Source organism: Wolffia australiana, chromosome 4, assembly GCF_029677425.1.
Source record: "Wolffia australiana isolate 7733 chromosome 4, ASM2967742v1".
NCBI classification, from domain to species: Eukaryota; Viridiplantae; Streptophyta; class Magnoliopsida; order Alismatales; family Araceae; genus Wolffia; species Wolffia australiana.
The window spans coordinates 10,861,598-10,932,801 of NC_135838.1; the positions used below are offsets into that span (position 1 = coordinate 10,861,598).

A 71,204-nucleotide genomic window follows, 5' to 3' on the forward strand; every position below is an offset into this window, starting at 1 on the left:
ACAGAGAGAGAAATGGGAAGCGAGAGGGAGAGCGAGATATAGCGAGACAGAAATAAATAGCGGACGATAGATCAAGAGAGAGAGAGAACGAAAGAACTAACAATCAAGAGAGAAAGCAAGAGATAGAGAGAGAAATGGCAAGCGAAAGGGAGAGGGAGAGCAAGAGATAGAGAGAGATTACAAGAGAGCGAAAGAGAGAGGGAGAGCAGGAGATAGAGAGAGATTACAAGAGAGCGAAAGAGAGTGGGAGAGCAGGAGATAGAGAGAGAGAGAACAAGCGAGCGAAAGAGAGAGGGAGAGCAAGAGAGAGAGAAATAGATAGGGAGAGAGCAAGGGATTAGAACGAAAGAAAAAGGGATGGCAAGAGATAGAGAGAGACCAAGCGAGCGAAACAGAGAGGGAGAGAAAGAGAGAGGATGAGCAAGAGAGAGAGAGCGAGAACAAGCGAGCGAAAGAGAGAGGGAGAGCAAGAGAGAGAGGGAGAGCAAGAGATAGAGAACGAAAGACAGAGGGAGGCCGAGAGATAGAGAGAGAGAACAAGCGAGCGAAAGAAAGAGGGAGAGCAAGAGATAGAGAGCGAAAGTGAGAGGGAGGACAAGAGATACAGAGAGAGAACAATCGACCGAAAGAGAGGGAGAGCAAGAGATAGAGAACGAAAGAGAGAGGGAGGGCAAGAGATAGAAAGAGAGAGAGAGCAAGCGAGCGAAAGAGAGAGGGAGAGCAAGAGAGAGAGAAAGAGACAGGGAGAGCAAGCGATAGTGAGAGAGAGAGCGAGGTAGCGGGGGAAAGCAGGAGAGAGAGGGGGAGGGGGAGGGCAGGAGATAGAGAGAGAACAAGCGAACGAAAGAGAGAGGGAGAGAGAGACAGAGAGGGCCTAACGAACAAGATGGGAGGGGGAAAGCGTGAAGCGGAGGGAAGTGAGAGAGAGAGAGAGAGAGCAGGTAGCGGCTCCGATGCGTAAATGGCCTTCCCGCTATGCCCGTTCCTTAAAACTCACCCCCCCCCCCTTGCATCGTACTCAGCGACAGACATATTTTACTATTCTAAAGAAACCCCTCATTTATATTGGAAGGTTCTAATTTGTCACCATAACAGGGAGTTATGATATGATTATAGTTCCAGATCGTCCGGGACGTGGACGATGGAGGGGACGGGACGAAGATTGTCCACGTCTGGAATCAGTGCATGGATGCGGACGGGACAGCTTATTCGTCCGAGACCTCCAGACTGACGGGTTTTTTTGTCCGAGTGGACGAAAACCGTCCCGGCCGTTCGTCTCGAGATGAATTTCTGTCTTGGTTTTCGTCCAACCTTGCGGACGGGACAATTTTTCCACGTCCCTGCACTATAGATATGATCAGCAGAAACCCCACTGAAGAACGAAGCTGGTATGGAGTGCCAGCTCATTTCGGTGACTACTTACGCCCTTCCTCAAGGGAGGCTATATGTCAGGAATTGAAACGTAAGTTACCTCAGCTTGCTGGTTTGACATTGTCCCCCTGACTAGCAGCAAACACTTTGTAAGCTATCCTTCACTGTCCCCTTATCATTCCCATTCTTTTCTTTCACCTGGGAACTCTCTCTCTCTCTCTCTCTCTCTCTCTCTCTCTCTCTCTCTCTCTCTCTCTCTCTCTCTCTCTCTCTCTCTCTCTCTCTCTCTCTCTCTCTCTCTCTCTCTTCACCCTCATTGCGGATATAAAACTATCTTTGAATTTGAGATATTTCACTACTATTACTGTACACAAGGAAATTATCATTTGGTACTAGAGCCATCCATCTAATCTTCTGATGCACATGCCATGGACGACAAGGCTGAGGACTCTTCCACAACATTCATGGAGGGGCCAATTATGAAAGCCTTCATGGGCGCCATAGACTGACGCCTTTCCCAGCTTGTGAGCAGATTCAAGCGATGACCCTGGCTCTCAAGCAACACTAGGAGGCTCGGATGTCATCCTCCCAAACCAGGGTACCCCCTCATGACGCGCCATCACCAGCTCATCCTGCTCTATACATGCCATGCTCCTTCAAGAGTTGGTTGTGCCCCATTCTCAACCGACAACGATGAGTAGGGCCTTTTGTTGTCACCTAAGAGTCTTCCCCCGTGATGTTGGGCTCGGGCTGATGCTCTGCCCACCATTGTTCTGTGATGATCTAAATTGATGCATGAAATCCTACTTATTTAAATGCTATGTTTGGCGTCACTTTACCGATATTATCATCATTTTAAAGATAATCTTCAATTCATGGATTAATTATATCATTATGTTAAAATCACACTTTTAAATATAATTTTTACATTATTTACAAGCCCGTCAATTCTTAGTGAGCATATGTTTTGAAAATAATATTTTAAGTGGGTATAAATATTTGCTCGAGTTGGGTGTTTTATATCTGGTAGAGGTAAATTTAAATAAACAAGAAAAAAATAGTTTTATAGTGCTAGCAGCTAGGCCCAAAAGCGCACAAGCCATCCGTAGGCAGGTGAGCCCAAAACGTTCAAGCTTCCCACTCCAAAAAAATCAGTGCATCGAAAATATGTTTACACAAAAAATCAGATGGAAACCAAAAGAAATATTAGCATAAAAACTTTGTAGCATATAGGAAATCCCCCACATTATTAGACATGGTCGTTCGGTTTGCTTTGTGCGAATTGGAGCGAACTGTGCTTTCTGTTCGGATTTTCGAACAGAACAAAGTTGAAAACGAACAGAACTTCGCACAGACCCCTGTGCGGTTCGCATTGTGTGAATTGTGCGAATTTTTTTTCTAGAAAAAAAAGAAATAAGAATGTACATCCCTCACCCAACTCCCTTGTCGGCCGTCGCTCTCCCGGTCTCCCATCATCTCTAGTTCTCTACTCTCTCATCCCCCTTCTCGATTTTCAGGTATTTTTCATCCCCCCTTCTCTCTCCGTGCCTCGTCCATCGCTGCTCTCCCAGCCCCCCCTACTCGGCTGCTCCCCTTGTCACCCGTTCTCTCCCTCTCCCTATTCTTCTTTCTTCACACATGTCCACTCACTCTCTCCCTCTCCCTCTCCCTCTTCTTCTCCAATTCTCTGTCTCCCCCTCTCTCAATCACTCTTCCTCTCCCTCTCCCTCTCCATTTCTATTTCTGTCACTCACACTGTCCCTCCCGTTCTCTCCCTCTCCCTCCCCCTCTCCCTATTCTTCTTTCTTCACACACGTCCTCTCCCTCTCCCTCTTCTTCTCTAATGCTCTGTCTATACAGTTGGTCGTTCGGTTATACAAACTCTCACTCTCTCTATATGGTTTTCGTTGGCGCCTGGCAGTATCACTGTTCTGGGCCGGATTCGGCTGAGCATAGGGAGCATTTCGGAAGTCCTCCAGAATTTGGGTTGCTTAGTTTTGGGTAAGTTTTCATTCCTGAATTTGATTTCGGTTCGTGCTGATTTGGCTTGGTTTTTCCAAATAATTTTTCTCCTCTATGTTGATTTCACTCTCTCTATGTCTGCGCAAATTTTTGGTTGTATTCATCATCACTTAATAATACATATTCATCTAAAAAGGATATTATGCCACAAAAAATGCTGGAAGTAAGTTATATGTGCTTGATTCTATTTTACTGTTGTTCTGAAGTCATTCAGTACTGATGTCTTCGTCGTATTACGAAGGATTGGTTGGCATACCCTTGATTAAAATTTTAAAACCATGGTATTCATGTTTGATCTGTGAAGCAAAGTTCTCTTGGATAAACCGAGGTATTTGTGCTGTTATGCGTAAAATTGGATCAGCTAATATTGGGAATGTTTCTGCTGATTTCTCTCTATCTTTGTCTCCTGATTGATTTACCTATGTTTGTCGTCATTTAGGATGAACTTGTATTTTAAGATGCCTAGAACACCTCGATCGCATACTTCTGCTTCCTTCGAGAACTCTACATCGACGGAGGGGAGTGTTGGCCACAGCCAAAAGAAGAGAAAGAGAAAGAACTTATGCACTACAAGGACACACTTCACAGAGGTGGCGCCTAGGGTTTTCACATGCAATTTATGTGCGACTCGTACTAGGGTTCATTTAGTGACAGCTGAGCAGACCAAGTATAGTTGCAATACGGTCCTATGGCAACATTTGCTAAATGTGCATCGTAAAGAGTATAACGAATTGAAGGTTCAAGAAGGGAGCTCTTCTAACCAACCATTAGTGGTGAACATCTTTGACCGACAAAGTACAAAAAAATTGTACTTCAATAGACGCACGTCATAGACGACAAAAGAAGAGCTTGTACGCTTCATTTGTCAGTCAACCGCACCATGGAATATTGTATGTAAAAAATACATCAAACGACTACTGCGATACATGGCACAAGAGGAGGTATCGATTCCATCGACAAGGGCTGTGAAGGAAAAAGCTTTCAAGCTTTACACTAAGTTAAAGATCGGTATTCGTGACCGATTGGAGAGTGTCGATAAAGTGGCCATTACTCGAGATTGTTGGACTTCTGCCAATCGAATCTCATTTATAGGACTCACCGTTCATTGGATAGATATAGAATGGAAAATGTGTGAATGTTTCCTCGCTGTATGTTAGTTGGAGGCCTCACATAGTGGGGAATGCTTGAGCTAGATTGTGTTGGAGGTTCTGGCCGATTTTAAGTTGAGCGCAAAGGTCTACGCAGTTACGACAGACAATGCTTCAAATAATTTAACAATGATGGCGACATTAAAATGAGAGTTGCGCACAGTGAACCCCCGTTTTACTGCAAAGAGACATATGTTGTGTATTGCACACGTGATCAACTTAGTTATGCAGGCCAGACTAAAGGCGCTCGATGTCGTGGACGATGGGCCCGAGGCAAGCTTCATTGATGAAGTAGACCTCACAAACCTTGACAACATGTTCGATGCGGAGGAGTCGGATCCTCATGCAATTTCCTTAGGGGACGTTGTTCGGCCCTAAGAGAGGTGGTCATCACTATACGAGGATCGCCAAAGAAAGAGGCGAAATATTTTTCCTACTGCCGAAAGTTAAATATGTCAAACACGAGGAGGATCTTGATAGATTGCCCTACAAGTTGGAGCTCAACTTTCAAAATGCTACGCAGGTGCATTGAGAAGAAATTTGTTATCGATATGATGTCAAACGTTCTTCGGAAACGTTCTTTACTTGACGTAGAATGGGACCTATTAGAAAAATTTGTCGACTTACTCAAACCACTCCAGCACGGTACCTCTGTCGCTATTTGGAGCAAGTCAATGACGTCAAATGTGGGTATAGTCACTATTAAGGGGCTGATGAGGCACCTTGAGCTTATTAGAGTGGGAGTAACGAACTCCTCCATGCTTCCTGTTGGACATGCTATCTAATGTATGTTCCGCTATGCAGGCAAAGTTACAAAAATATGTGTCCTTATTGATACGAAATGAGGCTTTCACTATCACCTCTCTACTCGACCCATCCATGAAGCTTCACTAGATTGATCCATAGGCTAAGAATGATGTTCTATATACCATTCACAATATCATGGAGTCCCACTAAGTATCCAGGAATGTTGGGAGTCGACCCACCGAACCATCTGCTCTATTAATGAGTGATTTCATACAAATGGAGCTAGAAGAACTACTAAATCCATTTGAACTACCACAAAGAGTTGATCCTATTGAGGAGCTCGACGTATATGCGACGGCCCCACCAGCTTTCGATACAGAGGTGTTGCATTGGTGGAAGACGAAAGGTAGCATGAAATTTACATTTTTTATATTCCTACTTCTTGCGTTCCGGATTGAATGTTTGATTAATTTTACCCCCATAAGAGGTCAGCTTTCTTACCCCACATTAGCATTGATTGCGAAGGAATTCCTAGCTGTGCAAGCGACGAGTGCAGCATGTGAGTGTCTATTCTCAGAAGGTCGCCGTGTAATCAACTATAGGCAATCGCGACTCATGGCAGAGAGCGTTGAAGTCCTAATGATGTTGAAGTCATGGTACAGCAACGATGACTTGAGAGCAGATGATGATGAAAACGGTGATGAAGATGATGGGTCATTTGACATTCGTGTCAATGCACCCTAGAACTGCAGCGTGAGTGTTTTTGTCTCAGGAAATTCCCTCTATCAGAAAGTCTGCCATTTTCTTCATCTATTTACATCATGATTTGATGTCTATTGTTGTTCCAGTCGAGAACCCATCTCTCCCATTTTCTTCACTCATGTTGTTTCTGCTTGATCTCTCTCTATATATATTTCTTTGTTTCCATATCCTCATTTATTAATCTTTTAAATGTTCCTCGACAATTATGTTTGTCTATTAAGGTTTGGTCCTCTCTCTTTTACTCTCCCCATTGGTTTTAAACACAATTCTTTCTGAACATTTTTTGAGTGACTTGGAACATCATTCATCACAGAAATATTATGACATCTCCCATAAAATATAGGTACATCCACAGCCACGCGGAGACAATGGAGGGCGCAGGAGCCAAAAATAGGTGCGCACCACGGAGGAGTGTGCGACTTCTCCTACGAAGACTGCAAAAGCAACCCCAAGACTCGACTAATATTGTCATCAGCTCAGACTCTGAACCAGACAGTGATGACATCAACACACACACAAACAATGCAGATGGAGGCAACATAGAGTAATTTTGCCCAATTCAAGACATATTTATTGGGATAAGTACCAAGCGCATCATTATAGAAATTCTTGCTATCCCGTCAAAATACTTCAGCCCTGCAACACATGGAGGTGAAGTGGTGAGTACTCAATGGGATGACAGCACATTTTGGGAGGATCACAATTTCACTCCAGCAGTGATTGATGATGTCCATAAAAATGTCAGTCATATCGCCTCCCAGCTCCTTTCATGTTTATGAAACTAATTTGGCATAACATCTTTTATGTTTTCAAAATGCACTTGGACTTTTCCATCTATAAATGTTTGTATTAAGATTTACAGAATATTGAATGGTTAGGTATCAATGACTGTTTACGTACACATTACGTATATATTTATTCCTCCATAGTTGAATTCATAAAAACTTTGCACTCATTCACTCATTAGGTCTATAGTACTAATTGTTGTTTCACATGGACTCATTAATTTTTTCATTTCAACTTCTATTGAGAAATGCCAAGCTTAAAGTGAACAACTTTAAGCTAAAAAATTTTAATTTAAAAATGCCAAGTTTAATTTTGTCATTTAAACAATTGTGGTATATTTGCATATACCAGAGTTGTGTAAATAGTACTTTTTTGCACAACCTATTCTACATATAAATAAATTAGTATGGTCGTTTCTTTATCATTTACACAATTCATAAAAACTTTGCACTCATTCACTCATTAGGTCTATAGTACTAATTGTTGTTTCACATGGACTCATTAATTTTGTCATTTCAACTTCTACTGAGAAATGCCAAGCTTGAAAGTGAACAACTTTAAGCTAAAACATTTTAATTTAAAAATGCCAAGTTTAATTTTGTCATTTAAACAATTGTGGTATATTTGCATATACCAGAGTTGTGTAAATAGTACTTTTTTGCACAACCTATTCTACATATAAATAAATTAATATGGTCGTTTCTTTATCATTTTAGTCATTTTTAATTAAAACTCTCAAATTATATTTTTAATTAAATTATCTCTTATTTAAAATTTTATAATATATTTCCTACTAAAATCTCTATTCATCTTATAATAGTATTAATTGAAATTTCTCCTCGCACTTATCATCTTATGAAATTTGCCAACATCTTAGTAAACTATTTCATCATGATAACAAACACACCCTAATAAACTCTCCATTTAAATTATTATCCCCCTCTTTTATAAATTAGTATAATATGTAATAACTTAGAATAGTTTTAGTTTGTTATACTTCGCTAAATGCAGATCAATTTTTTTCCAATTCTGTGCAATTTTATGCAATTTACGAGCAATTATATGAAAATTTTCACTTTATGTGTGAATTTTATTCGTTTTGTGCAAATTTGTTCGGTTGTGTGAATTTGTCCGGTTTGTGTGAATTGTTCGGATTGTGCGAATTTGTGCGAATTTTTCAAACATCTGTTCTATTTTTCGCAAATGGAAAGAACAACACAATGAATAGACCCCTGTGCGGTTTGTTTGTGCAAATTTTTTGTTCATTTTAAACGAACAGAACAGAACGACCATGTCTACACATAATGATATACCAAGATCAAAATAAATTGACTGGAAAACATGTCTGAAAGAGCCTTTGAAAACACTAGCCAAGAATTTCTGCAAGCATGATTATTCCCCCCATCCTTTGAACTACAACTTTAAGCTCCACTAAACCAACCTAAGATGTTACAGATTCATTATCGGCAAAACCATATGTTATGAGTTTTATATTCAAGTATTTCTGCACATTCTGAATATCAGGAATCCCAGAACTCAAATCATTTGATAATATTGACATGATAATGTAAATCACATCATTGTTAGTATTTATCTTACATGTGATTTATATCTATCAAGGAATTGATTCCTTGATGGTATTCCAGGTTAAAAGTTTTTAGGATCATGAAGGAAGACACTATATACCAGTGATCATAAATTGGCACTTTCCAAACATATTAAATCAATTCAGATTGTTCTTGTGACTGTAAGAAGGTGGTATCTGCATTGTATTTGATGATTTAAAGTTAGAGAACTGGACGATATTGAAGGATTAAAATCAGACTACAAGTTATTCACCTGGACATGGTGTCCAAAAGACGACTTGGTGGAAGCTCTCCATTGTTTTAGGATACATGGCCTTGACTTGGATAAAACTGAAGGGATTTCTATAGAGGAAGACTTGGAACGGAATTGAAACAACATTCAAAACTTCTTGATCAAATCACTTGTGCATAGACTGGATCCTTTATTTATTAGGTCCTCGAGTGAGATGTGTTGAGCCGCTCAAGTGTGAAGACTCTAGAGGCACTCACATGATCCTTGCCATGTTGAATATCCTCCATTTTGACAAGCCCCGTTCATGCTCCATTGTCGTCATCACACTATCCCAATCACCTTAGGACTGGAGAGGAGTAAAGGGGAGAAAGAAGAACAAGGGTAGGGCCTTAAACAATTCCATCTTGGATGAATTTTATTTGGGGTCTTCTTGTATTAATACTAAGTGAGAATTTTCATAAAGCCCCTGATGGCGCACACCATTTTGACCCGCCGAAGACGTCATCCGCGCCACATGCCATTGTCGTCGACTGTCGGGTGAATTATGCTCGCCTATCCTGTTTTGTTTTCTGGTCTTCTTCGTTAGTTATGTCTCGTGTTTTTTCGCACTCGCCGAGTCATTTTCGTTGCACGCGTCCGTCACCTGTCCGTGCATCTTTGTCGTCATGTGGGAGGGGGTCCTTAGTCATTTTGGACTCCCCTCACTTGTTCCCCCTTTTTCTTTTTTTTATGTTTTGATTTTCCCCATTAATTTTGTAATGGGGGCCCATTATATAAGGGCCCCTTAATGGACAATACCCCCCCCCTTTTATGTTGACCTCCTTAGGGCCCAATTTGACCTCCGTTTATAAGGGAATAGAGGGCGCCCTAAGGAAGACAGACCAAGTAATTTTGAAAGGCTTTGTTTTTTTCCCCTCGTTGCTTGGTCACCCCTCCTATATTAGGAAGAAGGGAGGGTGAAGAAGGGAAGAGGAGGGTGGAAGGAAGAAGAGGTGAAAGGAGGAAGTGGAGAGATGCTGCTACGCCGGTGAATGAAATTTCAGACCGCCTATCTCTGCTTCCTCCCTCATTTATTTTCTCTTCCCACCGACCGGTCCCCTGTTGGCTCACCGCCGCTCGCCTAGAGGACAGTCAATCTGACCCATGGGCAGCACCGTAGATCCACATTTGTGCCGCCGATCCGCCTCTGCAGTTGCCGGACCTGGCTGACGGTCGGGTACACCCTAATGGACGGGGAATTCTGTCCGTTGCACAAAAATTGGACGTTGATTTTTCACGGAGCCATCGCATCCGCACAGGCCATTCCCCGATTGATCACTGGTTTTGCCGTCTCGCGACCAATCTCTGACTATGATCGTTGAATTTACCCACCTGGATCGGTGAATTATCGCTGGTGGAGTGCCATTCTTGGCCCAGGACAGCCGGCAATTCTCGCGAGTCAACCAGCGACAGGCAAGGTCCTCGACAAATTCAACCGGACGTGCTATACTCTCGCCCAGACAACTTGCGATGGGCAAGGCTCTCGCCCAGTAGAGGTAGGCTAAATTGCCTTCTTTGGGCCTCTGTCCGACTAGCAGGCACCCGGGAGGGTCGGGACCGATCGCCGAACTCTGGCCAAGTTGATGCCTTCAGCCTCGCCAGGCAATCCGCCACTTTCAACCTGAGAAGAAGCGACTTTAGGCGCGAGGAGCATGAAGATGAAGACGAGCGAGCGGACTTTAGGAGCGAAGAAGCGACGGAGCAAAAGAAGAAAAGAAGTCAATAAAAAAAGACAAATGAAAAGCTCTGAGCGGCCGATCCATCGCCGTCGGACAACTCAATGCCGGTTGGTAAATGCCAATCTACCGACGCCGGTCTGATTGACGCCACCAAACCAACACCATTTTCCTATGTGCCAGTGCCCACACCGTATCCTTGCCTCCTCCGAACCGTCCGGCCACACGTGTTGTGCCGACGGTCATCACGGCCCGCGTCCCACCGTCGAGACAACCCATTGCTCGCGGTCGCCTTCGGACTACGTCTGCACCGGTCTTGTAGGGACATGCTAGCTGGGTTCCTCACCACTTGAGCTGAAGCTTTGCCTCACGCCGCTGCTCCTCGGGTCCCTCTTCACCCTCCGCCGACGCTCTCCGGCTCCTCTTCATTGCACCCGCTCCAGCCGTCGTATCGACGAATAGCTTGCACGACGAGCCGCTTGATGACGAGGTACGCCCTCTCCCCGCCACTTGTTATTTTACCTTCTACACTGTACCTTTGTCTTGACTCCACCACGCTAGGGCTAGGTAGGTGAGAGAGGAAAGAATTGAGAGAAAACTACGAACGCAAAGTGAGCATCTTACAAGTATGGACGAGTCTGTCTGTTACGTGCAAGCCCTACGTATTCATTCTGTTTGGCTGTAGACGTCTTCGTCCCTTCGACGAGGATCGAGAGGCCATCGTCGCAATCACCCGGAGACCCCATCATTGCTTGGAGCTCGGCATCTCCCTAGAGTCGGAGCCTACATGTACGACATGTAGGGTGCATTCATCGTGCATCGTAGTTACATATACCCGTTAGGGTTTATTTATCCGTCAGACAACGACGTCGTTGATGTCTGACACCCCTATCTAGGTACCAAGCCATTATCCTCGATACCAACCGGACGACGTCCTGGACGACATCTGGCATCAAATTGGTATCAGAGCATTGTCTCGATACTCATCCAGATGATGACACTGTCGTCTGGCATCAAATTGGTATCAGAGCATCGTCTCCATACCCGTCTGGACGACGACATCGCCGTCGTCTGCTATCAGCCCCAAACTTTAAGTATTTGTACTAACGTCCGAAAGACCATTTATCTGTGACCTTTAGGCCCATGTATCATTCTAATTAACGAATCTAATGACCAAATAAAATTTATTATTTTTTTGAATTAATTAACTATACATTATTTATTAAGTAATGATGCATTGATTTAACCCAATCAATAGGTTGAGTCTGCCGAACATGGGGTAACAATCTACTCCTTGTGCTATAGAATATATAAAGATTATATTGACTCACTCATGGAACTTGTCTGTTATAAGTTATTGTGTACATATAGTCCCTCATCCACATGATGCTATTAGTATACCTTTGGGTATGGTCAATTGTGAAACTTAATCAGTCATCTGAGTGAGTACTAATGTGTTTCAAAAATCATCAAGTATATCTTCTCCAATATTCTACTACCTTGGCCACGGACTTCATCGCATCATATTCCTTGAGTTGTCCATTCTAATACGGAAGGTGGGTAATTCCCTCTTGAACTTTTGATTATCTTTGTCAACTTCTCTGTGCACCCAAACTAAGTTTTTTTGGAACTTCGTAATTAGTAACTCAAAGGTTATAGTTAAAGTACATCCATCTGTCCACAAGGCATCTTTGGTGTCTCAGGTCCTAAGGACCACTTACACAACTGTGACATGAATCAACATTTTTAACAGTTTTTTATAAAACCATTTAGAGATCCATACAAATCTATTCATTGAACTATTTACTCTAATGAGCACCCAATAACAATCTTTATTGTCTTCACATTAATGGCTATAGGACTAGATATTTATTCATGACGCCGTCGGTGATGTTGTCCGATAAGTAATTTCCTATGGTTATGAAACTACGTGATGTAGTGATCCTAGGTGGAAGTACGTGCAGGCCTAAACTTGTGGGGTTTCACCAAGCTCCACGATCCAGGTGGGAAGGCCGATGATAGTGTCGGTGACCTCCTTACCCTCGTCCGAGGGATGATGGTGACTACGACGCCAAGAAAATTATACCCATTGGCGCTCACACATAACAGACTGGCTCGACCCGTACTTAAGAGTTCACTCAGGATGTTAATTTCAGAATATAATTTTCTCTCGCCTATTCAAATCCGATCACAGTGGAGTGCAGCCGAGAACTACACTAAAGTAGATAATTTAACAAGCGAGCAAGGGGAACAAAGTGCCTCATTAGTTGTGTCGTTCCGATGTTGATGAATTCGTCGGTGCACTGGCCGATGCAAACAAGTGCGGCGGAGGCGTGCCAGAGGGGGGGCACGGTGTGGCTCGGCTAGCGACAGAGATGCTCCATGGGAATCAGACACTGGGAGGAGAAGGCGAGGGCTGACGGCGTAGCATCTAGGCAGCACAAGTGAATGGCAGTAGTTTGGCGAGATAACGACTTGAGCAGTAGGTCAGCCGGGTGGCGCACGGTGGGCGGTGCTCAACTATGCAGGGCGCAAATGGCGCGAGCAATAGCGTAGGCAGCGCTGGGCATGGGCGATGCAAGTGGTGGGGGCCAAGGTGGCAGTGACGCGCACTGCACGGGGCGCGACATCAACGGCACTCGTGCACAATGGCAACAAGTGGCGCAGAGTGCGAAGGTTGTGGCGCAGTGCAAATGCGTGACAGCCAGTGTAGATGCGTCAATGCCAGTTGCACCGTGCATTGGCGGTGCGAGCGGCTGTGTGGGCGCCCCCGTGTGCAAGGCGAGAGACAGTGACGACGCGGGACGATTCGGCTGGCTACGAAGAGTGATGCAGCAGGTAACGCCTGTCGGTGCAATAGGCGACGTTAGTGAATCAACAAGTGATGCTCGGCGTTGTGGCCTGTAGTGCCTAGAGGTGCAACTAGCAACGTTCGGTGAAGCATGAGATTGTGCTCGACGAGACTGCAAGCGGGGGGCTATGCAATGACATGCGGGGTGCATGAATGGCACGGCGTGCGACGACACCATCGGCGCGTTGCAGAGCGGCTTGCACGATGTGCCGCACGTCAGCACTAGTTGCACGGTTTGCGGACCACAGAATCTGCACGTGTGACGAAGTGAAAATGGTTGTTTAATTTGTGTCGTTGTTATTGTTTCGCTTAAATCAAATAAAAATTTTATATATAATCTTACTAAGATATGTATAGGGTAGAGTAAGGATGTCTCCACAAGGACTGGCCTTTAGGAATGATTCAATGAGTGAGTTGTTGGTTATTAAGATATAATAATACATGTAAAAATAAGATATGATAATAAGAATACCAAAGAGAGTAAGTATAAGAAGATATAGTTAGTCATAGATACTAAGTATAATAAAGAAGTAAGATATTAGAGAATATAGCTAAGGATGATATTCTTATATTTAGTGAAGAGATGGAAAAGTATTTAATAAGAGTAAGTAGTTTAAAAAGAGAATAGAAGAAAGAAGAAGCAGAAAAGGTATATAGATATAGATGTATTAGGAGAGGAGAAAGGGCATAGTTATAGTAATTAAGAAATACAATATCGGATATAATAGCAATGGCTTATATAGCTATAATTTTTGTTCTAAAGTTAATAGAAATATCTTAATATGTTTTTATATCTTTATATATTTTTTATAGTTTCCTAAGGGTCGATTTAAGGAAATAAAAGGGCGATTTAGTCGAACACCTGAGAGGTGTTCGATCAAATGCCTGTAAGAGGGTCAAATAAGAGGGATATGTATATGATCTAAATGACACAGATTTTTATTGAAGAAAATGAAGATAAGAATGGTCTTCTGTCCAACACCCCCCAGGTGTTGGGCAGAATGACCGATAGAATATGGATTAGATTTTTTAGTCAAAAATCAAGATAAAAGGGGTGTTTATATCGAACATCCATGAGGTGTTCGACAGAATGCCCGACTGAAATTGGATTAAGGTGAACATATATTTTTAAATTTCTTAAAGTTGATAAAATGAAACTTATGTAAATCAAAATATATTCATGGAACACATGATGTGTTCGTTGAAATGCTCAAAAGAAATCACGATGATAGAATTCTAAGAAATCTCAAGATCTATCAAGTTTTTTTAAGAGATGCATTTAAAAGTAAATGATAATGGATTACTTACCGGATTTTCGTGGCTTTTTGTTGTAGCCGATGGCTCATGACCTTGCTTTGGCTGCGTCGTCCTTCAGGTAAGTATCTCAAACTCCTTATTCTTTCATTCTTGCTGCATTCTCCCTTCAGGTTGCAAAGCTATCACCTTCGTCGACCAACAGAATTGGAACAAAATGAAAGGAAGGAGGAGGATCTCCCCCTCCTTCAATTTTTATTTCAAAAACTGAAGATTGATGTTTGGTGAAGAAGACGATAAAATTGGGGCCTTCGGAGCCCTTTTAATGGCTTGGGAGGGACCTCCTAGGCCGTTTGATGGAGAGACATGGTCCTGGGGGTCCCCCCAAGGCGTTGGATCACTGGTCGGTCCCCCTCGCCCGCCAAAAACCGCTGTTCGACCATCATCGTCAATGGGGACGATGATTGGGGGGCAAAGAAGACAATATTGGCCACCTGCCCTTCGATCGGTCCTGAAACAAGTCAACGACAATGATTAAATCGCAATCATGGTCCCAAGATAGGTTGGTGTAACCCAACTGCCATGTCAGCACGCCTCATCAGCCGCTCAGTTAGCTGTCTCATCACCAAGATCTCTTCTAATCTGCCCACGATTGGGTCCTGCATCTACGTCATCATCGCCGACCAATAAGTAGCCCTGAAATATATGTAAAAGAGATTAAATAGGGCGAGATAGATCTCACCATCTAATCTAACAGAAATCAATGTGGTCGGCAAGCCAATCATACATTCCACATCTCGTTTGATGTTCATTGGTAGAACATATTCATTATAGTGCACGTGTAATGCTTATAATGAAGTCCATGATAACATGATTGAACTTAGTGAATTAGGATGAGATCGTAATACGGAGATCACTAGTCTTTAAGCATGTGTTCTAAACATTCCTATTCAAAGGATACGCGAGAAGCACATCGAGGTTTCTGGATAGAATAGCACTATCTAGCCCCACTCATATGATGAGTATGGACGGTCTCGTAGCCATTAGTGTGGAGACACTAAGGATAGACAACGGTGCGCTGTAGTGCAAAGATTTCACTGAATTGATTCATACGAATCCCTGAATGGAATTATACCAAACTGCCAATCAGGTTGATTCACGTCATAATTGTGCAAGTGGTCCTTAGACCTAAGACACAAAAGACGTCTTGTGGACGGACGATTGTACTTTGACTATGGCCAACGAGTCTCTAATCATGGGATTCTAAACGGTCTTAGTTCGGGTACATCAAGAAGTTCACGAAGATGATTGAGTGGTCAAGATGAGATTGTCCACCCTCGATATAAGAGGTAACAAATAAAGGAAGACGATGCGATGAAGTTCTCCGATGATTTTCGAATGCATCAGTACTGACTCGGATGACCAATTAGGGTTTGACAGTTGACCATACCCTAAGTCGTTCAAGGAGCGTCAAGTGGATGAGGGACTATTCATACACGGTAGCCGATGACAAACAGGTTCCATGAAGTGAGTCGATAAACACTCCTTTGTATCTTCTAGAACACGAGGTGTAGCTTGGAACCCCACGTGTTGGAGACTTGACCTATCAATTGGGTTAAATCGATCCGACATTAATTAATCTATATGATGATATAGTTAATTAATTTGGAAGGTCAATAAAGGTTATTGGGCCGCTGGAGTCGTTAACTAGACTGATACATGGGCCTAAAGGGTCACACGCAAATGGTCTTTTGGATGTCGGAAGATATACTTAAGTTTTAGGGCTTTTGTGAAAAATACCCACTTAGTATAAATAGGGAAAGGCTCTGAACAAAAATCACCCAGGATAGAATTTTTCAGGGGCCTTCCCCTTGTTCTCCCCTTTCCCAACACCCCTCTCCATGCCCAATGCAATCAGAAAGGCGCAATGACGATAGTGGAGATAGAACGGGGCTCGTCAATGAGAAGGAGGAGATTCGATGTACCGAGGATCGCGTGGATACGTCTAGAGACTGCACACTTGAGCAGCTAGACTCTTCTCACTCCGAGATCCAAGAAATCACAGATGAGATCCATGCAAAGGTATTTTGTTTCATGGTTTTATCGATGTCATAATATTTGCATAAGTCTTCTGCTATGTGTCGATTTGATTTCTTCATCCATGTCAAGGCCTCTAGAACCCAACACAATCTTCTCTAAGAAGATTGGACAGTTGAGATCATATCTCGTTACTTAAAGAAAGCCCTAAAAGACACTGGCTTTGGGCCGGGTTGGCTCGAAGCCCGGTCTTAATTTTCTTTCTATTTTTATTTTGATAGAGGCCCATTGGGCCACGATCACATTCTTTCCCATCGGTGGCCCAGCCCGCTGTGAGAGTAAAAAAAATAGGATTCTCAATCTTATATGGATGCTTTTTAAAAAAATACATTGCTATATAAATTTCAAGAACTCCATTTAAATAAAATCAAATGCCATACCTCTCCTTCGAGCGCGACTTGCCTTTCCCCGTGGGCCTGAATATGGGCATGTGCTCCGTGTGTCGGTCGGCTGGGCTTGCTTGTCGGGTGCAGCGCCTCCTCTCTGGTTGCGGGTGATCTTGAGTGCCCTGTGCGCTCGCCTGCCTATGGCTGGCTTGTTAGGCGTTGATGCGCCTGGTCGGCTCCTAGCTGGCCCAAAGAGTAATAAATTTTTTATAGATATTTTTTAATTTATTTTTTTGTCCTTAATTCTTTATTTTGTCTATTTCTAAAATTTCTGCCTCTACTACAACATTGAGCATATTCTAAATAGAGCATTAGAAAATTAAGCAATGCCTAAGATATTTTTTATCTATTAAGAAATATTTAAAGTTGTAGGACATGCATAAAAATGACATAGAAATGCATTATTTCATTACTTGCTCTATTTAGTACATGAAATTAAAAACTCTATAAAATAAGAGAAAATCCACATGAAATGATCCCAAAATGTCTCTAAAATATGTAGATTTCAGCACACATTTTTGGTCTATCAGCGTGCGACACGCGGTGAGCAGTCGGTAGGTCTTCCAGACTAGCAGTGGCGGCCGATGGTGGCGCCGCTCCTCACCCTTCCTCTTTCTTTCCTCTCCTTCCTTCTTCTTCTTCTTCCTTAAGAAACCTAGGCAGAATATGACTTCAACAAGAAAAAGTCCAAGGTCTATCGGTTAGGGCGCCCATCATGCCCTTCTATAAAGGACATGATAGGCCCTTACAAAGGGTTCAATATGGGGGGCCCTTATACATAGGGTTCCCCTTAAAACAACAAAAAAAACATAACATAAAAAACATCACAACATGAAAATGACACGACACACGATGGATACACAAATACGAAACACGACAAATGCGACAAATACGACGAACATAATAAGCACATGTCTAAGAAAATCAAAACATTTGAATATGCAGACGTGCTTCAAACGGGGTATTTGAACCAGGGTGTTTTCACCTTCGCCTTGGTAGACAGAAAATTTGAATATGGGTCAGGTTGGACACAAATCGGCGGGGCCTTCGATGACGAGGATAATGGCTCCAAAAACATTTTTGATGGAGTAGGGTTGCTCGCTCCATTCGGCATACATGTCATATAAGTGAGAGCAGATAGTGATATTTTATACGAATACTTTTAGGCCCATCTCGAGTATCCTTTTCATATGAATTTTTGGAACACATGCTTAAAGATTAAATCTACATATTATGATTTCATCGAAATTCACAAAGTCAAATGATGTATTCATGGACATTGATAACATGCAAATTAATATACTTAATTACTGAATTATACATTCTATTTATGTGTTTTAATGGTCATATTTGCATGTTATCATGATAAAATACATTGAAATCAGTTAACATGTCGTTTTTCTATTATTTCATATTTTTTATCATTTTTTTACATGGAATTTGACATTGTTTCAGTGAAGAAATATTTTTACATGATTTTATTTGCTTGGTTTAAGGTCAGTAAATCATCTCCTGATTTTTCTGAATTTTTCCCATATTTTTATGAATTTTTCTGAATTTTTCTGACCATTATTTAGGCAAGAAATGATTTTTATTTAATTAAATAATATATTGATTATTTATTTTGCATTTTAAATGCATTTAAAATGAATATCCACGTCATTCGCCTGAAATTCGGGCGAATGAAGGGATATATTAATTAAATAAGAAAGGAGAGAAGAGAGGAGAGAGATAGGAAAAGTCAAATAGAGTGATTAAAAGAGAGAGAGAAAAGCGGAAGAGAGAGGAGAGAGAGTAGAGCGGCTAGAGAGTAGAGCGGCTAGAGAGGAGAGAGAAGAAAAGATATTTAATAGGAGGATAGAGAGTTGAAAAGTCAGAAAGTGCGGCCGACGCGGACAACGAGGGTGCACGTGTCCCAAAACACGGAAAGCGAGAAAATCAAGCCCAGCCAATAGGAAATTCCATTTTTTTAGAGAAAATAAAAGAGATCCAACGGCCCACATTTGATCTCACTAAAACTGCGATATCTTGAGATCTACAACTCCGATTGGGCTGAAATTTTGAGGACAGGTTCGTCTTTTCCTCCTCTACAATACGGATGGTTGGATCTTTAAATAGAGGTCAGAAAAAAAGGCAAAATTCACTTTTGGAGGCTCTCCCCAAGCAATTGGCCAGGAAGGACACATGAGGCATTCTGGAAGTCGTCAGATCTGGATCTCTTTATCAAATTTGTAAGTTTCTGAATTGTATTTGATCATCTTCTAGAACGATTCGAAAACGCCTTGGCATGGGCGAAATGTACATGCCCTAGATTCATGTTTTGAATGCATCAGCACTTCTTTTTGATTTGGATTTGAGATCTGACTTTTGATAATTAATTATTAATCATTTTAGGACATTTCTGCTTCATTACATTTTTAATTTAGGGTCGAAATTGGGGCTTTCCCCAATTTCTTCACTTTCTCTCTCTAGGTTAATTTGATTTGTTTCTCTCTCTAGATTTCGGTTTTTATTGTTTAGGAATTTAATTTAATATATAAAAAAAACCCAAAAATAAAATTTGAACCGAAAATTCATCCATTTTGAACTCCAATTCAAAAATCACTTTCTTGATTATTAATTTCCCAATTTTAATTCTGAAAATTATTATAAATTTTATTAAATTGGGAAATTAATAATTTATATTTTTATGAGCTTAAAATAATAATAATATTCTTATCTGGAATTATCTGACCGAAATCAAAATTAAGTTTTACTTAATTTTGATTATTTTAAGAATATTATTTAATATTAATTGAATTAAATATTGCAAAATTCAAAGTTACTTGACTTGATTCATAACAATTGTTTGAAAATTCTGAATTGTTGCCTCCTTGCGGATCGACCCCTTGCTTGCTCTATATTCTTATTTAGTAATTAAGGGAATTATAAATTTATTGCATAAGTCTAAAAAGCGCAACGACCACGTAATTTTACGTGATTTTTCGGCTTATCAGACATCATCATACGCATCACATATGCATTATAATAAATAGATTGTGTCAATTCATAATGAATGAGATTAAAAATGAGTGATTGGCTTGACGATCGCATATATTTTTGTTGGCTATGTTGGGATTAAAAATAATATTACAACAATTATTAGATTAATATCATGATTTTTTGTATTTACTTGCACTAAAATAATAAAACATGCATGTTATCAAGCTTAAAACAATTAAATATATTTTTAGAATGATATTATATTTTTTTATTTAATAAACTTTTCTGAATTTTGGTATTATATTCATCAAAAAGTAAATTTCTTAATTGAACTATATGTTTTTAAGAAATTTCTGACTTAAAATTTGAAGATATATTGTTCTTTCAGGTCAATATGTGTGTATATATATATTTATACTAATTTTATGAATTAAAACACATTTTATATTAATATTTAATGCAAAATTTATGTGCTACACTGGCAATACAGATAAAAAATCAGATTGTTGAGAATGATTCAACTTCAAATCATGATATCTGAAAATCTAGAAGGAAATTTGGGCTGATATTTTGACCTTAATTTTGTTTTCCCTTCTTTTCCCACCATACAGTTGGATCTATGAAGACTCCTCTATTCATGTAAAAATCATCTTGGAATTTCTCCTAATCTAGTAGGCCAATTGAAATAAAGTAGTTTGATGATCCATGTAGTTTGCTTGGTGTTCTTTGCCGAATGAAAATAGAATGCAAAAGAGAAGTGGAGGGGCTCTTTTGTGGTTCCAAAGTAGCATAATCTTGTCAGACCATACAATATGTTTTGTTGTGCTTAGTTGTCTTCTTCTCAACATCATCCACATCTATACATCATATCCATCCATAACCATCCACATCCATCTCATCCATAACATCCATACACATTATCCATCCATATCAAATTCACCTGACACCATCATTCACCACACTCACTTATTCCATTCATTTATATCCATATATAATTATTATTTATATCTATCTTAAATTTTCATCTTCATCATATCGCCAAATTCATGATAAGAAACTTCCTCCTCCCATATCATAATCACCTTATTAAAGGATCTTTTAAACCACAATATTTGTTCCCTATGGAGTCAAACTATTCAAATTATTTTCTAAGTTAATGTTTAAAAATTATTCAATGATTATCTCAAATATCAACGAGAAAATATTAAATCAAACTTGAGTTCATCAAGAAGCACTTCCAAGCTGGCCCAAGCAATGACGTAGAGTGCTTATGGACTGTGTTTCTACTTGGACAACAAGGCTTTCACCTAATTTTGTTACATTGGTGACTGCACCAGCTTCCATGATTACTGGAATTTAAAATGGAAATTGAACAACTTTACTTAACCTTGTGAAGCATGTTGCCACTCGTCCACCTACAACATATTGGTACGGTTGATGATCTAGTGGCCACCTTCATGGAACTCTTGGGCTCCCTGCCCAAGTTGGCTAATGCCTCGGTGAGTCATACCTTAAAATCCACCTTCTATAACACTCTTTGACTAGAGATCAACCACTCCCATCTGCAGCCGACTGCTGAATCCTAAAATTGAATGTTGAGTTGACCCTTTCTGATTTGCATGACCAAGGTGAACGACACTTAGACCAACCATTTCACTCTCTTGGGACATTCTGCCCAAGACCCCTCATGTTGTAATAGGTTCCCTTACACGGGGGGCGGGATTGATCTTTCCCCATGTGCTTACTTCTGCATGAAAGATGAATTCCTTCCTTTTCAAATGTAAGTCCTCTATTTCCTATCAAAAGAGAAATTTATGCAGAGACACTGCTTCCATAACACATCCAAATCATCACACACCACCTAGACAACCAAGAGGCCTCCAAGTATAATGACGACCTTGAGTTAGAGGATGCAATAGGCACAATTTTTTTTGTTGGCTGTTTCCCACGTGGAGGCATTAACAGGTCTAGATCTCACATAATGTTTGGCTTTTAGATACAAGGAGGGTGACCAACATGGACACGACATCCAACTTCATCTCTGGTCGCCTAGCTAATGAGCTTAGACTTCATTCAACAGGTCTCTTGTGTACCAGATTTTGCGAGGGATCAATGTCGTCTCCAAGGTAAGTGTTTCAGGTATGGAACATCCTTATTTGCCTTGATGAAATATAAGTGACCAGAAGTCCAATTACATATTCCACTCATAATTCAATAGTCATTGATACAGTATACTCATATAATGTACATGTGATGCTTATAATAAAATTTGTGAATACATGATATGACTTAGTGAATTATGATGAGATCATATACAAAGATCAATAGTATATAAACAGGAGTTCTAAATATTTATAACCTTACAAAAGGATGATCAAGAAGGTATTGCAATATCCAAATGTACTAGGACTATCTATTGGGTTATATGTGATTGAATGATTTTTTGAAATTGATGTGTAGTGGAAGTCAGTAAAATCAAATCATATTGAATGATTTTAATCAGTAAAATTGACGATCATATCACCTTATGTAGAACTGGTTCCATTCTCACTTTTATCCTTATAAGAGTACTTCAAGTCCTTCATTTACTCAGCTTCTAGATGTATCCATGTGGTCTTTGCGATGATCTATATTTTCTTCCTCCTGAACCCTCCTTGGACATCTAGTTGATCTGCTCACAATGCAATCTCACTAGAAGAGGGATAAATCTGAGAAGGGATAAAAAGTGAGGGAACTCAGATTTGGCTATAGGTCATGTGCGTGTGACCCTCTCAACCCATGTATCAATTTATTTCATAAATTAATTTCGTATTAAGATTTATTGGCCAGCCATATTGACTAATTATATTGACATATTTCTTGATTAATGTATGTTTGATTTAACTGAATTGATTGGTAAAGTTTTCATCTCGTGGGACTACCAGTTATACCTCAGGCTTTATCAGATAATGAATTTCCTATTTTTATTTATTTTATGCCATTTAACATAATTTTATGACATCAATTTCATGAATTTAATACTTTCACAAGTCAAAAATATTTATTTTGACATATTTGAATATATAAAGGGGTTTATTATATTTTTATGGATTTAATAGTATTTTATGGAATTTTATAAAGTTAAATTCATAAATATAATAATTTTAAAATTCAAAAAATATATTTATGAATTTATAAAAATATTTTTAATAAATTAATTGAAGTTTTCCAGTCATAGAGTTTCTTCCCAGGCTGGCAGCCTGCCATAAAGTTTTTAGGAGAGACAAAATAAGAGGAGAGAGAAAATTAGATGGCTCAAATTACTCCAAATTGAAATTATGATATCTAATGATCCGGAAAGAGAATTTGAGGGTATTTACTCATTTCCCTCCTATCCATCCACCATCTTGGATATATAAATAGAATCCCTCATCACTGTACAAACTACACCCTTGAATTTCATTCCTAATTACGATTAGTAGAATGATTTGCTCATTCAAAATCTCGTTTGGGTCTGTCCTTTTACTCCAAAAGCAAAGTATTGAAGAAGTGACACTCAGATCAAGACATATGAATAAAAAGGACCACTCAGCCCATTGGACACGTGACAACAAGGTTAGTGTGATATTCATCCTTTTTCCAAGGTTATCATCGCGGATAGCCTAGGTTTCACTTTCACGCACACCATCTTCAACTCTGTCGCTCATCAATGCGTATCTGCCTCCATCTCCATCGCACTAGTGAGGGTAAAATTTTCATCACTTTCCCCACTCCACTACTTGTTGACGTGTATCCAATATCATCTCCATTGCAATTAGCACGATATCTCTTTCATCTACTCTACTCCAATCATCTCCATCTCTGTCTACCATCACCTGACATTCCCAAAGTGTCAACTAAGGTATTTTAAAATTAGAATTAATTATTATTTTTCTACTAAAAAAACATATTAAAATTCCCAAAATTAATCTATAAAAATATAAATAAATTAGCTTAGATTAGATTATTATTTTCTGACCTTCCTGTAGTAATTTTCAAATTTTTTTACTAGTTTGCTTGCGATAAATTAGATTTGTTCACTTAAATCATTATAAAAATTCTTTTAAAAAATAGAAATCAAAGATAATAATTTGCCTTTCAATACTTGCTCTCAGTGGATTTGACCCTTACTCTATCTATGCTCATAAGGAAATTATAAATATTGTTGTATAAACCAGAAGCCTTAAAAATGTATTTCATCATAATTTCTGGTTCATCGCCTAAAAACTGCTCAATCAACTTCATGTGAATTCCTTGGACACATGAATTTTGTGATTAGGGACTTATAAGTCATGGATATAGTTGTCCATGTATAAGATCTCTTTTGCGTCTCAGTACCGCTTACATGAAAATGACATGAGTGACCTTGATCAGATTTTAGGCATAATACTATTCAGGAATTCATATAGGTAGATTAAAGAATTATTTATGTGGTATTACAGTTTATTGGATATATGCAATGAATAACTAAATTATGGTGAGATCACAATATATTGATCATTATTATTTAAACATGTATTCTAGATATTCATATTTGGAAGATACTCAAGACGTATATCAAACTATATAGAAATGATAACAATAGATGTTCCTACTTGTACTTAAAGTATGGCTGAACCTATGGCTATAGTATAGCAACATTCAAGATGAATGATGCACATTGCTTGTATTCAACGACTTCATTATGAAAATCACACAATAATAATACTACATAAATATTTAGTTCAATAATATTATACATGATATGGATGTGTGACTGATTTGATGCCAACATAATATTTATTACTATCTAGTCCCACTCATAAGATGAGTAAGTGATCTCACAACTATTAATGTTGTGATAGTAAGGACAATTAGTGGGTACTCTTTAGTAAAAAAATCATTAAATACATCTTTGTGAATCCCTAAATGATATCACACCAAAAATCAATCAGGTTGATTCATGTCATGATTTTTTAGGTAGTCCTGTGACTTAAGACACTGAAGACAATGTGGATGGCTGGCGGTGTTTTATCAATGACCTATGAGTTTTTGTTCTTGGAATTCCAAATTTTCTTGGCTTGGATGTAGCAAGAAGTTCACGAAGGGGATTGGGCGGTCAAGATGGGGTCATCCTCCCTAAGTATAAGAGAGGAAAGCTCAAGGAATATGATGCGGTGAAGTCCTTGGCCAAGATAGTGGAATAGATGATAAAATTTATATGTTGATTTCCTAATTCAGTAAAATTGACTGAGATGATCAATTACACTTTGACATTTAACAATATCTAAGTCTTCCTAGAAATGTCTAGTAAATGAGGGACTATATGTACACAATAATTCAAGACAAGGATGATAACATGCAAGAGTTATAATACTCCTTTGTATCTTATGGAGCATGAGGTATAGCTTGCCACCCCATGTGCTACAAACTGAACCTATCGATTGGGTTAAATCAATATTTGATTAATTAATATTTTTTTTGATTAATGAAGGTTAGATAATTGAAATTATTTTCTATAGTTATACATGGCCATGACAGGTAATACGCATAATATTTTGGATGTTGGCAAACATATTTCAAATTTATGAGTTTTTATAAAAAATAATGTCAGTTATGTATAGGAGGAAGATTTAAATTAAATAGGAGAAAGCATGTCAGATGCATGTCGTTCATCTACCTTCTCTCCATAGATTTCCTCCCTCTAGATGCAATTATAACATTGAAATATTGATTGTGGATCAATAAAAATTTTCCTTGAGAGAAATGAGGAGATTCAACATACCAATGATAGCAAGGCTAAAAAATTGAACAACTTAACACAACTCGCTTTAGGAATTGAGATATTATATATCCATTCTATGGAAAAGTGCATTGATCATTAGGTCTTAATTTTTTTGAAAAGTCCATATATAATTATGCTTTGTCTTCTGATGTAGAAGTCATTAAACTAAAAAACCAACAATGCCTCTATAACTACACACCATTCCTCCCATTCTCGCATGTCTAAGAGCTTAGCGGGGACATCATCGTTGGGAACTCTTGCCTTCAAACTCTGGAGTGTATGCATGTTCATTGGGGCCTCTGATGGATATTATGTGGTCGTCAAGCCAATCATACTACCATGTTTATTTAAGTTCATTTAATAAAATACTTACGTTCATTATTATTCCGTGTGATGTTTGTAATGAAGTCCATGCAATGACTTAGTGAATTATGATGAGATCATAATACATTGATCAATAGTCTTTGAACATGTATTCCAAATATTCATATTCGATGGATGGTCGAGACAGACATCGAATTATCCAAATAGAATAGCACTAGCAGATCCTACTTATACAATAAGTATAGGTGATCATGTGGCTATTAGTGTGGTGACACCAAGGACATATGGTGGGTGCTCTTTGGAGAACAGTTCACGGAATTGATCCATACAAATTTCTGAATGGCATTATACCTAAATGTCACTCAGGTTGGTTCATGTCACGATTACACATTATAAGTGATCCACTGACCTGAGAGACCAAGGATATGGTCAACTGTCAAACCCTAATCAGTTATCCGAGCTAGTACTAATGCATTCCAAAATCATCGGAGAACTCTTCTCTGATATTTCACTACCTTGGCAAAGGACTTCATCGCATCGTCTTTCTTGAGTTGTCATCTCTTATATCGAGGGTGGACAATCGCATCTTGACCACTCAATCGTCTTCATGAACTTCTTGATGTATCCGAACTAAGACCGTTTAGAATCCCATGATTGGAGATTCGTTGATCATAGTCAAAGTACAACCGTCCGTCCACAAGACGACTTTGGTGTCTAAGGTCTAAGGACAGCTTACACAACTCTAATGTGAATCTACCTGATTTACAATTTGGTATTATACCATTCAGGGATTCGTATGTATTATTTCAGTGAACTCTTTCCACTCAAGAGCACCTACTATCTATCCTTAGTGTCTCCACACTAATGGCTACGAGACTGGCCATACTCATCATATGAGTAAGGCTAGATAGTATTCTATTATAGTCGGATATTTTGATGTCCTTCTCGTGTATCATTTGAATAGGAATGTTTAGAACACATGCTTAATGATCTCCGTATTACGATCTCATCATAATTCACTAAGTCCGATCATGTATTCATGGACTTAATTATAAGCATCACACATGAACAATAATGAATATGTTGTATTTGTGAACACGGAACGAGATGTGGAATGTGTGATTGGCTTGCTGGCCACATATATTTCCATCAGATGCTTCGAGAGCTAGAGTAGCATTTTTTTTAATGCAATAAAATCATCCAATAGAATACTTAGCCGATCGCTCCCGCCAATAATTCACATTTGCTCTGTTGTGAGCACAATTTGATGACAATCACCCTCACCCTTTGTAAGTAACACATTACCTATTACTTTAACAATTTGTGGTCTGCATCTATAGGCACAAAGTGAAGTGTATGATGGAATAATATAAAATCCAAGGGGATTATAACAAGTGGCTTTCCAGGTTTATGGGCTTCCCCTTTATTATTTACTACAAAGACAAGAGGACCAATGTGGTGAACAATGTCATGTCTCCTGTTCTACACAACAACAACCTCGCTTCTAGTACCAGCTCTTGGTCGCATTGGGATGACTTGGAGGTTATTCACCATGAGGCGGGTGAGGATATATTGTTCTCCAAGATCATACATGACCTCTAGATCTGCAAGGCCCCCTTCTACAACTTAGCATTCTCTAAAGACACTCCTTCATGATGTTAGGTTCCTTTTTTCCAAAATTATGTGCCCTCGTCTGGCCCATCCTTGACGAGTGTCATATTCATGGATGGGGCCACAAGTGATTTCTCAAGACATTATATCCTCTAGAAATTCTTTTGGACATGCATGAAGTGCAATATCAAGAATTTTATCAACAAGTGTCGAATGTACTAACAGTTTAAGACATCTACCATAGCTCTCCCTGGTTTATTGAAATACCTCAACACACCACTAGACATCTAGGATGAGATCTTCATGGATTTCATCAAAGGCTTACTCAAATATATCAACATTGACATGATCCTAGTCGTGATGGATTGGCTCACCAAAGATGCCTTTTCTCTCACCCTATGTCTCTGCTCTCAGCCAAAGACTTTGTCAAGAATTTCATCCAAGACATCATAAGGCTCCTTGGCACCCCTGTGCAATCGTCTCCAAATCACGACAAAGTATTTATTAAGCCCTTATCTCTTTGGAAATGCATGCTATACAAAGCACATAGTAACACTACAGCTACGCTACCACCTAAAATCGGATGGCAAAAAAAGATGACGAACCTCATCTTGGAGGCCTATCTTTGCTATTTTATAGGGGATTAACTGAAACAATAAAGCATGTGGTTAAATTCAGTTAAGGTCAGCTACCGCACCGTGTATCACTTGTCATCAAAATGATGGCTATTCAAGCCACGTACAACCTTGAACATCCAGCTCGCCTCTGTAACAGGTTTGTGTCCCCTCTATAGGCAATCTAGACAACATCTTTGTGACCAAGACAACTGAAGATTAAGCTTTAAGAGCATTTTTAACACAATGCTTTAATGTGTATTTTTTATGAATGTTCAAAGTGAAGCATGCCTAAATATGGGTTGTGATCAAATCAAAATAGGCCCTCAGTCAAGTAGTTGACTGATTGTATGTGAAGATAAAATAAAGGCCTTCAATATATTAAAAGGATAATTAGTTTAACCATACGCTTAACAAGTTAAATCATGTATTTAGGATTTTTATTTTTTATGACATGAATATAAACATAGTTTTTAATATTGTTCACATATTTTTGTGAATCAGTCATCATTTGATTTATTGAATAACTTATCCAAAATCCTATTTATTACCTTTGAGTATTTAAGGTGAATTTACTGATGATTTAATGAAAATAAATTACGTGAAGATATTATTATCCAATGTAGACATATTTGTTTAAATGATGTGGTAAACATACCAAATAATTTAAGATTATTTTTAAAACTCAAATCGTTGGCATAATGGCTAGTTTTTGCTCTTAACTCTTGAAAGGTGTTTTGAACTGATGGAAAAATTATAAATATAAAAAATCAAAATCAAAATTATTATTATTTTATATTTCTTAATCATAATCAAGGCATATAACTGTTGAAATTTTAAGAGATCACCATTATGCCCTTTCAGATTTCTAAGTCAATATATACAATTTTAAGCCCTAACTGCAAAACTCCCTTCTCCTTGCCCTTTGAAAATAACAGTCCAAAAGCTAGAGAGATCTTTCAATTTTTGGAGTAATTTTCAAGAAGTTTTTTATCATTCTTTGAAGAGATCATTTTTTTATAACATCAATACAAGTATATAGAACTTAGAATCGTGGTTTTTGGTGCACGGTTTTTCAAGATTCAAAGAAAAGAAGGGCGGGATCTGAACTTCACACATCCGCGACCTTGTGATAAGTTTATAATTTTTAGCAAATATTTTATACTGATTTTGAGGTTTTTTCAGCATATGAATTGTTAATAACATCTATTTAAAACCAAAGAAATTTAAATTGGATCATTTGGTTCAGTATGGAAAGAGTTACATGGGTTTAAAGTTGGATACTGAGGAATCGAGGGGTAAACTAAGGACATTGAAAGATTGATCTCTGGAGATTTATCTGATTTATTTTCTAACACTTTATATGAGATAACAGTTGTGCGCAATTGTATTAAAAAACTGTTCCAGGGGGAATCATTGCATTTTGTGCAAGATTGAAAAGGATATTTTAGTTCTAAGCATCAAAGATCAAACATGAATCAAGAATTTCATCTAAAGAAAAACGTGGAGGAGAAGAAGACTGAAGAAAGGACCACAACCAAGGAGGTATTACTAAAGGGAAGTCATAGTTATATTTATGAGTCTTTAACGCTGAATTAAAATTTTTGACATAAAAGTATTCTTGTTGAAATACTTAAAATTGATCCTTGTCTTGAATACTATTTTAAGTAGCCATCAATACAAAGTGTTGTTGAGGAGAATACATTATTCAGAAATATACTATTATTGTTAGATCTTTGTGATCACTAAGGTTAATGCTTTAGGGGCCAAAAGAAGAATGATTTGGGGTCAAGTTGAAGTAGATCAAGCAACGTCATTCCGTGGAAGCCTCCGAGGGTTGAGGACGACAAAACTTCATCGACTTTTTCTTTTTTCTTGGTATCCTTGTCCAGCCCTATTTCCAAGTGATTTGCTTAGGGGACATTCACACAAGCTCGGTTACGGCACATCATCACCTCGGGACGGATACCCCCGAACAACATTAAGGATTAGCCTAAGTTTTCTTAAAAAAATGTGTCTCCCATTTCCCGTACCTCATTTCTTAAGTAGAAAATCCTAGGCTAATTAAATATAAAAATATAATATAAATTGAGAACATAATTCACCCTCTCCCCCTCAAGGTTATTCCTTGGCCACATAAAATAACAACTTATTCCACCTTTGATGCTAGAACTGGGATAGATCCAAAGCAACCATGAATGTCACTGTTGACAAACATTGTTGTTGTGTGGAACTTGAAATGAGTGACTACATCTACCTCAAGATCTGGTCATATTGCATGTAGTCACTTGCCAAGTGTCTGTTTGAGAAGCTCTCTCCATAATTTTGGACCCTACCAATCATTGAACACATTGGGCCCATGGCCAATCAGTTCATAATACTCATGATGCCCAAATTCACATTGTCTTCCACGTGTTGCAGCTCAAATGTGCAGTCAATCCAGGAGTACCACTTTGAACCACTTCCCTAGTCACTCACCAAATATTATGTATAGCATGTCATTGCAGATAAGACTACCATCTTCTTTCCTTCAACTTCCGTGTGTTGGGCACTCAAGTGTTGATAGGGTCTCGCCCTATTTTAAGCTTCTAGGGAATGTACCTCCTCCCTCCATACAAAATTTGTGAACTTATAGCTTTAAGACAAATTGGCCAACAAAGGGGGGTGTATTGATATGATCAAGTCTCGGGTCTATGAGCAAAAGAAACATTGACAAAAGAACGGCCCCTATATGGAGGCCCAGCCCATTATAGTGACTGCTTAAGCCCTTTCTTAGGAGAGGTTTGGGCAGGAATTGAAACATAAGTTACCCCTCCTGCCTCGCTCCTCTCCCATTTGGTTGCAACTCGTCTCTCGCGTGTTCGTAGGCTTGATACCACACACTTAACAAAAAGTTGACCAGTTCATCTGCAATCTTTTGCATCCCCTCGTCATTCACATCCTTCTCTTCCCATCAAAAACTTCTCACTCTCATCTCTCCTTGCACCCTCATTGTGGACATTGGAACAATCTTTGAATTTGAGATATTTCACTATTTCTGTTGTGGAATTACAATCTAGAAGGAAGTTCTCAGGTTACAATCACTGGCTCATCGACGCAACGCTTTCCATCTTCTGAAAATACGGTTCCACGAGTACATAGAACCAGAGTAACATGTTAAGAATCACTATTATGTAAGTCAGATCATCCATTATTAAAAATTTGTGGGAAATGCCCCCAAAAAGATAGGATTATAATACCCATATTTTCTTCTGTTCTCCAACAATGGCTGGAACCTTTGCAGCAGGCCGGTTGGAGAATCGTCGGATTATTGTTGGCAAAGACCAGATCAAGAACCCACGAGGCCCTTCTGACGAGCATAGGCCACGATAAATATAAATAGCAAGAGGCTCCCCAGCCCAGCAGAAATCACCACCTGCGGCAGAAATTACCATTGTGATAGGTGCCAGAGAGAGAAAAGATTAAAATAGAGGGAGACATGGATGGAGAAATTAATATATAGATAGATTTGGCGCCGGGTCAATGCATAGATTTGTACAGAGATGGAAATTATTATGAATGAAATATTGGGATGGAAGGGGGAAAAGAGGGGAGAGAGAGAGAGAGAGAGACTTAATAAAGTTGATAGACATAAATATACGAGTACATGGAGAGATGGATGTGTACAAGAGTGAATGCAGTGGCTGGATAGATGAATATAAAGTGAGGGAAAGTGAGAGAGCAAGAGAGAGAAAGGGACCGAAGGATAGATGGGTAAGTATAGTAGAAGAGAGAGAGAGAGAGAGGAAGATTCTCACCCATTTATATACGTATCCATGGTCATCATTCCATTTATACGGAATATTCATGCCAAATATCCCAGCAACAAGTGAGTAGAGGGAGGCAGAGACAGTCCCAGCGCTCAGGAACAGCTCCAACTGAGACACAGAGAGAGAAAGATTCAGACACATGGTAGAAGACCATTTGAGTAATAAATTTTTTTGAAAAATCTTCACCTGAATCAACTGGTTTCGATGATTGTCCAGCTGCAAACAACCACACAGTTCCAATCTTTAGAGAGAGAAACAGAGCCAAGAGAGAAGGATATATGGAAAGATTAGGTAAGGCATGCCTGGATGTTAATGTAATCCTCCGTGTCATCGATGTATTCCCGGAGCTGCAATAGGAATGCATTCACAGGAAACCGTTGAAAAAAAAGGGAAGAATATGCCAAGAGTAGTAATTTTTAGAAAATCGTTCGAGTACCGTGCTGAGTTTGTTCAGCGTGCCATCAATCTGCATGAAATAAGCCTGCAAACACGAGAGATAAGTCAATGGATTGACTGGGATGAGAAACCAAAGCTTAGATGTGACCTCCAGAAGCATCTCGAGCTCTTCGACATCATTTTCGTTGCCGTGGATGGTGGCAGCACTCGCTCTGCTTGCTCTGGAGATCTTTGAAGCAATCGTCGGTGGTGAAGACACCCAATTGGGTATTCCAAACCCACTTGTCGGAGAGGTTGCTCCGATCAGTTTCCTTGTTAAGTATAGATCTGCCATGTCATCGTCATCATCCAACAGCTGTTCAAGCTCATCTCGAATCTGTCTCAACAGGTAAAATTTAAATTTTTTTAGTCCAGCCCTCTTAGCCCTGAAAATTTCAAGGGGAGAACAATAGGCATCCTTGCAACATTTCGTCTGATGTGAAATTTGAGACTTAACGAAAAAGAAAAAGGTCTAGCAGTCTAATAATGAAAGAACGAGGGTTTCCCAGCAAAATTTCAGAGTTGAGAGGTAAGTACTAACCTTTTGAACTCGAGCGGTCAGGCGGGTCATGGCACTCTTCAGTTTACGAACACGATCTAGGTTGCGGCTGCTCACCTAAAAAGTTTGCAAGACAATTAAATTAGGTGATATCAAAATAAAACGGAGATTTTGGATGGAAAAACAAAATGAATCAAAAACTGATGAAAATAAATCCATCTACAGCTCAAATATAATGCAGAAAGAAACGATGACCCCCAAACCTACGGAGATATTTCTACTTTCATAGATGCGAGGACAGAATAAGTAAATAATCCAATATCATAACTTCTAATAGATTATCCAGAAATGCAAGCAAATGTCACTTTAGATGAAGAAACAAGAAATCTTTACCGAGAAAAATCTAAATTCAGACGGTCTTCAGGGAAAAACTTCTTAATGTTTTGTAGTGATCATGAAATTACATTTTCAAGGCTATGAAATTAAATTCAGACGGTCAGACGAGTATAAAACTAGTTTTTAAATAAATTCAAACTTGGTCGTACTTTGGAGGTCAGCTCGTCCAAAGCAGGGTAGGCAGCATTCTCCAGCTCTGTAGTCCGCGCATCAAGGTAACTACAGATTCCCTCCAGAGCAACTTCCAACGCCCGAAATTCTAGAGGAGACTCTGTAAATAAAATAAAGTCAGGGGCTTGAAGAAAAGGAAACCAAACAGGACAAGATTAAGTTTGGGTTCAAAATCTACATCTGAGGCAAAAATAAAAGATAAGAATAAGGTTTAGTGAAGACATTATCAGTTGAACCAAATGAAATGTCCATATACAGTAGTAAAAATGAAAGGGAAGCCTAACAAAATAAGTTTAAAGTACTCATATCAACAAATAATTTCCGGATACGCCACAAGGATTAATTAATTATAAATCCCAGAAAAAGGATGAGCTTAAAAACTGCGAGAAGAGGGAGTACAGATAAACTTGACCTAGCAAAAGGATAAAAAAAATCAACGCCAGGAAAAATCAATGGTAAGAATGAGATACACTCGCGGGTGGGGGTGTATAAAATTTGTACTGGTACAGATGGATAAGGTTAACGATTTTATTGACATAAATTAAACGGTGCCAGCGGCAAGTCAAATCACAGAGGGAAACATTTATGATAGGGAAAAAATAAACAATACGTTATTTTGTAAAGAAATATTACTAATATTTACTAATTTTAGAAAAAAACCTTAAGCCAGCACATTCCCACAATAGAAAGGAGTATCCAAATAAAAACGTAAAGTTCAGTAAAGATCATTCAAACAGCAACTCTGCAAAAACATACCATCTTCTTCTGGAGCTTCCACATCATCCGGCCCGTTCAAACCTTCCCTCCCACCCTGCTGAGCAATGCTCGAGGCGGGCAATCTTCGCCGAAGTTCTTCAACAATAGGGATGACATTCTCTTCCATCGGATTCCGAAGTAATACCTACGACGAAACACTTTGACAACATGATAAATGCACTAATAACATCACAATTTAAAAATTTTGTGTGCGTGCTTCAATAAGTATCATATTATATACAGAGTAAATTGAACATTCATGCAACCCATTGAACATCAGATCAGGTGTCATCATTCTTCAAAACCCAGAAAGAGGAAGAAAAAACGAAGCGAAATTTGTACCTCTTCGACAGTAATTATGGCCTTGATGTGCTAGTCATGAACATGCAATAACAGTTGGATAACATGATAAATGCACTAATAATATCACATTTCAAAGATTGTGTATGCTCTCCAATAAACATTTCAAAGATTGTGCTGAAAGTAAACATTCATTTTTTTGAACAAAGATAGGAGAGATCACACAAAATGTGATCACACATAAATTAAACATTCATGAAATCAATTGAACATGAGATCAGGCGTCATCATTCGTCAAAACACAGAAAGAAGAAGAAAAAACGAGGCAAAATGAGTACCTCCTCGGCAGTAATTATGGCCTTGATGTGCTGATCGAGAACATGCAGCAACAGTTTGATAACATGATAAACGCATTAATAGTATAACATTTTTAAGATTTTGTGTGCGTGCTCCGATAAACATAATGTCATTAACAGCATAAATTAAACATTCATGCAATCCACTGAACATCAGATGAGGTGTGATCATTCGTCAAAACCCAGAAAGAAGAAGAAAAAACGAGGCAAAAATGAGTACCTCCTCGGCAGTAATTACGGCCTTGATGTGCTGATCAAGAACATGCAACAACAATTCGTAAGAAATTTGATAAACCCAAGCGAGAGAAACACGAAAAACGAGAGGGCAAGTTCATCTACCTCGAGATTGAGAACGATGGCGCCTTCACGACCGAGAATGGTAGAAGGGTAGGAGAGCAGAGGATCAAGGATCCGAAGATCTCGAGCGTGGATCTGAACTCGATGCATGATCGCGTACTTATCAACGTCCAGGATCGTCTCTCTTCCCGTTCCATCCATCAGAATCCAACTCCTCACCGATACCTTCTTCTTCGCTCCCTCCGCCGGCACCGCCGCCGGCATCTCGCTTCTCCGATCAGCAGCTCACATCTCTCTTCTCCAACGCTCGCAGAGTTCTTCCCGTCGCCAGCACCTTGATCGACTCTCGAAGCCTTCTTCACCTTCCAAGAATCCATGTCGCTCTCTTCATCGTGCGATTAACGCAGAAAAAACCTACAGATTGTCTTGGTAGAAGGTAAAAATCGAGGGTTTTTCCGAGGAATTACCTGCAATATGGATAGGATCTCGCCACGTGGTGAGATTTGGTTGGTCGAGATTCGATCAGGCGCACTCCCCCGCCCCCAAATACTCCCCGGCCGCTGCTCCAGCCCGAATTCTCCGAATTTCTTCCCTCTTTCTCTGTCGATCTTCTTCAGAGACGCGAAGCCATGGCTGCCGTCGCCGGATCCGTCACCTTCTTGCGAACATCCGCGATCCATGGATCTTCGCCGAAGGCTGTAGTTCGAGGTTTGCGGATCTCGACTCCATCGACAAACGATTATCGATCGGCTTCTGATGAACTTGAATTTGAATTTCTAGGTCTGCCGGCGATTTCGCGCGCCAGAGGAGGCAGGATGAGGTGCTCGGCGGCGCCGCCGAGGGATTTCGGCGCGATTTTGCTGGCCACGGCGGCGACGGCGACGGCAGGGCCGGCCTTGGCGCTGGTTGACGAGCGATTGTCGACGGAAGGAACGGGGCTGAGTTTGGGGATCAGCAACAACCTCCTCGGATGGATCTTGCTCGGCGTCTTCGGCTTGATCTGGTCTCTCTACTTCGTCTACACCTCCTCTCTCGACGAGGACGAGGATTCCGGCCTCTCCCTCTGATCCGATCTTCCCCGTTCTTCCTCGTTCTTCCTCGTTCTTCGCCGATCTTGCTCGATCTCCTCTCCGCCTTGTTCAAATCAGTTTGTGATCCAGATGAAAATGAATAATCCTGTTTGTGAAAATGAAGTTTATGATATTGTCACCCCTGCTTTTGAAAAACCTGTGATCGTCCCCGTCCCTGTTGCTCGTCAGTTACATTACTTTCTTCAGTATACATTCGGTCTCACTCCACCGCGCTCGGGTTAGTCTAGGTGAGAGATTATATCTCGAAAACTACGACTCGAGAGAATTTCCATGTACGCGTCGAGCTTGTCTGTTACTTGCCAGTGTCAACGGAATTATTCTGTTTGACGGCGGACTAGCCGGCGTCGCTCTGACAAGGGTCAAAAGGTCACCGTCAGCGTCCCAGTCGTCCACCCCGGAGCTTGGCGAATCCTCACGTGTCAGAGCCTGCGCATGCGTCTGCCTAAGATTCATTGCATCACGTAGTTACATTCACGTTAGGGAATTACCCATCGGACGACGTTCTCGATCATGTCCGCATCACCTGTCATCGTCCTCATCCCCGTCCCGTCCAGCCTTTGCAGTTTAGCAGTGGGCCCGCCTTGATCTTACATCAAATTTAACGGGAGGGTCGGACACGCGGCTGGTGCAACGGAAACCCAAGCAGATTGCGGACCTTGGCCTCGCAGTTTTGGTGACACCATCAATTTCTTCATGCAAAACTGGGTTCGAAGCCATCGCTAATCCCTATGCGATGTGAAATATTAAATCAGCTTTGACGGGAGGCGTTACATCAGATTTGGCAGAAGGCATGATGCTTCATCCCACAATGAGGGGCCTCGAGTATCGGCGTGGTTGACACATAACTGAGGTAGGAGTGGGCGTAAGGCCACTCAAACAAAAAAACTAAACAGATTAGGGATGTCACAGTTTTGGCCACTCCATCGTCTTCGTCCTTGAAGGCTTCGTTAGAAACCCTAGCTAATCCCTCTCGGATGTGAGGCATTACATTAGATTTAACAGAAACCATGATGTTTCATGATGTCGAACATCGTCTAGGACGTCGTCCGGTCGGCACTGAGTATGATGGCTCGGTACCGATAACAGATGGTGGTATTGAACATCGACAGTGTCGTCGTCCGACGGGTAAAACCCTAACGGGTTGATGTAATTATGATGCGCAAAAATGAACCTCCTACGTGTCGTACGTGCAGTCTCTGACTCAAGGGAGGCCTCGAGCTCTGAGCTTGGACCGGGTTGCTGAGTGACTGCGACTGTGGCCTCTCGAACCTCGTCGGAGCAACGAAGACGTCTGGGGCCGAACGGAATCAATCCGTAGGGCTCGCACGTAATGGATGGACTCGTCCGTACTGATAAGACGCTCACTGTGTCGTAGTTTTCTCTCAATTACCTCTCTCACCTACCTAGCCCGGGCGCGGTGGAGTCGAGACGAAATTATACTGCAAAGGATAATTAAACGAGTGGCGGGAGAGGACAGTGCAGAATCGTCGACAATTGCGGCGGTCGGAGCGGGTGTGATGGAGAGGTGTTGGAGAGCGAACAGCAGCTCGGCTGGCGTAATGTCACAGGAGTGGTAACAGAGGTCGGAGGGAGGAAGGATAGAAACCGAAGGGCAGCGGCAGGGCAGCTTGAGCGTCCGGCCAGGTATTTCTTGCGCGTCCAGAGGAGGAGGAGTGCAGCAAGACCAGGTGGCGGGAGAGAGCGGCAACACGTAGCACTGGGGTTTCGACGCGAACATCTAATGATACGGGAATTCACCACGTCTCGGACGGGCACTAGACCAAGTAGGTGGAGTGCACGTATGGACATCCTTGATCGCATGATCCGCGCGCGCGACTAAGCCAGCAGCAGTTGGATGAATAGGGTCGAACACCAGGGTGGCACACCGAAGAGCAACGAAACTGAGTTCAATTGCTGGTGTCCGGCACGCTACCAGCGCAATAGTCTTCGGTGTCGTCAAAGGGGACCATGTGTTTGCTGGCTCCGCATGCAGGATCGATTTAGACAGATACACGATCATCCTGAGTGGCTGGCAAAGTACGACTACTAGGTGAGAGTCCCGGCAATCTGCAGAAGCAACCAGGAGTCATTAGCCACTCGTCAAGGATGCAAGGCGTCTAGGTGAGCCAAACGTTCAGGGGCCCCCCTTGGGAAGAGACAATGCTCTCCCCTCTTCTTCTGCACTGTTTCTTCTGATTCTCTCTTCAGCTTGCTCTCCTTCCTCCCTCTCGTCTCCCTTCTTTCGATCGAGAGATGAGACCAAGAATTCCAACAGCGACAATACAACTTAGAAAATCCTGGTCGAAGGGGGCAAGGGCGCCCCCCTCTTCCCTTATAAAGATGGAAGAGGTCAATGGGCCCCCCCTAGTGGGTCAACAAAAAAAAGAAATATGGTCCATTAGGGGCCCTTATAGAATGGGCCCCAATTACACATAGAAGGGGTGAATTAAAAAACATAAAAGAAAAGGACAAAGGGGGAATGTGGGAGGGGAAGTCCAAATTGCTAAGGACCCCTTCTCACGCGTTGACAAAAATGCACGATGAAGACGAGACGTGTCGCTGTGCGACGAAAACAGAACGACGAGACGGGAAAAACACAAAACACGACAAAGAAACGATGAGAATGAAGATACGATATTCGCGCATCATCCCCCGACTGTCGATGACGGTGGCGGACGGCGTGGACGACGTCGTCGACGATCCTTGATGGCGTACACCATCACTTCAGCCCACAACAAGGTGCCTCGTGTCTCGATTAGGGAACGGCACGTCTGGGACGTGACGCCCCGGACGTGAGGGGACGGATGACGATCTGTGAGGACAGCGACGTGACGAACTTGTTGTGCCGTCTTGTCACACGTCCAAGGATTTCAGAAAAATCTGTCACGTTCACATCATCATCATGGTTTGCGCCGTCCCCGTCACGTCCCTATCATCGAACGGCGTCACCGTCACATGTGATGGATAAAAACAACCATGCGGAGGAGAGAGAAATGGAGGGGCATATCTCCAATTATCTTTGGATGGGATCCTTTTGCGCGCGCAAATTAATGAAAGGACTTTTCGGCAAAATGTCAAGAAATCGAGTTCGCAACACCATATGGCGAAATCTCCGCCGTTGAAAAGCTTAAATATCGGCTGTCCCCTCACACCACTAGTCTGAGGCCCTTCGTCACTGTCGCATCACCGTCTAGTTCGTCATCTGTAATCGTCATCTTCACAAGCCCCTAATTTCATCTCAGTCGCATCCTCCATCACGTTGCCGTCACCGTGACGTGTGACATGACGGACGATGGCTGTCGTTCCCTAGTCTCGGCGTAGTAGACACATAAGTGAGGTTGGAGTAGGCAGAAGGCTGCTGCTCCAGCAGAAAACGAAATTGATTGGGGGCATCATAGTTTTGGTAACTCCATCGTCTTCGTCCTTGAAGGCTTTGTTAGAAACCCTATCTAATCCCTATCAGATGTGAGGCATTACATCAGATTTGACGGAAGATACCATGCTTCATCCCATAGTGAGGAGCCTCATCTCTGAGGTGCAGCTGAGCGCACTGCAACAAAAACCCAAACAGATTAGGAGCCTCCCAGTTTTGGCAACGCCATTACTCGAAGGCGAATATCTAACCAATAGAAGGGGCCTATTCAATGACCGGTTTGACCGGATCGAACCGGTACCGTAGGTCCTCCATTTTAGGGTGTACCGGTTTGTAAAACAGGTTTAGGTCCAAGGGTCAAACCAGCCCAGAACCGGATGTATATTATTTAATATCTATTAATATTCTTTACAAAATTATAAAAATATCAAATCCAACTTGATTGAGAGGTTAGTATATTTAATATTACTATGAACTTAAATTTTCCACTTTGACTTTAACATTGACTAGTGACCGGGACGGAAACGGGGATTGTCAAACCGTAATTACATCAGATTTGACGGGAGATACCACACTGCGACAAAAACCCAAACAGATTGAGGGCATCAGTAAATCACAGAGCCCATCGTCTTCTTCCTCGGGAAGGCCTGGTTAGAAACCCTAGCCATGGAAGAACCGATTACGTGAGGAGGCGATGGACTTCGCGGAGCTGGAGAGCATCGAAGGCCTGCGATGGTCGTGGAACACTTGGCCGTCGTCCATGGCGGATCTCGTCGTCCCCCTCGCCGTGATCTTCACCCCGCTCGCCCCTCTCCCCGACGTTCCTCTCCTCCCCTACGCCCCTCTCCGCTGCTCTTCCTGCCGCGCCATCATCAACCCCTACGCGCGCGTCGATTACCGCTCCAAGCTCTGGATCTGCCCCCTCTGCCATGGCGGCAACACCTTCCCCCTCTCCTACGCCGGCGTCGGCGAGCACAGCCTCCCCGCCGAGCTCTTCCCCACCCACAGCACCGTCGAGTACAATATCTCCTCCGGACTTAGTTTTTCCCCGATGTCTTCCCCGGCTTTCGTGTTCGTCGTCGACGCCTGCTCCCCCGCGGAAGAGATGGCCGCGATCAAAGCCCAGATCCTCCGCGCCCTCGCCCAGCTCCCCGATTCCTGCTTCGTGGGCCTCGTCTCCTTCGATTCCATGGTCGCCGTCCACGATCTCTCCTTCTCCCACTGCTCCCGCCTCGTTCTCCTCTCCGGCGACCGCGATATCCCCTCCGACAAGGTAATCCCAAAACCCCATCTCAAATTCAATCTCAAATTCAATCTCAGATCGAACGTTCTTAGCTCAGATCAAGCGGTTGCTCGGCGTTTCCTCGCCGTATCTCCGCCGGATCTCTGATGCTGAATTCAGCATCACCACCGCGGTGGAGGAGATGTGCTGTTCTTCCTCCGTCGGCGTCGTCGGCCGCCGCCCAGCTCGCGCCACCGGCACCGCCATCGCCGTCGCCGTCGCCCTCCTCGAAGCCTGCTCCACCGTCCACGGCGGCCGGGTCATGGTCTTCGTCTCCGGCCCGGCGACAATTGGCCCGGGGAAGGTCGCCGAGCCGGAATTCGAATGCCCCATCCGCACCCACCGCGACCTCGTCTCCGGCGAAGCACCGCTCTTCGCCGGGGCACGGCGGTTCTACGCGACGGCGGCGGCGAGGCTGGCGGCGAAGTCCGCCGCCCTCGACCTCTTCGCCTGCTCTCTGGACCAGGTCGGCGCGGCGGAGATGGCCCCCGCCGTCGACGCCTCCGGCGGCTTCATGGTCCTGGCCGAGTCCTTCTCGTCGGAGCAGTTCCGAAGCTCCTCGCGGCGCATCTTCCTGCGCCGCGAGGACGAGGACGACTGCCAGCAGCTCTGCATGGATGCCACGCTTGACGTCGCCGCCAGCGAGGAGATCAAAGTCTCCTCCGTGCTGGGCCCATGCGGAAGCTCCGGCGCCTCGTGGAAGCTCTCCAGCCTGGGGGAGAGGACCAGCGTGGCGTTCTTCTTCCAGGTGGTCGGCGGCGGCGGCGGCAATTGCCCGGTGTTCTTCCTCCAATTCCGGACCAGGTACACCCGCCTGCTCGGCGGGGTGCGGCTGAGGGTCACTACGGTGGCGCGGAGGTGGGCTCCGCCGGATTCCGGGGAGGTGGCGGCGGGGTTTGATCAAGAGGCGGCGGCGGCGGTGGTGGCGCGGTTGGCGGCGCGACGGGCCGAGGAGGCTCGGCCGGGGGACGTGGCCCGGTGGCTGGACGAGCTTCTGGTCCGGTTCACCGCCCAATTCGGGGACTTCATCCCGGAGGACCCGGATTCGTTCCGGCTGAAGCCGGGCTTCTCCCTGTTCCCGCAGTTCATGTTCCATCTCCGGCGATCGCCGTTGCTGGAGGTGTTCAACAGCAGCCCCGACGAGACGGCCTTCTTTAGAGTGATGCTGAACAGGGAGCGGGTGGTGGAGGCGCTGGTGATGGTGCAGCCGACTCTGGTGCAGTACTCCATGGACGGGCCGCCGATTCCGGTGTTGCTGGACGTGGGCTCGGTGGCGACTGATGTGGTGCTGCTGCTTGATTCCTTCTTCTTCGTGGTGGTGCACCGGGGTGCTGAGGTGGCGCGCCACGGGCCGCTGGCTGCGGTGGCGGAGGCGGATGCCGTGGCGCTGGCGGCGGAGAGGGTGCCTGCGCCGAGGCTGGTGGTGTGTGATCAATACAGCAGCCAGGCGAGGTTCCTGCTGGCCAGGCTCAACCCTTCGGCGACATACAAGTCTGCGCCTGGAGACGGCTCCGGGAGTGTTCTTCTTACCGATGACATCAGCCTCCAGGTATTCCTCGAGCATCTCCAGGAACTCGCCGTCCGAAGTTGATCATGGTGATGGTGGTGGTGGTGATGGTGCTAATTTTATCCCTTTCAAATGGATCAGTGAGTCTTGAGGGGAAAATAATTTATTGGTCAATTTTAGGGGGGAGGATCATGGTGATCGTAGCTCTTGATTGATGATCATCCTGATGTCAATCTGTGGGCTTATTTCATTCATTTTTATGGGATGAGAAACTCTAGGGAAAAATGTCAGTCGTTTGTGGTGGTCATGATGATGACGTTGATCATGGTGATGATGATCGAGCTGTGGGCTAACTCTATTTTAAGGGAGAAGAAATTCAAGGGAAAAAGATCTTTGGAGGATCGTATTTTTGTTCTAGAAACTTTGGGTTAGAGTGAGAGGATTATTGTACATATCTGTCAATTTAGTCCGTCGTGATGATCATCATTGGTATGATCATGGTGATGGTGATGATAATCAAGCCATGGGGACTACTTTTTTTTGCTTTAAGCTATTCCGAGGGAAATTCTGAAGGAAAAAATGTAAGAAGATTATATCTAAAACTTTGATTTAAGGGGAGAGGATTGTTATACATATCATAGTTTCTTTGCTACAGAAATTGTGATTTAAGGGAGGAGGATTGTTGTACATAGCAGTCATTTTAAGCGGTGGTGATGATCATTGATCTATTTTGGCGGATCATTTGTGTGAAAAGTTGTTGACAATAATGGAAATGGTGATGACATTGCAGAGAAAATTTCAATTATGTTTTACGAACTTTATATAAGGAGAGAGTTGTTGTAAATATCAGTAAGTTTAGATGGTCATGCCGATTGTAAATAGAGAGGCAGGATCTACTGTTTGAATCAGAATTTATGGGAAAATATTTATGCCTTTCATTACATTATTGGTGTGTGTTTGTTTTGAACATGTCTTCTAGTTGTGGCGCAAACAGAAGGCCACATCTGTTAGGTCGCCCATAAAAAGTGGTCATGCGCTTCGAATAATTCAATACATCATGAAAGTTTTTTTTTCATCATCGCAATTCATAATGAAATTACTAATATCTATTCCATAATTTTTCAAAAAAATTATGGAAAAATACTCCTCCGCCAGCACTGTCTACTAATTATCTTAAATTATGAGGTAAACCCATACTAACAGTTTTCAATAAGTATTATCCCACAATAAAAAATGGTTCAAGGAAGCTTCTAAAACATTAATCCATAACCTTTTTGCGCTTAGTTGTAGGTAACTAGTGCATACCATCATCATCCAGTTATCTAATTGTTATCTTCCTAATTCTCCTAGATGAACTTATATTTATTCATGATAGCTAAAATCAAAATTTATTATCTATTTTATGTGGTACAAGGAGTTTTTTGAAAAATAAATATTCAGATACTAGATTATTATACTTCATATTTTTCAAAGTTCTTGCTAATTGTAATGCATACAAATATTTTAGGGATTGACTTTTTTTTCCAGCACTTCATCGAGAAGATTATTGAGGAACATGTATGAGATTTCTAGAATAAATTTCCACCATTCCTTCTATGAAAAAAGATGAAATAATTCAATGAGAAATGAAATTTACTTAATTATTTATAGTTTTGGATATATATAAAAAATGTTTAATCAATACAACGAAAAGGGGAAAAATAGTATTTACATTTCATATAGTAAAAAATAAGAAATGTATATCAGCGGCCTCCCATAATTAATGCAGTAATTATGAATGAGCATCCGCCGTAGATTATGCATACGATTATTTATAAAAATAGAATGGTTTATGTTTACCTTTACACATAAATATATTTCTCCAAATGTCAACCAAGTTACTAATGTCCAGAAACTTATTTAAACGTCATTTGAATTTACAATGAGATACGATAACAATGTGAAGAAATAAACTCTGATCCATAGCTAAAAATGAGATCAGTTTCTATATTTAATGAGGAATTTATATAAATGGAATAAATAGTGACACCCATACATTAAATAATTTAGCATACTCAGTGTAATTGTTTTGGCCAACTAATACTGCCAATTTATCTTCAAAAAAGCGAATGTAAATTTCTACAGTTCATGGGATAAATCTACTGCCCAATTTTCTGTTCTTGGGAAGTTGTCGATTTCCGGTGCTCCAAATCCAACCATCTCGAAGCGGTGATTTACGCCGACTTTCCCTCCTGTCAATTTTTCATGTTTCTCGTTAATCTGAAATCATGATCTAGGAATTTTTTCAGTTTTATTCGAAATCATGATCTAGGAATTTTATCAGTTTAATCTGAAATCACGATCTATGAATTTCATGTTAAATCATGTTTCCCCGTGTTAGAAGCTGTTCTCGCCTTCCTTTTTTGATTCTCCTCCGCTTTGGTTTGCGGCTGCCATAACTGCAGTTCGGATCATAGATCGTGGCCCCGATCCTAGGGTTTAAAATATTATCGAGTAATGTCTACTAATCGAATTTCGTTTTGGGGCTTGAAATAGAAGATCTTCGACGCTATTGCTATTTCTTTGAATCTTTCCACTGTGGCAGCAATCGAGGGGCATGGAAGTAACGTCGGTCCTGCGGGTAGCGATGGGCGCCGTCGGCGATAGGTGTTCATTGTCTGGTTTGTGATCTAAACTAATTTTAATTTTGTTCTAACTTTGTTCGTCCTAAAAACCAGTGGCGATTTCTCCGCCTTTCTATCTCTCGCGGTTGGATCAATCGTTTGTTATTATTATTTTTGAAGAAAAAGAGGAAGATCACCCGAAATCAGTGATCAAACCAAGATCATTTGTCATAATCTAAAAAAAGAGAAAAATAACGAAAATAGATGCTTTCAGGATTGCCAAGATCTTAGACACACGAAATCAAGAGAACTACACAAAGTTCTGGGAGCTCATTTGTAGATGAATGATATGCCAATCGAGAGATATATGTAAAATGAAGTTACTCCGTTCTAACCTTGTTCGTACATATAACCCAATCTAGAGATGATCGACCAATTTAGAGATATGACTCTGTTCTAACCTTGTTCTTCCCGTCGTTCCGCTCGACAAGTGTCTGGAGTTTTGTGTTGAGAGGTCGGATCGATCTCCTCAGCACAAGATGCATATGCTTAATCGATGACCGTTCTTCCGGATCGAATTGAATTACAATCGTCTTTACTGATTTTCTTTCTTGGGATTTATTTTTACGTCTGCTTCTATCATTTCAGATGTTTCTTTTCCCAAGATTCGCCTGTGCCACAGTTCCTGCAGAACTAATCTTCGCCTAGCTTCATCCGGATGGATGAATACGAGATTAGTCTTTCAGAATATATCTCTAGGACTTAGAGGCGTCGCCCCAAAGGTAGTTATTACTGTTTCCTGTTCTTTCTTTGTTCTTCGACATGAAGCTGTGATTTCTGATGTTTTTTTTATTATCAGGCTTCTTCACCTGTTAAAGCCGAGGTGCAAGTTCTTGAGGAAGGGTGATGAGGCCGTTAAAATTTTCCCTTAGTATTTGATTTCTCTGTTTTTTCTTTTTTTTTTCTCTAATTTTTGCGTAGATTGAAATATCTCATCTTCAATTGTACAAACTTTTCCTTTTCCATGTATTGGTCTACGAGGCCTTAAACTTCCCCTTAATCCTGAATTTATCTTCTCTCTCTCTCTCTCTAATTTTCTTTATTTTTTCCTTAGCTTCAATGTTTTAGCAGAAGAAAACTCTTGTTTCAATCCGCTGAATAATTTTTTTATTTATTGGTTGACGAAATCGAAAACTTTCCCCTTAAGCTCTGATGTCTGTATTCTTCTCTCTAATTTTTCATAAGCTTCAGTATTTTTACAGAAAAATCTAATTTTGAATCAGTTGAAACTTTTCTTTTTTCTATTTATAGATCGATGGGAAAGGTATACGACGCTCTAGCTGCTCACCTTTTTGACAGCATCACACAGCTGACTGACCCTAATGCCAAGTATCCCCTTTCTTATTTTTCAACCTTATTTCGATTATTTAGTCTACACAGATTTAATTTAAAGAATAATTAAGCAAACCCATTATTTATCTTGGCTCTCTTTTTCTGTTTACCATTTTTGGCAGATACTTGGTTGGTCTAGCTGGGCCTCCCGGCGCTGGCAAGAGCACGGTGGCATCTGAAGTAATTAATCGTCTGAACAAACTTTGGGCCCAAAGATTTCCCAATATGGAAATTGATGATATTGCTGCAATAATTCCAATGGATGGTTTCCATTTATACCGTTCGCAGCTTGACGCTATGGAGGTGAGTTTGCTTTCCATTAATAGTTAAAACATGATCCTTTTTTCCCTCTTTCTTTCTGTTTTTTTCTCTCTGGCTCCAATTAACCTTTTTCTCTTATAATTATCTCCATTAATTTTCCAGGATCCAAAGGAAGCGCATGCCAGGAGAGGAGGTGCGGTTTAGATGTTGGGTTAATTAACTAATGCAGTAATCTTTAAAGAATGTTCTTGGGCCAAAAGAGAAAGTTATTGCTAATAATGCAATTCCTGGCCCAGCTCCGTGGACATTTGACCCGGCCCTTCTCTTGAAATGTCTCCAGAATCTGAGAAAGCAGGTTTCCTGACTTCTTTCATGCATTTTCATTTTTATTCTTCACTTTTTTTCAAAGAATGTCTCGATTTCTCTAGGATAGAGTTAGAATTTAAATGTAAAAATAGAGTTAGAATTTAATATTAATTCAATACCATTGTCTTGAGGTTTCTTTGCCAATATTCTTGTTGATTTCTGCATTGATATAAATCCATCGTTTGTCATGCCAGGGCTCGGTGTATGCACCATCCTTTGACCACGGCGTCGGAGATCCTGTGGAAGAAGATATTTTTGTGGGTCATCAGTAAGTGATGCCAAATCAAAAAAAATCTCGTAATATCTCCCGATTAATCTGCTGGGTAATTCATGAAACTCTTTTCTGAATTCAGCCACAAGGTAGTGATTATTGAGGGCAATTATCTGTTCCTAGAGGACGGAGCTTGGAGGGAGATATCATCCATGTTCGATGAAAAATGGTAGATTTCGAGTGCCACTCTAGAGAGATTGAATTTGAGATGATTTTTTAAACGTATTCAGTTGACTTTCAGGTTTATTGACATTGACTTGGACCTGTCGATGAGCCGGGTTGTCAAAAGGCATATGTCCACGGGTATTGCTCTTAAAAAAACATATTTCTTTTAAAGTGCATCATTTTTAAAATTTTGTCCTTCATCAGGGAAATCGCCAGAAGTTGCCAGGAGGCGGGTAATTTTCAGAAGCATTAAACTTGGAGATATTTTTCCGTTATTTTCTGCTTATTGTTGAATTATTTATTTGACTTAGGTGGATTATAATGACCGGCCGAACGCAGAACTCATCATGGAGTCAAAGAAGAACGCTGATCTGGTAATTAAGTCTGTCGACTGGGATGGTTGACCTTATCATGTGTTTCCTCAGAGTGCATTATTTATTGTTTCCTTCCGGTTGTGGGTTCATGTTATTATTGATGGAATAAATCAATCGTCTTTTCACCAAGGAGGAGTTTGAGAAAGGTTTATACATTATAACTCCCAGGTATTTTAAGGTCAAAAATTTATTTAAGAAAGCTGGATTTTCCCTCCAGTTTGATAATATATACCAGAAAAGGATTAGTTGTCCATGGAAGAGAGAAGAATTTTGTTTTCCCGGTAGTTAGAATTGCTAAATTGGATTAACAGTACCATATAACTACTTATGAGTCATATTAAATGGGCAATAAAATGATGCTAACATGTTTGCTCTTGCTTCTTTTTCTTGAAGAATTTTGATGAGACGATCCTGTCTTGCAAACTGTACTTCATTGTTCGCAGGAAACAAACAATGAACTGAAGTGCACTAATCCAAAATGCAAGAAAGATTTTTTTACTGCTGTTCTGGGAATAAAGAAATATAGTTTTTGAGAGAAATGTGTTTTCTTTTTCTGCAATATTTAATACTATACAGCCTGTCCTGTAGATTCCAAAGTTTGCAGGGAAAAAATAATGAATTAAACTAAAAATAGAGTAACAGATATGCATAGCTTTAATTTGCTCCTGAACTAATAATGAATAAAAAGAACCTTTGGGAGAAATGTGCTGCATAAAATGGAGCATACACTGATGAATATTGGCATTGAAACAGACAAAATGGAGACCTATATCACATGGAAAAGACAATGATCATTGACATTAGGAAAACTATCAATTGTAATGTCATGGATTTGAATCCTATGAAATTTAACAGTAAACTAGTCGTGTTAATTGGAAAATAGGAAATGTAATGATTTAATTCAGAGAATGCGGCAACCCATCACTTTATGCATATATTTGCCTACCAGTAAGATATATCCTTATCCCAAATGTTTTAAAAAAGATTATAGAGGAAGGCCGTCATGAAACCATACAAACCAATGTTCTACCAATTTTAGGTCCATAGTTTTTGAATTCATGGATATGCGTTAATCACACATTTCTATTTATTTATGATAGATTGAGTAAAATATTATAGTGCCCACCATGTATTATAGAAAATCATAATTTAGGTATTTATATTAATCATTTAATTTATACCTATCAAAAATTTCCAGAATCAAGTTTAACTCTCCAAAAGTCCAAAACTTGTCAAGATTTCTTTTATTATTGGTAAATAAAAAAACCCAATGATTTTATGCATAAATGTTTAATCTAAATATGTACCAAATAAATATTAGTGTTTTCCTTGTCATTCTATTGATAAAAAAATTCTCCTGGCTGTTTGAGATAATTTATAGGTCACTCATGGATTTAACATGATTTGAACCAACTAATTAACCAAAGATTTAGTAGTCCACTTAGGTCCTTAGGATTATATACATTAACACTAACATATATATATATTCAATCAAATTCCCTTCAAATAATCATCATTATTTTATATTTATGAACAAGGGGCCTGGTGTAGAGTAGAAAAGGGAGGAGAGAGAGTTTACTTTATTTCAATAGAAAGTAGCCATGGAAAAATAGTAAAAAATTTATTGCAGTATACTGCATAATATTATTGGACCACCTTTTTTTACATCTAATAACATGTTGAGGAATTATGAACTCAGTTTACAGTATGTAAAACACACATATATTTATATTAAGGTTTTTTTGTCAGGTTATGTTAGATAGAGGTGGTATAGACCTGAATAAATATAAATTAGGAATAACATAAGTCATTTGCTTATTCAATGATATTTACTGTATATTTGAAATTTTATTTCACCTGGTTTTTTTCTGTAGAAAGGTTGTATTGAAATCTTACATCATAATTCCTATATGTAATTTACTCCATATTTTGTGTGCACGCAAAGTATAATGTTATTGATAGCCTTTCATATCTAGGGTAAAATAATAATAAGATAATCATATTATTGCATTTCCATTTAAACGAATGGAGATATAGGATAAGAAGTTTCTCAATATTTAGGGTTTAAACGCTTAGATCTAGGGTTCACCAGTTTTACCAAATTTTGGTGAAAAACAGGCTGAAGCTATATCATCAGTTTGTGATTCATGAGCTTATAGAAAAGTTTGATAGTATGAACTGAACTCTAGACTAAATACCAAACCGATGTTTGTCGAGAAGACACTTCATCCACATGAAACACTGAAAATTTTCAGACATAAATATCAATTATAAATCAAACATAAAAAAATTACCGCGCCCTTGCTCACCCTGATTCCTTAGTCGAGATTCCAAACGCCACTTGCTTGCCATCAGTACCTGCCATAGTCAATCCACAACCTATGAATTAAAAAGTAATATACTTAAGGTCTTTAGAACCTAGTTTAATATATCCATTTTTTTCTCATGAAGCTTTGATAACTATAGGACATGCAAAAGTTTTCTTTGATTTGTAGTTACAGGACAAATATGAGGTCTTTACCTTAGAAAGCTGAAATTTCAATTTATGAATTAATCTTTTGACCTTTTAAGTTTTATGATAATATTGACCAAACTTATAGGTTTTACCAAAGTAGAACTGGTCTTTGACCTTAAAGGAGATGGATAGAAGTTTAGGAATATGTTTATATCTTTTCCAAAAACCTATAAACTACCAAAGTTACCATTCCATAGTTACATATATAAAGATGAAATTTTTGTGTGGTTGGATAACTTAGATATGCGATGTGTTAGTTATAGATAAGATAAATTAAATGAAGAGAATGTGATGAAAATATTGATGAGATGAAATTGAGTGATATCCAAGGTCTTAGAGAAATGGGTGACGAAGGGAAAAATATATGACATTACCAGGCCCAAAGGTAATATATTAGGTGATGAAGAGAGATATCTACATGATATGTCTAAATATTAGATTAATTTTTAATTAAGTGTTGGAGATAGTGTTCAATGAAAAAACCATACCAAAAAATAAACACATTTGTCCATGGACTAGGGCTCATATGCCCTGGATCGGAATAAGAAGATTTGTTGGGATATATGATGGCTTGTGATTTGAACATGTGTTTGGAGTAGGTCATCATGTCTCCTATCCCATCACATGTCCTTGATTCTTAGAAAAACATGTAACAGTTTATGACACATCACACACAGCCATATCATAGTCACATTATCTAGATGATATCATCAACATACACTTAAGGGCATGTAAACAATCTTATGTGTAATTTAGGTCCTGTGAGTCCTAAACTCATGATTTTTCGTGAGAGAAAAAAATTTATGATCCCCTCTTTTTCTCTCTCTTTCTTCTCGTTGTCATCCATCTCACTTGAGCTGATTGTCTCACAAATAAACTTGCAAGGCTGAATTGGCCTCGATCCCCTACACAAAAGCCACACTACTAGGGAACAAAACTGAAGAATTCACTACAGGTGATCTCTCCATGGAGAAAGTCTGGGTGAAATGTTCATCAATAAACTTGGTGTAAAATTGGAAGTTTAGCCTATAGTTTGATTATCATCAAGTTTTTTTTAAAAGTGTCAAGTGAGAAATTTATAAATTTCATACTTGTTGGCTCAGGTGAGTCATACTTATCCGTGAGGATAAGGGGTAGACTATTAGTAGACTGCACTAGCTAATAGGGAGTCTAGGAGGTTGACTAAGAAGTCAATCCTTGTTGTGAATTGCATATTCTTTGCAGGATCATGCTAAATCTAAGTTAGCAGACTTTCTTGGAGCTCGTGTGAATTGGCAATGCAGCTTGAAGACTTTAGAGAGGAAAGTCGGGCCAGAGGGATGCTTGAGCAATGAGCTAAGCTCTTGAAGTCATTCCGACTAGTCGAGCAGTGGTGTACCAAAAATCAAAGACATAGTGAGGTTACTAACTTAGAGCGTGAGTGGATTTGATCATAGTTAATGTTAAATTGTGTTGTGATCACCTGGCCAGAAAGTACCAGCTTCTAGGGGTTTAACCAAGTGAGAAAAGGAGTCTGGGAGGATTGTATCCTCCTAGGACTGGCGCAGGGTTTTTGTAACCTGTCCAAGATTAAAAAATATGGTGTACGAGTGACATGAGAAATTGAGTGAATAAAACAACGAATACCTAAAAAGAATTTAGAGAACATAAACAGAGATTAAATAACTAATTCCCCCCCCCCCCCCTCCTTCCTTAGTCATTTCACCATCCAATAGGATTTCTCATTTGCTCCCGTCTCTGAGGTACCTTATGACACCTTAACTTTGAGATAATTTTTGGTTCATGATAATTTTTGATTTCCTCTTAGTGGTTGTTTACCTTAAAATTCCGTGTGCTAAAATTTTGAATCTCCTACTTCCATTAAGTTAGGGATATCATAGGTATCCCCTAATAGTCATTGTTAAATCCCTGCTCTATTGACTTACTCCCCTTCTACAGGATCAAACCAAATTCAGATCACCCTCAAGGAATACTTAATTAATATTAGTTTTGGTGTTAATTTATCAATTTCACGAATTATGGTTCTGTGTCCCACATCACCCCTATTCCAATATTATGTGACACCAATGGTGAGATTGTAAAAGTGAAAGAATCAATGTCTACTCCAAAGTTAATGAACTTTCTAAGGCACTTCACTTAATTAGGGAGATTATATATAAATGAAATATTGTAGTGGAAGAGTTCTATTGATTGAGAGTATATCAGATTCGTAAATGAAGCCATTAGCTCAATATAACTTGAAGATCACAACAGAACCATGTCCTCAAAAGCCAATAACACATTCATCATATTTTTCAATGTTCAATGATACAATATATTCATATAATACACATGTGACTAATTGAATTATGATATAATATATTCATATAATGCTTCTATGGAAGTCAATGAATATATGCTATGACTAAGTGAATTATGATAACATCATGATACAGAGATTACTCTCATGGTTTTTATTTATTTAAATAATCTCATGAATTGCATGGTGGATGCAGAGAAGTAGACCGTTGTCTTAGGAATAATAGGAATCCATATTATTTCATTTCCATATAAAATGTTTTTTCCTTCACATGAAGTCACTAATCATGTATTATTAATATTCATACTAAAAGAATAATTGAGAAGATCATTGAAATATCTGAATAGAACACTATCTGGTCCCACTCATCTTATGAGTATGGATACACTAAGGACATATAGTAGGTTGTCTTTTGACCTTAGGACTGACATTGTCTAATGATTTCCCAACTAAGATGATTGATTTCATAATGCTTGGTACTAAGCGAAGTGATTGACTAGGGTTTAGCACTTGATCATATCTTAAGTTGTCCTACGAGCAGTTATAGGATGACGAATGATAACTTTCAAATTAACATGATTAATTGATGAATTTTACATTATATTTATGTATTTTAATGACTATATTTTCATATTATCATATAAAAATGAAGTTGAATGACTTACACTTTGATTTTACTATTATTTCTAATTTTTATCAATTTTTACATGGTATTTAACCTCATTTCATTGAAGAAATTTTTTTACAGGGCTTTAAATACTTGGTTAAAGGTTGGTAAGCGCTCTCATAATTTTTCTGGAATTTTTCCATATTTCAATATAATTTTATGACCAATATTTAGCCAAGAAATGATTTTTCTTTACTTATTCAAATAATATATATATGCTATTTATTTAGCATTATATATATATATATATATGTATATATATCAAGAGGCATCCACGTCATTCGCCCGAAATTTGGGTAAATATGTGGATGCATTTTCATATGTATATATATATGAAAAGACAAAAGTCGGCGTGTCGGCGAAGGTATTTTTTTTAATACCTTGTCAGTTAGCCGCGTGCATTAAATGCACTTGGCAATTGACACGCGTGTTCTTTTTTTTTGCACGTGAATCGGTTAGCCGCGTGCATTGAATGCACACGGGAACCGACATGCACGTGCAAACAGGTATGTTTTTTTTTGCGGCTTCGATTCACTGCATGCATTAAATGCACGCGGAAATTGTAAGAATTGGTGGCCTAAAGAGCCAATCAAAGTACATTCTTGAGTTTATAGTTAATTCTATCGAGACTCTTGTTTTCATTATTTCTATATTGTACATATATGATTAATGAAGTCCCAGGTAATGTCCATATGTTTGAGTGAATTATGAAGAGTTCATAATTTAGGGATCACTAGACTCAAAGGACATTAACCTAAACAATCCCATTCGAAGGAAGTCTAGTAAGGGACACTAGATATTCCGGAAAGAGTGGTGACATCTTTCATGATCACTTGGATGATGATAATGGCCGTTCCCAATAGCCATTTGTGTGATGACACTAATGATGGATGTCAGGTGCTTCTTGGTAAGAAGAAGTTCACTGTATTGATCCGTATGAATCACCTGGATGGTTAAACATCTAAGTCAACCAGGAAGATTCATGTTGTCATAGTATCAATGGTCCTTTGACCTAAGGTATCAAAGATATCTTGTGGTATAAAGTTGTGCTTTGATCATGTTGACAAAGGCTTCTATTTAGAGGCCCGGTATAAATATGATTGGGCACTTCTAGAGTATCATGGAGGTAATTGAATAGCCGATTAGGAATCATTCAACTTCGATGAATAGAAGTTATGGTCTCACTAATAGATTGCAGTGAATCTCTGGCCAGAGTAATAAAGGAGATTCCAATGATGTGATTCATTGGAGATCTCTTATGCAATCATATTAAAATTGATTCATATGATTGGGATTTGACTGAACCACCATATCCCAGATATCAATCATGAGATCATTAATGAATAAAGGACTATATTGATATGGTATTGATAACAGAAAGGTTTTCATGAAGCAAAATGCATGGATGAAATTCATTTGTCTTCTAGGCCAATGCAAGTGAAGCTTGTCCTTATGGCATGGCATGAGACTCAACTAACCAATTAGGTTAAATTGGTCAAGGTCAATTAAATTATAAGTGAGTTATGAATTTAATTGACTGGTAAAGTTGATTGGATGATCATTAACTATTAGAGTCATTAAACTAGAATGATAAGTGAACTTATAGGGTCACACACATAAGATCTTATGAGGTGAAGTTATAATTAATTGATGGCATAATGGAAATTAATGCCAAAGGACATGTGGAGAGCCCTATTTAAGGAAATGTGGGCCCTGGGCACAAGCAACCAACTCCAGGTCGAATTTGGTTCTCTCTCTCATCTTTTCTCATCCCCTTCCTCTCCTACTCACTTGGAATTGGAAGAATTCCAAAGAGCATGCAAAGGAGAACAAGGAGGGGTCAAAGAGAAGGATCTGTGAGAGCACCAGTGAACTCACCTCCAAGGGAAGATCGTGTGGATACCGGTAGAGGCCAAACACAAGGGAGCCTCAAAAGTCCATCATCTTCTTCAAGAGGAAAGCTTCTTGGATCAACTTCAACCATTTCATCATTACCAATGGCAATGGTATGTTATTTATTTGCTTTATGATGGAAATGTGTTTCATACAATCATACTATGAATAGATGATTGTAATCCAGTTGAGTTTGAGGTTCAAGAAAAAGTTTCAAACCCCTAGAACTCATAAGAGAATCATAGAACGCTTCCGCTTAAGTCAAGTTTTTGACCAAGTTAGATATCAGATTTCTTTCAGAAATCAATGCCGCGTATTTTAAATTAATCGACGGTAAGCTTACCTCGTCTTTTACTTTATTATTATTATTTTTTCAGGTGCCGACGACACGCGTGTGGTCAAATATTGTGGCTTATTTTGTCCTTTTGTGCTTTTTTTTAGAAAAAATAAGAGAAGGGCGACGTGGCTTCTTCCTGGCCATTTAAAAAGAACGAATATTCTCCAATGATTGTGGGCGGCGGACGCAGCCAACCACGTGTCAGATTGCGATCCAAGATGTGGGAAAATGAGGAAATAATGCGGCAGCCAATCAGGAGGCGCCATTTCCTAACTTATTGGAGGAGAGATAAATTAAATCCAATGGCTAGGATTAACCCTCAATAAAACGGTGATATCTTGAGATCTAGATGTCCGATTGGGCTGAAATTTTGAGGCATGTTTGTCTTTTCCCCTTCTACATTCCCTACGGTTGGATCTTTAAATAGAGGTCTGGAAAAGGGAGAAATTCACTTTTTGAAGTTCTCTCCAAGGATTTGGCCAGGAAGGACACAAGAGTTGCTTTGGAAGTCAACAATTCTTGATTCTTAACTCAAATTTGTAAGTTTCTGATTTGTATTTCAATCTTCTTCTTGAACGATTCTAAAATGCTAAGGCATGGGCGAAATGTACATGCCCTATAAGTGGTTTTGAATGAAATTAGCACTGAATTTTGATTCTAATTCAAGATATGGTTTTTGACCTTTAATTCTACATCAATTTTTAACATTTCTGCATCATTAGATTTTTAATTTAGGGTCGGATTTCATCTTTTCCTTAAATTCTTCACTTTCTCTCTCTAGGTTAATTTGTCTAATTTCTCTCTCTAGATTTCAATTTTTATTATTTGGAAATTTCATTTAATATATAAAAAATCTAAAAACAAAATTTGATTAAAAAATTCATTCTTCTTGAAGTCCAATTTTAAAATCCCTTTCTTGATTATTAAATTCCCAATTTTAATTCATAAAAGTTGTCTTAGAATTTTATAATAATTGGGAAATTAATAATCCGAATTAATCTGATCCTATAATTGAAATAATTCTATCTTGAGCTTTCTGACCGAAATATTTAAATTGAAAATTAAGTTTTCTACTTGATTTTGATTAATTAAAAACACTATTAAGCATAATTAAGATTCATTAATTGCAAAATTAATTCGTCTTTGAATTAATTCATTGAAATTGGATAAAAAATCTTACTTGCTGCCTCCCTGTGGTTTGACCCCTTGCTGGTGAGCACCGCTGCACAAGGCCCATCACTAGCACACTTCGACCGCACGAAGACATACAGAGGCCCAACATAGCAGACCCACAGAGGAGGAGAAGGCCGCGCATGCTATAGAGGGAAGTCTTTTAATTTCGATTCTTTATATTGCACGCAATTCTTATAGAATCATGTTTTCTAAACGTTTTTGATTGGGGATTACAGCTAACTATCTGTTTCAGGCCTGCACTGGGCCAGGCTGATAATTATAAGATGGATCTCGGCCTAGCAGGCTGCGATCAAAAGAAGGATAGAAGAAAAACTGAACAGGCTTTCAGCTGACACGGCCCGAAGCCCGAGTCATAACGGGCCTTTTAAAGTTGTTGATCTAACCTCAATAATCCAATCTTCTTAAGAAGATCAGACGGTGAAATTTAATAGACTCCAATTTTTAATATTTTCTTGAATTTTTTATTAGCTGTAGGATGTTGTGGTGGATGAGGGGCCACATGAACTGACCAATCACAAGGAAGAGTGGTGATGGGGCATGCTGATGATGTTTATGACATAGACGGAAGGGGGTACATCGATTAAAAATGGGTCCACGGCTGCAATTTAATCGCAGTCGTTGATCCATTTTAAAGGAAAACCAAATGGCTGGGGGGCAATATTGTCTTTCTTTGCCCCCCAACCGCCATCCATGTCAGATGGCAAGCAGAGGCCATCAACGAGGGGACCACTGGCTGATCTAACAACCCCTGGAGGGCCATTGGTTCAAGCCTGACCCTTTGAGGGGTGGAGCATGTATCTCTCGACCCTTAAAAGGGAGTTTTTGAAGGTCTAACATGTATATCTTATTGCAGGAAGAAAGAAGTCGGTGGCGGTCCCTTTTCGGAGATCAGAGAGCTTGGCGTAGTGGTGACAGCTCCATCTTAACACCAGGAACTTGAGAAGGCTTCAAGGAGGAGCAAAGGAGTATGGATTCTGCACCAGCAAGAGAGAAAGGTGAGGGGGAAGACGCACGCGAAGGCTAGGCAGTGTCGATTGGCACCGCCACCCCTGTCCATTAATTGAGGGCGGAGTATGGTAACTCTTGAGATTTTTCTTGTTGCAATTGAGTATATTAATATCATAAACTTAATTCAGGCTTTTTTATTGGCAAATTAGTTCAGTTCGATCAATGTTCAGTACCGCTATTCTGTTTTGGCATTCCATTGAACACCTGGTGTGTTCAAAAAATCATCATTGATTTATATGTCTTTCTTTTATCAACACTATAAAAATCTAAACATATACACACAAATATTTATTTACTCTTATCCTGACCTCTCTCAGGCATTCTGTCAAACACCTCTCGGGTGTTCAACAGAGCTACCTCCTTAGCCCCGATTTTTTACTCCAAAAGCATATATAAAGATAACATAAAAGCACAAAATTCATAGCTATCTGATTTGGGCATCTTTTGGGCGTTTGGTCGATCACTTCCAAGGTGTTCGACTAAATTACCCCTTTAACACCTGAAAATCGGTTATAAAAAAGTATATGAAAATATATAAAAGTATATAAAATAGATATATTAACTCGATAATAAATATTATACCTATATAAGTCATACTCTATAACTATAGGCGACCTTATACTAATGTATATACTTCTTAATTACTATTACTACTTTCTTTATCCTATCATAATCCCTCTATTCCTATCTAGCTGCTTACTTAGCTATATTATGAGATAATTAGATAATCAGTTCTTCTCTCCCCAGCTTCCTTATCTTAAATTCTTAGCCTATATAAATACTTCTCTAGCATACTTATCTACATCTAATTAAATAATCTATCAAATTTCTACTCTATTCCTCTTCTTCTTCTTTACTCTTATTAAAATAAATCTCTTATTAGTTAACTCCTAACTTCTCACACCCTATTACATCAGATCCTTATTCTTCACTCTCTAATTAAATCTTACTATCTATTATTATTACACCTATTTCCTATCTGAAATATAACTTACTATTGATTAAATAAATATCCTCCTGCCTTCTATCAGTAGTATCATACTAATATATCTATCTCATTGGTCTTATCTACGCCTTCACTGCTTATATTACTATCATCATTAACTATAATATCTAATATCTTACTTATTTATTATTTTTAGTATCTATAAATACACATATATACAATAAATGATATTCTCTCCTATCTAGTTCTTTTATTCACCTAATATTACCTCTACTCCACTAACTACTCATTTCTTCTTATACTCATTATCTTTACTATTATTATTGCTTATTAACCATAACTCAATTGTTATATATTTTATCAAATTTATTTGAATTCAGGCAAATAAAATTACAATGACATTTAAAATTAACATGCAGTTTGCCTTCATCAGTGCCATCTCCTAATGATGCAATTGGAAAAGTGAAACAATGATGACGGACCAATAACAGTGGCCATTGGGTTAAAGAATGAAGTTTGACGTGCTGAGGAATATGTGGATACATCTAGAAGGTAAAAAATTGAACACCTCAACAAGAATTGCTTGGCGAACCTATAAATCAAGGATTCAATCATTAGGTTTTTAATTGTTTTAAAGGTCCATCGTGATTCCTTTTTTTCTACTCTACGATTGTAGGTGGATCCTATCAATCATGACCTTAGAAACATTATTGATTAATAACTCGTTTCCTGAGTAATAGCCCCACTGCTAAAGATAATTATTTGATACTTAATTGCTCCTATTCACATTTCACATCCTAATTTATATAATCTGACTATGTTTTGTGAATGTACTAATTCATTCTTAAATTTTATTCATTCATTCTTAAGCATGTAATAATAAATGCAATTATGTATATTATCATATAGGAGGGATTTAACCAAACATGAAAGTCCAAATTAATAAATACTTATGATCATTGATTTTCCAAAATTGAATTTCAAATGATTGAATGATTCTTACTCTTACTCTCTTGGATGTATTAATTTATTTAATCTTTGACTGTTTTTCAGATTTGATCCAATGTTTCCCTTAAAGACTGTTATTCCTCAACATATCAGTTGTAAAAAATTCCCTTTATTAATTATTGATCACTGAGTGATTTGATTAGCTATCTCCATCCTTCCTTTTCATATGATATTTGTGCACTCGATCTGACCCCCAAGAAAGCCAGTATATGAGGGAAAACTCTTAAAATTATAGTTAAATCTTAATTAACTATAATTTTAAACAATAATGATAAGGAATATATGTATCAATGTATAAGAAATTTATCTAGTATCAAGATTATGTTGAATCAATGCTAGACATGGTTGTTCTGTTATGTTCGTTTGAAACGAACACAAAATTCGCACAAAAGAACCGCACATGCCCTTGTTCTTTGTTCCGTTCCTTTTCTTTTTCAAAAATGAACAAAATTCTCACATTCACACAAATTCGCACATTTGCACAAAATTAGACTAAAATTCACACAAAGCGAACAAAAGAACAGAACAAGGGTCTGTTCAATGTTTTGTTCGAATTCGTTTTTGTTCTGTTCAGAAAACCGAACAGAATGAACAATTTGCACAAATTCGCACCAAAAGAACAGAACGACCATGTCTAATCAACGCTATGTTGCTTAAAATTTCTTGCTTCAGATATTTGTATTAAATTATTCTGGATAATTAATGACAATTTTTATCATAGACTATGAGCGATGTGGTGAAGAGGTATAAAATTCTATTTATCTGATTGCTAAAAGCATTGTGCTTGCTTTGCTTGTGAGAAAATAAAAAAAAGAGACATTAGATTGTTACACTTGTGTGGCATATTTATAATAATATTAGATCGCTACTTGAATTATGAAATATTTACATAGTTATCCACTTGTAAGGAATATACTTTGTGAGCTCAAATATTTTATCAAGGATTCATGTTTCTTTGCAGATACCATCATTTACTTCTTTTCAAATACTGCAATGTGGCATAATATGCTGGTGACAAGCTTTGTAACTTAGAACAATCTGAGGTTTAACGCTCTTGAGTTATAATTTCAACGTAGTGATCTCGTCTAGGAGGTATAATTTTTACTCTCATGGGATTATCCCCAGTTGGTGGTAAGCAGTGACCATGATTTACACATAATTCCAAAGTCTCTTAAGCATTGCATCACCCATTATGCACTTTGGACATGCTTGAAGACATAAGTCTACATATTTTATTATTTGAAGGAAGAGCAAAGGGTTTCTGCTTCAAATATCAAATTTAGAATCAGAAAGAATATGTTATTTCAAAAATAGTTTATTCATTGTTTCTATTATGGAATCACAATTTCATACTATAGTCTCATTTTTTCAGCTTGTAAACCTTACAACTTACTGTTCATCTCTTTTATGACTAACAAATGCCAGAAAATCCTTGTTTATAATCATATAGTCTACATATGATTACAAAGTGTAAAAAATAAACTTTTGGATGAATTTAATGTTCATTGAATTTATTGTTCATTCCCTTTATTAATACGAAATATACAAAAATCCTTGTTTACAATTACAAAACATAGGTGACTACAAAATTTTAAAAACATATATTTGTGGATGAATTTAAAAACATATATCTATGTTCATTTCCTTTGTCAGAACCAGGTGTTTGAAAATCCTTGTTCAAACTTACAAAAATTTCCAAAAAAGTGCAGAAACATAGATACAAAATTTTCAAACTTACAAATTCTATCTTCCCTTTATTGTTCATTGGAAAATCAAGAAACTCAACATTGTGCTTGAGAATTTATTGTTCATTGAGAAAGAATAAGAACACATTGTTCATAATAAGTCATCTCATTGATCAGTCTTGCTCTTCCTGTTAGATCTCCAGGAGTCTTGCATCGATTCTCAAGGATGATGAAGATCGTACATGAATGTAAATCAATGTAAAACATACTGATAACATGCATTTTTAGTGCCTTATATTATTATATTTATGCGTCTTTATGCATTAAATTACTCATATTTGCATGTTATCAAGATTAAAATGATTAAATCTATTTTTAGAACAAATTTCTGAATTTTCTATATTTTTAGGATTTTTATAATAGTATATTCTAAAAGAATATAATTTTTTGAGACAGAATATTATTTTTCTGGAATTTTTGGATATTAAATTAGGAAAGATATGATTTTTATGATTCAAAAAATATATTTATACGTATTTTTTGGGCTTTTATTTGATTTAATATGAAATTTTAAGTATTTTAGTTTTTTTATGGCATAGTGTGACGTGGCGTGCGGATGTGCCGCCACGTCAGCATCGAGAAAGATATTTTTCTTTGTTTTTTGTCTTTTTGTCATGTACATGTGGCATGGAATGCGAAAAGCCATGGAACACGAAAAGCCACGGAATGTGAAAAGCCACGGAATACGAAAAGCCATGGAATGTGAAAAGCCACGGAATAAAAAAAGCCATGGAATACGAAAAGCCACAAAACACCAAGTGCTTTGACTTCTTAACTTCCAACAGCCATAACTTTTGATCTTCCCCTCCTCTTTCTATCCATACCCTCTCATCTATAAATAGAGGCCTGGATCATTGTAAAAATCATCTTGAACTTGCTTCCTGCTTTTGTAGGCTGATTGAAATAGAGTGAGTTTTGAGATCCATCAAGAGTGGTCTTGGTGTCTTGGGTGTGTGGGAAGAGACAAAAGAGAAGAGGGGGAGCTTACCGGCACTCGCAAATCGCCGTGATCCTGGCGGAACGTAAGGATCTAAGGTAAGTATCTTCGCCTTACGTTGTTTCTCTCCCAACATCAACGTTATAATAGTTATAGGTTTTCATCAACGTTTCATTATCACTTCACTTACTTACGTCCCCATTCTCTCATCTCTCCATCCTTGCCATCGTACCACTCCATATTGAACCACTATCCTCGTTCATACCGTCGTTCATCATCATATCCATCACAATCACTTACTCTTTTCTTTAAGTGAAATTAGCTTATAATTACGTATCTTTTATCGATATCACTAGCTCACATCCTCAAATCTTGCTTTCGTCGATCCTCTTGTCCATCATCACTAGTATAAGAAAGTAATTCCTTAATCATCGTTCTTTGTGGAGACGACCCGTACTCATCACTAACTAAGTATTTTTAAGTACGGTTAAATATATTCTATTGAATAATCTCAATCACCAACGACAAATTTTAACCCTAAAATTGAGATTATCACATACCTCAATCCATCGCGTCTTCTCCAGTTGAATCGAACAAGCTTGAGGGGAGGCCTTTTGGATCAATATCGGATGACTTCTTGAAGTCTCTCTGAGCAATGGGATGCTCAGGAGAAAAGTCAATTACCTTATGACCCAAGGACCTGGCCCAATATCAATAGGAAGAGGAAATACTTAAGATTCTTAAGCCTATCTTAATTAATCCCATCATTATAATTAAGACAGGCTTAGCCTCTACACAATTAATTACCACACTTATTGTTATAAAGGTCTTCAGCCCATCATTAAGCGAATCATATATAAATTGGGATTTATAATTGATAGCTTAACAATATGCAATTATATACACACATATATATAATTGTCCATAGATTAAGAAATTAATCTAGCAATCTCCCACTTGGACAATATAAATATGTTCATGAAATATTGCATATCATCACTGTAGGAGCTCAATTTTTTTTGCTATCATTACTAAGACATTTCAACCAATCTCATCCATCACAAACTGGCATAGAACCAAGGGGCTTTTGTTACATTAATAGTAACTAAACCCAAACAATGATCACATACACCAATTCAATGAATGACATAGATTATGTATGGATGTGTAGCATGGAAATTACACAACACGTGATTCATACGTGTACATTTCCAACTTAGTCCTCCGGATTCTGAATGGAGATCAACTGAAGTTTGTTCAGACATGCTTAAATTTAGGAGATTACTCATGCATGAAAATAAACTCCATAACGTGTCTATTACTGAATGAACATCAAAATACAAACTCCCACTGAATTACATATCCTCGGGACATATTAAACCCATATGAGCAGTATGCTCATGAAATACCTTTAGCGGTAGTCCTTTTGTGAGTGGATTCGCAACCATGGAGTTTGTCCCAATATGCTCAATAGACAACTGCACTGTCTGAACTTTTTATTTCACAACTAGGAACTTGATATCAATGTGCTTTGATTTTGTTAAGCTCATGTTGTTTTTGGCAAACATAACGGCTGATTGATTATCACAATAGAGCTTTAGCGGTCTTTCAATGCCATCAATGATTCTCAAGCGTGTGACAAAATTCTTCAGCCAATTGCCTTGATTTGATGCTTCATAGCATCCTATATATTCTGCTGCCATATTAGAAGATGCTATCAATGTCTGGTTTGCACTTTTCCAAGATATAGCTCCTTCTGCTAACAGAAAAATATAGCCTGAAGTAGACTTTCTGCTATCAACGCATCCAGCAAAATCAGAATCAGAATACCCAATGATCTCCAATTGATCTGATTTCTTGTATGTGAGCATATGTCCTTTTGTTCTCTGAAGGTATCGCATGACTCTCTTGGTTGCTTTCCAATGATCCATACCTGGATTACTTAAATATCGGCATACACCAACAATATGAGCAATATCTGGGCGTGCACAAACTTGTGCATACATAAGACTCCCCACAGCTGATGCATAAGGAATCTTTTGCATTTCCTGGCTTTCAAAATTGTTCTTCGGACACTGATCAAGACTGAACTTGTCTCCTTTAGCAATAGGGGTGTCTAGAGGTTTACAATCTTCCATGCCATATCGTTTAAGGATTTTTTTCAATATATCCCTTTTGAGACAAACCTAAGATATTTTGAGAGCGATCATAATATATCTGAATGCCCAATACATATGAGGCTTCACCGAGATCCTTCATCTCAAAATGACTCGACAGAAATTTCTTCGTGTCATGCAATAGGTTTGTATAATTTGTGGCAAGTAATATGTCATCAACATATACAACGAGAAATATGTATTTGCTCCCACTAAACTTATGGTGCACACATTCATCTGCCAATTGTCCTCAAAACCGAAAGAGACAATAATTTGATGAAATTTATGATACCATTGACGTGAAGCTTGCTTTAGACTATAGATGGCCTTCTTTAATTTGTAGACCATTGACTTTGGATCTCCGATCACAAAGTTTTCTGGTTGAACCATATATATGGTCTCATTAATGTCTCCATTAAGGAACGCAGCCTTGACATCCATCTAGTGTAGCTCAAGATTAAAATGCGCTACAAGTGCCATTATAATTCTAAAGAAGTCTTTCGATGAAACTAGAGAGAAAGTCTCATTATAATCTATGCCTTTTTGTTGAGTAAAACCTTTTGCAACAAGATGAGCTTTATATCTTTCCATATTACCCTTTGAATCCCTTTTGGTTTTAAATATCCATTTGCAACCAATGGGTTTCTTACCTTCGTGTAATGGGACAAGATCCCAAACGTCATTGTCAACCATAGATTTTATTTCTTCGTTCATAGCATCTATCCACCTTTGAGAGTTAAAATTCTGCATGTCCTGTTTTATATTAAGAGGATCATCTTCCATGATCTCAAAATTAGCCTCATGTTCCTGGAGAAAAACAATATAGTCATCTGGAATTGCAGATTTTCTTTCTCTAGTGGATCTTCTTAAGGACACTTGTATTTGAGGTTGTGATATTTGTTTAACTAGAATAGAGGAGCATGAAGCATTATCTTGAATTAGTGGTGCCTTTGTTGGCGGGCCAAGTGTGATTAATTCATCTTCTTGGTCATCAACAATAACTAAAGGGGCATCCTCTAATTCTTCCGTAAAGACAATGTCATGAACTTTATCTCCCCTGCAAACTCAACATCCTCAAGGAAATGAGCATTTCCCGTCTCAAAAATAGCTTTAGTAGTGGGGTCATAAAATTTAAAACTTCTAGACATTTCAGAATATCCAACAAAATAGTGACAATTCTAGAGTCAAGCTTCCGTTCATTAGGTAATAAGGGTCGTGTTTCTGCTTGACAACCCCAAATGTGTAAATGTTTCAAAATTGGTTTGCGAGTCGTCCAAAGCTCATATGGAGTTTTCTTAGTTGCCTTTGTTGGAATTCGATTAAGTAAATAGGCAGCCGTATTGAGTACTTCGCCCCAGAGGTTCATTGGAAGAGGCGATTCTGCAAGCATACTTCTAACCATATCTTGGAGTGTTCTATTTCGCCTCTCGGCAACACCATCCATGTGGGGTGAACTGATGGCACGACACAGCCTACGACCCCAGGATCATCGTCTAAGGAGTCAGCATCGTCATCGACATCACCGCAGACTCGTGTCCAGCCCGCACAACAAGCCAAGGTGACGACACGCACACCCGAATTCAGATACCCCAGGTAATGTTGCCCCATCTTCAGTCTTGATTACCGCTTTTATCCGTTTTTGCGTTTTCTACATTTTGTGTTTTCTCTCGTACTTCCCTTCTTCATAACCCCGTTGTAGCAAGGGGAAATTCCCGTATGAGGATACTTTCCCCGCCCTCCCCTTTATTGGGCCCAAAACACTTTCCTTCCATTCTCTTTTGTGGTCTCAAGGGGGCCCATCCACCTCTCTCCTATAAAGGGAATGGGTGGGCGCCCTCAAAAAACACTCTTTGACATTTTGTTTTGAGAAAAAGAACGTAGAAGTTGAAGAATCATCCGTAGAGGGAAAGGAGACGAGAGAAGGAAGAAGAAGAGCCAGAAGACAAGGGAGAAGAAGATCATCACCGCCGCCGCCTGCTGCCCTGCAGCCAGCGCCTGGATCGCGCCGCCGTCATCCCTCGCCGCCGCCATCGCTTGAGCCGCACCTCCGTCGCCGTCCGCAACAAGCGCGACGCCCTGTCGCTCTACAGACGCCGCTGCTGCTGCCGATCCACGCCCAGCCGGCGACCCTCTGCATCGTTCCGCACGGACCGCCTGCCTGCCGCGCGGCTGCGTCACCGTCGGTGCCCATGAGTGCTGCCTCTCGCGCTCGCTATCACAATGCAACTCGGGCGTTCATCTGTCGATCGTCGACCTCGGTTTCTCCTCACCATTCTCTACTCACATCTTCTCACTCCTGCGAGCCAGGCCGTCAAGGCCGTTCGCCTATCACAGCGGACGTTAGCCATCGCCCTTGCTTGCATTCCTCGCCCGCACGCACACGGGCCTGCTGGGAGCGGACCCACCTGTGCCCTTGCGCACGCCTCCCGTGCCTCCACCGGCGTTTGATCGTTGCCGCGTACTGTCCTGTCGCCCACAACCCCTCCACCCTCCAGTGTGTCGGGGTCCGCTGACCGCTGTACCCGGCTGGCCATTGCTCGCTGCTCTAACAGCTGATTACCGTACGACGTCCTCAACCTCGCCGTAATGGCAGGATTCCAAGTCGAGACGACCCTCGCCAGGCGAGTGTTACGGTATGCCCCCCCCCACAGCCCACGTCTCTTATTTTCTTCTGTGCGCTTTCTATTGCCTCCACCGCGCTCGGGTTAGACGTATGTGAGAGGGACAGATTGAGAAAATGATGAAGAAATCCTCCTCGACCCCCTCGGATGAGGATTGAGAGGCTGGGACTACCCAGCCCTAGGCGACCCCATTGAGTCCCGGGAATGGCATTCATCGTTAGTCGGCACTTGCACGTACCACATCTAGACATTTCGCATTTCGTCATATATCATATCTGTCTGTTAGCATCGTCAGACGACTCTCCAAATGTAGTCCGATACAGCCTTTTCGACACCAAACCGTGACCCTTCGGTGACGACCGGACGACGTCCGGCATCATGAACCTGGCATGGTGTATTGAGGAACAATGCCACATTCTGAAAGATATTTAGCAAAAGGTCTTGGACATTGTTCACCTGAACCATCATATCGGCCATAGAATTCTACTCCACGATCGGATTTTATGGTCTTAATTTGCTTGTTTTGCTGATTTTCAACTTCGACTTTATATTTCTGAAACATTTTCAGAGATTCTGATTTCTCATGAATGAGATATAAGTGGCCATATTGAGAATAATCATCTGTGGAAGTAATAAAGTAGCGTTGACCATTTTTAGTTGCTGTAAGGAATGGTCCACATATATCTGTATGAATCAATTCCAAGATATCTGAAGCTCGAATGGCCCCTTTTCCCTTAGGTTTTGTTTGTTTTCCCTTGATACACTTGATGCAAGTGTGAATATCCTCGTCATCAAAGGGATCCAGAATACCATCTGACACAAGGCTATCCATTCTCTGATGAGAGATGTGCCCAAGTCTTTTGTGCCATAATGAAATGGAATTCTTATTCGTTAACTTCCTCTTGGCCTCTTTTGCACTAGTATGCAAAATTTCATTTGATGGGACGTCCACATCGAGTATATAAAGTTTGCTATCACTTAATAAAGAGCCAGTGCCAATTAGACTTAATTCATAAAAGAGACTAACTTTACTATTTCCGAATAGATAAGTATAACTGAATTTGTCCAAAACAGATACAGAAATTAAATTACGTCTAAAAGATGGTACAACGAAAGTCTCTATCAAGTCTAAACAACATCCAGATTTTAAGTGCAATTTAAACGTCCCTATTGCCATCACTTCTGCTGAATTGCCATTCCCGATGTAAATGAAGCTTTTAGTTGCACTCGGTTTCCGGCAATGGAGGCAACCCTGCATAGACACGCTAACATGAATAGTAGTCCTAGAGTCGAGCCACCACGTGTCTAAAGGCACAGAGGCAAGATTAACTTCAGAACAAACAAGAGAGATCAGATTACCTTTCTTTTCTCGCCAAGCATGAAACTTAGGGAAATTCTTTTTAACATGGCCACTCTTTCTGCAATGGAAACAAGTCACAACTTTGTCCTGCTTCTATTGCTTCTTTTGATGTGGCCTATTTTCAGCTTGCTCTGAAAGACCTAATATGAACTATTATTGCCTTGGGATGGCTGCTGAAGTGGCCCATTTAGGTATTACAAGGGCCAAAGGAAGTCTAAAATGGGCCATCTATATCATACCTAAAGGGCCCCAAGAGTAGTCCAAATATGTATATTTATATATATTTATAGGGCTCCAAGTGCTACCCATATTGGGTCTTTAGAGACCCCACGGTGGCCCAAAATGGGCCGCCTATAATCAGTCACATAGGGCCCTTGGGCGACTCGATTGGGCTTCCCCTAAAAGGTCCCGCTTGGCCCCTTGGGCGGCCCAAATGGGCCGCCCTTTAAAGGACTCTTGAAGGCCCTGGGTAGCCCGAAATAGGCTGCCCATTATGGGTCCCTGTGGGGCCCCATGGGCGGCACGAAATGGGCCGCCCTTTAAGGGGCCTTCGGAGGCCCTGGGCAGCCCGAAATGGGCTGCCCTTTAACGGACACTACGGGGCCCTTAATGGCCCCACCCTTGAGGCGGTGAGTGACTGCCTGAAGAGCGGTCACCGCTTCAAGGGCGGTGACCGCCTCGCGGGCGGTCACCGCCTCAGGGGCCGACCGCCTTATGGTGGTCAACCGTCTCAAGCGAGCCTTGAGGTTCCTTGATGCGGTCAGCCCCTTTAGGCCGACCGCCTTATGAATTTTTTTTTTCTTCAACATTCCTTGCTCAAGAAGAAGAAAAATTTAAGCTTATCCTTCAACAGCATGGATTTGTCATCATTCTAAAGGTGAAAGTAATGTTCGACGAAATAAAATCTCATCTAACATCATGTATTCCACATAACATCAATAAAATAAATATCAAATCTGAATGTACGATGAACGAGTTTTTCATGAATATCAACATGCAAACACGTACGAAAAAAAAATAAATTGTTCATCCCTTAAGAACATATGCAAGTAGGCTCTGATACCACTTGTTAGATCCGGAGGAGTCTTGCATCGATTCTCAAGGATGATGAAGATCGTACATGAATGTAAATCAATATAAAACATACCTCGATCCATCGCGTCTTGTCTAGTTGAATCGAACAAGCTTGAGGGGAGGCCTTTTGGATCATTACCGAATGACTTCCTGAAGTCTATCTGAGTAATGGGAGGCACAGGAGAAAAGTCAATTACCTTATGACCCAAGGACCTATATTTGTAGGAAGAGGAAATACTTAAGCCTCTTAAGCCTATCTTAATTAGTCCCATCATTATAATTAAGACAGGCTTAGCCTCTACACAATTAATTACCACACTTATTGTTATAAATGTCTTCATCTCATCATTAAGTGAATCATATATAAATTGGGATTTATAACTGATAGCTTAACAATATGCAATTATATACATACATTTATATAATTGTCCATAGATTAAGAAATTAATCTACCACTTCCATCGCAACCCCTCCAATCTCTACCCTTTTTTAAGGGTTTCCTTCTTCTTTCTCTACCCATTTTTCACAATCTCTCCCACGATCGTCCGGCTCTCTCTCTCTCTCTCTCTCTCCAGCCTTCTTCTTCATCTTGTCACTTTCCTTTGTTTCCTGACGCAATCCAGGATCGTATACGATGAGTGCCATGAAGTTTTGCCGTGAATGGTAGGTTGAAATTTTGTATTTTACTTAACATAGCCGGTAATTTCGAGTTAATTTTTTTTCAAACGCTGGTTCGTTTCCTGCAGTAACAACATACTGTATCCAAAGGAAGATAGAGAGCAGAGAATACTGCTCTTTGCCTGTCGCAATTGTGATCATCAGGTGCGGTCATTGATTCGATTTCAGTGTTGATGCTTCAAAGATCATGGATAATGATCGATTTTTCCACAGGCCCCTTGTTTTATGGTGAGATTAATCATCTTCTGATGGGTTTATTTACTTTTTTTTTCTCTCATTTTCTCCTTTCAGGAGGTCGCTGATAACAACTGCGTCTACAGAAACGAGATCCATCATCCTCTGGGTGAGCGCACTCAGATTTTGCAGGATGTCGCTGCTGATCCAACACTTCCTCGCACCAAAAATGTCCGGTGCTCCAAATGTAATCACCCCGAAGCGGTTTTTTTTCAGGTCAAACCCCGACTTTATTGCCCAAAATTCTTCATGTTTATTGTTAATCTTTGAAATTTTAACTTGGGCATTCATCAGATTGAAATAACTAGCTTGAGAAGCAGTTTTAATCCTAATTCCTATTTACCTTTTCAGGCTGCTTCCAGAGGAGAGGAGGGCATGACTCTCTTCTTCGTTTGCTGCAATCCCAGCTGCGGCTACAGATGGCGAGATTAAGAGCCCCATTTGTCTCTCTGTGAGAAATTTGTTGAATATGGATTGCATGCCAGATCAACTGGTTTAAGGAAATCAAATTTTGTTTTACCTGGATAAAATTTTCTCTGTTTCTTTTATCTTTTTATT

At 39.7% G+C, this 71,204-nt stretch overlaps 6 protein-coding genes across 9 annotated transcripts in view; 4 read left to right on the forward strand and 2 right to left on the reverse strand.

Moving 5' to 3' along the window:
• LOC144701911 (E3 ubiquitin protein ligase DRIP2-like) overlaps nt 1-968 on the reverse strand; it is a 7,973-nt gene extending 7,005 nt beyond the window's left edge. The window contains exon 1 of the mRNA XM_078573724.1: nt 1-968. This exon is cut by the window's left edge and continues 705 nt beyond it. The gene's annotated coding sequence lies outside the window, so the exon portion shown is untranslated.
• Nucleotides 969-31,281: 30,313 nt separating this feature from the next.
• MGT9 (magnesium transporter 9) lies at nt 31,282-35,895 on the reverse strand. 2 transcript variants are annotated; one of them, XR_013581148.1, is made up of 13 exons: nt 35,757-35,895; nt 35,332-35,651; nt 35,213-35,242; nt 34,337-34,481; nt 33,559-33,680; nt 33,056-33,130; nt 32,624-32,851; nt 32,516-32,560; nt 32,382-32,426; nt 32,266-32,295; nt 32,068-32,187; nt 31,510-31,685; nt 31,282-31,383 (listed from the first exon to the last, which is right to left on the reverse strand). XR_013581148.1 is itself a non-coding variant. In XM_078573727.1 (12 exons), exons 2-12 carry the CDS (start codon nt 35,551-35,553, stop codon nt 31,599-31,601), a joined length of 1,149 nt encoding a protein of 382 aa, XP_078429853.1. In that variant the 5' UTR covers nt 35,554-35,651; nt 35,757-35,895; the 3' UTR covers nt 31,282-31,598. The 2 variants fall into 2 exon arrangements, 1 of the variants encoding a protein (XP_078429853.1); XM_078573727.1 differs by having other exon boundaries at nt 31,282-31,685.
• Nucleotides 35,864-36,498, forward strand: LOC144701914 (photosystem II reaction center W protein, chloroplastic-like). The gene is made up of 2 exons (XM_078573728.1): nt 35,864-35,997; nt 36,070-36,498. The coding sequence occupies exons 1-2, from the start codon at nt 35,919-35,921 to the stop codon at nt 36,354-36,356; spliced, it is 366 nt and encodes a 121-aa protein (XP_078429854.1). The 5' UTR covers nt 35,864-35,918; the 3' UTR covers nt 36,357-36,498.
• A 3,838-nt stretch (nt 36,499-40,336) lies between these two features.
• On the forward strand, nt 40,337-43,084 carry LOC144701915 (protein transport protein SEC23 G-like). 2 transcript variants are annotated; one of them, XM_078573730.1, is made up of 2 exons: nt 40,337-41,026; nt 41,094-43,084. In XM_078573730.1, exons 1-2 carry the CDS (start codon nt 40,448-40,450, stop codon nt 42,624-42,626), a joined length of 2,112 nt encoding a protein of 703 aa, XP_078429856.1. In that variant the 5' UTR covers nt 40,337-40,447; the 3' UTR covers nt 42,627-43,084. The 2 variants fall into 2 exon arrangements, with proteins under 2 accessions (XP_078429856.1, XP_078429857.1); XM_078573731.1 differs by having other exon boundaries at nt 40,545-41,026; nt 41,156-43,084.
• Nucleotides 43,085-44,591: 1,507 nt separating this feature from the next.
• LOC144701916 (P-loop containing nucleoside triphosphate hydrolases superfamily protein) lies at nt 44,592-48,103 on the forward strand. Of its 2 annotated transcripts, none has more exons than XM_078573732.1 (13): nt 44,592-44,750; nt 45,127-45,202; nt 45,794-45,927; nt 46,005-46,048; nt 46,457-46,534; nt 46,660-46,840; nt 46,961-46,991; nt 47,095-47,153; nt 47,359-47,432; nt 47,518-47,604; nt 47,677-47,738; nt 47,805-47,833; nt 47,912-48,103. In XM_078573732.1, the coding sequence occupies exons 2-13, from the start codon at nt 45,139-45,141 to the stop codon at nt 48,002-48,004; spliced, it is 936 nt and encodes a 311-aa protein (XP_078429858.1). In that variant the 5' UTR covers nt 44,592-44,750; nt 45,127-45,138; the 3' UTR covers nt 48,005-48,103. The 2 variants fall into 2 exon arrangements, with proteins under 2 accessions (XP_078429858.1, XP_078429859.1); XM_078573733.1 differs by lacking the exon at nt 44,592-44,750 and adding an exon at nt 44,774-45,035.
• A 22,105-nt stretch (nt 48,104-70,208) lies between these two features.
• LOC144701917 (DNA-directed RNA polymerases II, IV and V subunit 9A) lies at nt 70,209-71,185 on the forward strand. The gene is made up of 4 exons (XM_078573734.1): nt 70,209-70,397; nt 70,481-70,556; nt 70,704-70,862; nt 70,998-71,185. The coding sequence occupies exons 1-4, from the start codon at nt 70,369-70,371 to the stop codon at nt 71,076-71,078; spliced, it is 345 nt and encodes a 114-aa protein (XP_078429860.1). The 5' UTR covers nt 70,209-70,368; the 3' UTR covers nt 71,079-71,185.
• Nucleotides 71,186-71,204: the final 19 nt, after the last annotated feature.

What these genes read in the sequence shown, in the direction of transcription:
- LOC144701915 (XM_078573730.1), top strand. Translation starts at nt 40,448, where the DNA reads ATGGACTTCGCGGAGCTGGAGAGCATCGAAGGCCTGCGATGGTCGTGG. An exon ending in GCGATATCCCCTCCGACAAG is followed by an intron (nt 41,027 to 41,093) that starts GTAATCCCAAAA and finishes TTCTTAGCTCAG; the next exon opens with ATCAAGCGGTTGCTCGGCGT.
- LOC144701916 (XM_078573732.1), top strand. Translation starts at nt 45,139, where the DNA reads ATGGAAGTAACGTCGGTCCTGCGGGTAGCGATGGGCGCCGTCGGCGAT. An exon ending in CGATAGGTGTTCATTGTCTG is followed by an intron (nt 45,203 to 45,793) that starts GTTTGTGATCTA and finishes CTATCATTTCAG; the next exon opens with ATGTTTCTTTTCCCAAGATT. An exon ending in TCCAGAATCTGAGAAAGCAG is followed by an intron (nt 47,154 to 47,358) that starts GTTTCCTGACTT and finishes TTGTCATGCCAG; the next exon opens with GGCTCGGTGTATGCACCATC.
- LOC144701917 (XM_078573734.1), top strand. Translation starts at nt 70,369, where the DNA reads ATGAGTGCCATGAAGTTTTGCCGTGAATG. An exon ending in ATGAAGTTTTGCCGTGAATG is followed by an intron (nt 70,398 to 70,480) that starts GTAGGTTGAAAT and finishes CGTTTCCTGCAG; the next exon opens with TAACAACATACTGTATCCAA. An exon ending in CCGAAGCGGTTTTTTTTCAG is followed by an intron (nt 70,863 to 70,997) that starts GTCAAACCCCGA and finishes TTACCTTTTCAG; the next exon opens with GCTGCTTCCAGAGGAGAGGA.
- LOC144701914 (XM_078573728.1), top strand. Translation starts at nt 35,919, where the DNA reads ATGGCTGCCGTCGCCGGATCCGTCACCTTCTTGCGAACATCCGCGATC. An exon ending in GCCGAAGGCTGTAGTTCGAG is followed by an intron (nt 35,998 to 36,069) that starts GTTTGCGGATCT and finishes TTGAATTTCTAG; the next exon opens with GTCTGCCGGCGATTTCGCGC.
- MGT9 (XM_078573727.1), bottom strand. Translation starts at nt 35,553, where the DNA reads ATGCCGGCGGCGGTGCCGGCGGAGGGAGCGAAGAAGAAGGTATCGGTG. An exon ending in TGACCGCTCGAGTTCAAAAG is followed by an intron (nt 32,852 to 33,055) that starts GTTAGTACTTAC and finishes CTGTTGAGACAG; the next exon opens with ATTCGAGATGAGCTTGAACA. An exon ending in AGGATTACATTAACATCCAG is followed by an intron (nt 32,296 to 32,381) that starts GCATGCCTTACC and finishes GGTTGTTTGCAG; the next exon opens with CTGGACAATCATCGAAACCA.